The following is a 72,089-nucleotide window of genomic DNA, read 5'->3' as shown; positions in this document are numbered from 1 at the left end:
AACTTGTGACACTAAAGATGGCATTAGTCCAAAATGATTCATATAAGAAAGTAAAACTATGATAATGAATAAAGCTAAATTAAGTGTAATAAATTCTCCTTCTATCAGACATTCCAATCTCTCAAACATCCTTGTGCATTTTCGCCTTCATAACTTCACATTTCCTACGAGACAAACCAGATGCCTTTTCCGCTACTCTCCAGTTCTTCATATCTGGATAAATAAATCTTCCCATTATGTGAAAGGGAGAAGCTATAGCAACCATTGATGAATAATTCTCAAATAATTGTCCTTAATAAAATACACATTAAATAATACTAAGTGTAAACACGTCTCTCTGATGAATTCACAGAAACAAGAGACTCCCTGGCATGACATTAAAGACTCCCACAGGAGAGATACAAGATGGTGGAGTAGATAAACACTGTGCCTGCATTCTTCCATAAACCATTAAAATTACAACTAAATTGTAGAACAATAAAACTGGAGAACCATCTGAAGTCTAGCTGAACAGAAGTCCTATAACTAAAACTATAAAGAAGAAGCCATGTCGAGACTGGTAGGAGAGGCAGAGATGCAAAACGGGCCCCAAACATGCCAGTGGTGGTTGAGAATCAGGAGGGATGTCTTGGCTGCCTTGTTTCCCCCAGAGAAGTGATGGGCCCCCGCCCCCCCATACCAGGCTTCCCAGACCAGAGTACTGGTGCCAAAAAGAGTAGCCCCCACAATACCTGACTGTGAAAAATCGTGGTGATTCTGACCGTTCAGTTGGGCTGGAAGGTTACGGGAAGCCCAGGTGTCCTCTTAAATGGCCCTCCCAAAGACTCTCTCACTTGCAGGCACTCATCTTGGGCTCCAGTGGAGGGACAGTGACTCGGGAGGCTGTGGAGATGTACAGGAGAGCAAACTGAGGTGTGTGGCTTCGAAGGGAGGACTGGAGGAAAGTCGGCATTTTCCCAGTGATGGGTGCCACCTTTCCTGTGTTGAGCCCGCCCCCCTGTGGCCAAATCTGAATCTGATTAGCCTGGTGAGCTCCGCTGCTCTGCCTTGCTGACTCACTGGGACCCTTCCCCACCCAACTCATGCACTGCTGGAGGCACTTTCTACACCAGCACCCACATTGCACTCTTTCTTAGAAAACTATCAGAGTCCAGCAGGCCCTAGCTGGGCAGCGTCTGGTGTTAGTATGCTCTGAGACTTTTGCTGAGTCGCTCCAGGCTCAGCACTGGTACTACACAACAGTTTACATTAACCTGGTGACCACAATTCGTCCCACTCTAGTGATTCCCTGAGACCCTGCCTCACCCAACTCGTGTTACTGCATGAGGTATTATCAGTGGCTAAACCTTAAGGGAGCCGGCAGATGGCAGCAGGCCTCGGGGTGTTCTGGCTTTTTGTGGAGTTACCCCAGACCTGGTACTGGTGGCAGCCATCCTCAATTTGCAGCGTGTCCTCTGCCACACATCTCCAGGCCAAGCAAAGTCACCAAAAAACAGCAAATCACTTTGTAGCTCCTACCAGGTAGCTCCCGGCCAATTACAGGCAGTGGCTGACCTGGGCCTGTACTGGAGCCCCTCCCAAGAAGCCCCAGAATGAATATATTTGGAGGTTGGGTTCAAACCACAGCAGAGCACTGCCTAAGATTCCCAAGTGGCATACATAAAGGGCGGTCTCAACAGGCACCAGAGCCTGCTGGGGTGAATCCCACTCAGTGGCATAAGGCTCCAACATACCTGCCCATAAGCTGTGGACATGGCCAAACCCCACAGCCAGTCAGCCTGAGGGTCAATCCCACCCACTGACATGCCAAGAGCAATCAAAGCTCTTATAACAGGAGGATCCATACAACCCACACAAGGACACTCCTGGAACACCTGACTCAGGTGACCAGGGAGACTGTGACGCTGGGCCCCACAAAACACCTACTACAGAAAGCACCCGGCCAAGCCTGGGAGACATAGCATATCTACCTAATATATAGAAACAAACACAGAGAGGCAGCAAAAATGAGGACAAAAGAAATGTGTCCAAAATGAAAAAACAGGAGAAAACTCCAGAAAAAGAACTAAACAAAATGGAGGCATGCAATCTACCATATACAGAGTTCAAATCAATGGTTACAAGAATGCTCAAGGAACTTAGTGAGAACTTCAGCAAAGAGATAGAAAACATAAAAAAGAGACATAGAAACCATAAAAAAGAACCAGTCAGAAGTGAAGAATACAATAACTGAAATGAAGAATGCACTAGAAGGAATCACCAGACGACTAGATGGAGCAGAGGATCGAATCAGTGACTTGGAAGACAACATAGCAGAAAACACCCAATCAGAATAGCAAAAAGAAAAGATAGTCCAAAAAAACTGAGGATAGTTTAAGAGACCTCTGGGACAGCATCAAGCATAACAACATTTGCATCGTAGGGGTACCAGAAGGAGAAGAGAGAAACCAAGAGATTGAGAATTTATTTGAAGAAATAGTGAAATAGTGAAAACTTTCCTAACCTGGTGAAGGAAATAGACATACAAGCCAGGATGTGCACAGAGTCACAAGCAAGATGAACCCTAAGAGGCCCACACCACGACACATTATAATTAAAATGCCAAAGTTTAAAGCCAAAGAGAGAATCCTAAAAATAGCAATAGAAAAGCAGAGCTCCTACAAGAGAGCTCCCCTAAGACTGTCAGCTGATTTCTCAACAGAAACTTTGCAGGCCAGAAGGGATTGGCATGAAATATTCAAAGTGATGAAAAACAAGGACCTACGGTTACGGATACTCTACCCAGCAAGGCTATCATTTAAAATCGAAGGACAGATAAAGAGCTTCCCAGACAAGAAAAAACTAAAGGAGTTCATCACCACCAAACCAATATTACAAGATATGTTAGCGGGACTTCTTAAGGGTGGAAAAAAATTAAAAATATGAGTAAGATGGTGATAGCTACATACCTATAAACAATTACTTTCAATGTAAATGAATTAAATGCTCCAATCGAAAGAATAGGAGGGATGAATGAATAAGAAAACTAAACCCTTACATATGCTGCCTACAAGACACTCACTTCAGATTGAAAGATACACACAGACAGAAAGTAAAGGGATGGGAAAAGTTATTTCATGAAAATGGAAATGAAAAAAAAAAAAAGCTGGAGTAGCAATACTTATAACAGACAAAATAGACTTTAAAACAAAGGCTATAAAAAGTGACAGTGAAGGACCCAGTCATCCCACTTTTGGGTATTTATCTGAAGAAACCCAAAATACTACTTTGAGGGCACGTGTGCATTCATATGTTCATTGCAGCATTGTTTACATTGGCCAAAATGTGGAGGCAGCCTAGGTGTCTGTTGATGGATGAATAGATAAAGAGAGGGCGGTAAATATGTACAGTGGGATATTGCTAGGCCATGGAAGAGAATAGGTTCTTGCCGTCTGTGGTGGCATGGATGGACCTGGAGTGTGTTGTGCTGAGTGGACTATGTCAGACAGAGAAAGACAAATGCAATGTGATTTCACTTACATGTGGAATCTAAGAGCAAAATTAATAAACAAAACAGAAACAAACTCATAGATATAGAAAACATTTTAATGGTTACCAGATGGGAGATGGGTTGGGAGTGTGGGTGAAAAAATGGGAAAGGATTAAGAAGTACAAATTGGTTGTTACAAAGTAGTTATGGGATGTAGGGTATAGCATAAGGAATATAGTCAATAATGTTGTAATAACTATGTATGGTGTCAGATGGGTACTAGATTTGTTGGGGTGATAGATGGGAAGGGGTTGGGTCAAGGTGAAGAAGGTTAAGGGATTAAGAACTACAAATTGATGTTACAAAATAGTCATGGGGATGTAAAATAAGGCATAAGGAATGTAGTCAATTATACGGTAATAACTATGTATAGGGCTAGGTGGGTACTAGACTAGTCAGGGGGCTCACTTCTTAAATTATATAAATATCTGACTACTATGCTGTACACCTGAAATTAATATAAAATAATATTGAATGTCAACTGCAATTGACAAATTTTTAAAAGCAGGAAAATTGGAAGGGGAATAAGAGGTTCAAATTTTCAGGTACAAAGCAAATAATTCATGTGCATATAATGTACAGCATGGGAAATACAGTCAATAATACTATGATATCACAGTACAGTGTCAGTGTCAGATGGTTTGTAGACATAATGGTGATAACTTTCTTACACATATAAATGTTTAATAACTGTAGTGTACCCCTAAAACTAATACAGTATTGTATGTTAGCTATATTTTTAATAAAAATATTTTAAAAGGCTCTTTTAAAAGACAAAATGTCTCCAACTCATCATTGTAAATTTATCATCCAGCCCTGCCTCTCATGAATCTGTCATGCAGGTAATAAATGCTTACTTTTTAAAATATCTTTCATATCCCAGCCTCTCTAATGTTGTTTCATTAACAATGACCTCCCTGTCCTCGATCACAGATTTTAATCATCAAAATATTATTGATGTCATAGGATTTTGGAAAAGGAAGAGAATTATGTGCATTGGTTGTCACACAAAAAAGCTTCATAGAAAGAGAAAGAATATGAAATGAGATTTAAAGACAAAGAAAGAAATGAAGAAGTAGAGAGTAGGGGAAAAATCATCTGGTTTGGACATTAAGATAGGTAAAGTTGTGGAAGTAGAAAAACACAAAGACATTTGAAAGATGAGTAGACTAGTTTTGATAGTGGGGAAAAAAGAGGTCTAAATTAAATAAAGATATTAATTATTTAAATCTTGCTTTTTAAAACAGTAAGTATAATGGCATTTTATTTCCTTTTTAATTAAAGTATAGTTGATATACAATATTATATTATTTTCATATTTACAACATAGTGATTTGAAATTTATATACCTCATGATGTGTTCACCACACTAAGTCTTTCAGTAAACATCAGTCACCATGCAAAGTTATTCAACTATTATTGAATATTTTCCCTTTCATACTTTAACCCAACTCTTCCCTTCTGGTAACCATCACTTTGTTCTCTGTGTCTATGAGTATGATTTTGTTTTATTTGGTCATCTGTACTGATTTTTTTAAATTCCACCTATAACCGAAATTGTGTGATATTTGTCTTCCTGTGTCTGACTTATTTCACATAGCACAATACCCTTTAGGTCCAACCATGTTGTTGCAAATGGCAGGATTTTGTTCTTTTTTATTGCTGAGTAATATTCCATTGCATGTATAAGAAACATATCTTGTTTATTCATTCATCTATTGATGGACAACTTGGTTGCTTCCATATATTGGCTATTATAAATAATGCTGCAATGAACATGGTGTTCATATATCTTTCAGAATTAGTGTTTTCATTTTTTTCAGATAAATACCCAGAAGTGGAATTGTGTGTTCATATGGTAGTTCTATTTTAAGATTTTTGTGGAATTTCTATACTGTTTTCCATAGTGGATGCACCAATTTGTAATCCCATCAACAGTGCAAAAGGGTTCCTTTTTCTCCATATCCTTGCCAATACTTGTTATTTATTGACTTTTTCATAATAGCCTTTCTGACTGGTGTGAGATGGTATCTCATTGTTGTTTTGATTTGCATTTCCCTGATGACTAGTGATGTTGAGCATCTTTTCATATGTCCATTGGCCCTCTGTATGTCCTCTTTGGAGAAATGTCTATTCAGGTCCTCTGTTCATTTATTGATCAGATTGTTTATATTTTTGTCATTGAGTTGTATGAATTCCTTGTATATTTTGGACATCAACCCCTTATCAGATATATCTTTTGCAGATATATTCCCTAATTCAGTAAGTTGTCTTTTTGTTTTGTTGATGGTTTCCTTCACTGTGGAGATTATTAGTTTGATAAACTTTTTTGCACAAGCTATCTGAAACAAGGTTGATGTAGAGCATCGGGGATAAAGAAGATTATGATTCTGAACAATATTGAGAGGAAAAATCAACAAGACTTATTTTTCAAGAGTTTTAATCCCAGAAGTATGCAATGATCATATTTATTCATTAGAAAGATTGCTCTGGCAATGGTGTTGAGGATTCGATGGTGAGAAGCAAAGAGATCACTTAGCATAATAAAGGACATGTACAACAAACCATCAGTGAGTATACTTAATGATGAAAAACTGAAACTTTTTCCTATAAAATCAGGAATAAGATAGGGATGTCTCCTGTCACCACTGTTATTCAACATAATATTGGAAGTCTTAGCCAAAGCAATGAGGCAAGAGAAAGAAATAAAAGGCCTCTAAATTGGGAATGAAGAAGATAAATTGTTCCTTTTTCCAGATGACATGATTCTTTATATAGAAAACCATATAAAGACTTCACACAAAGAAAATATTAGAAACAATAAATGAATACAGTAAAGTAGATGTCTACAAAATCAATGCACAAAAACCTATGTAACTTTACCAACAATTGTCACCACAATAAACTTTAATTAAAAATAAAAATAGAAAACAAAAATTTATTGCATCACTATATACTAACAATGAAATTTCAGAAAAAGAAATGAAAAAAATTCCTTTTTGCAATTGCAACAAAAAGAATAAAATACCTAGGAATAAATTTAACAAGGGCTGTGAAGGACCTATACACTGAAAACTGGAAGACATTCTTAAAATAAATTGAAGAAGACACAAAGAAATGGAAAGATATTTCATGTTCATAGATTAGGAGAATCAACACAGCTAAAATGGCCATATGACCCAAATACATATACAGATTTAATACAATCCCCATCAAAATCCCTATGGCATTTTTTAAAGAACTAGGACCAAAAAAAATCATCAGATTTGTATGGAATCACAAAAGACCCTGAATAGCCAAAGCAATCCTAAAAAAAAAGAATAAGTCTGGAGGTATCAACTCCATGACTTCAGCTTGAACTACAGAGCAATAACAATCAAAACAGCATGATATTGGCAGAAAAACAGACACATAGACCAATGGAATAGAATTGAGAACCCAGAAATAAAACCACATAAATATGGACAGATAATGTTTGACAAAGAGCCAAAAACACACAGTGGAGGAAAGACAACCTCTTCAATAAATGATGCTGGGAGAATTGGAAAGCCACATGCAAAAGAATGAAACTAGACTGCTATCTGTTACCATGTACCAAAATTAACTCAAAATGGATCAAAGACCAAAACATAAGACCTGAAGCAATAAACTGCACAGAAGAAAGCACAGGTACTGGAAGTAAAAGCTAAAATAAATGAATGGGACTATATCAAATTAAAAAGCTCTGCACAGCAAAATAAACCATGAACAAGAAAAAGAGTCAACCAACTGAATGGGAGAAGATTATTTGCGAACAACATATCTGATAAGGGGCTCATATACAAAATATATAAAGAACTCATACAACTCAACAACAACAAATCAAACAATCCAAACAAAAAAATGGGCAGAGGACCTGAACAGATACTTCTCCCAAGAAGACACAGAACTGGCCAACAGATATATGAAAAAATGTTCCACTTCACTATCTATTAGGGTAATACAAATCAAAACCACAATGAGGGTTAAGATGGCACAGTAGGTAAACACTGTGCTTGCCTCCTCTCATGACCACATCAAAATTACAGCTAAATTACAGAAAAACCACCATTGGTAATTGCCTAAAATCTTGCTGAACCAAAGCCCTACAGTTAAGGACATGCAGAAGAAGCCACCTCGAGACTGGTAGGAAGGGCAGAGATGCCGAACAGGCTGGTCCCACAGCCACATGTGACCATTAAAAATTGGGAGGAATATCTTGGCTGTGTAGCTCCACAGAGGAGTAAGGGGTCCTAGACCCTCCCCAATTCAGGGTTCCAGTGCCGGGGAGAGAAGTCCCCATAATTTCGGGTTGTGAAAACCAGTGGACATTGTGACTGAATGAGAGTGAGGGGGCTGGAGCCCCAGGCGCTCCTCTTAAATGGACTGTACATGGGCTTAACCACCGATGGAATCACTGGCTCTAAGCTCCAGCGCTGGGGCAGCAGCTGGAAAAGCAGCAGGATATACAGGGGGGAACAAAGTTGTTTGGCTTCAGGACAGGGGCTGGAGGGGCAGCTTTCTCCTAGCAGGAGTTGCTGGCAGAGACCAATATCTCTTTTATGAGCCCTCTCCTTTCTGGGCATAAACAAGCAGGGGGCAGCCATATCTGAGTCTCCACTGTTCATTCGCCATTCCTTGGTGATTCGAGACCCTGCCTCACCCAACTTTCGGGTACACCCAAGCTTCTTATAGTGGCTTCTTCATACAAACCACCTGCTTTGGCTCGTGCTGCAGACTTTCCTAGGGCCTCTCAAAGGTTTGTGGAATCCAGACAAGTAGCATCTGGCTTGAGGATGTCCTATACTTAAGCCTGGCACTAGCAAGAGCCGGCCTTGGTTCATGGCTTGGCCTCTAAAAGGCACTTCTGAGCATGGCATGGGCAGTGGCCTTCTGCTGAGTACTTTGTGGCTCCTTCTGGGTGGCCCTGGGTGGCGCACAGGCCGTAGCTGAAATGACCTGCAGCAGGTCCCCTCCCTGGTGGCCCTGAGGTAGTGTCACAGTGGCCAGCTTCAAAATGAGGTGCAGTATCACCCAGCTGCCTCCAAGGATAATAAAACAAAGAGGCAGATTGGGCAGGCACTAGAGCCTTACTGAGGCAGATCCTGCTCTGTAGGGTCAGCCACTGCACCACAACTCCTCCGCTGTAGTCAAGGCCATTCCCCACAATCAGTGAGCCCAAGGGTCAATCCCTCCCGTTGATGCTCAAATAGCAACCAAAGCACTACTACAAGACGAGGGCACACACAACCCACATGAGGGACACACCTGGAGTACAGGTCTCAAATGACTAGGAAGATTGGGCCACTGCATCCCATAGCACACCTACTATATAAGGCCACTCTACTAAGACTGGGAGACATAGCAGCCCTACCTAATACATACAAACAAACACAGAGAAGCAGCCAAAATGGGGAGATAAAGAAACATGCCCCAAATAAAAGAACAGAACAAAGTTCCAGAAAAATAACTAAACACAATAGAGGCAAGTAATCTATGATGCAGAGTTCCAAACACTGGTTATAAGGATGCTCAATGATATCAGGGAGAACTTCAACAAAGAGATAGGAAACATAAAAATGGAGATAGAAAACATAATTAAGAACCAGTCAGAAACAGAGAAAACAATAATGGAAATGAAGAACACATTACAGGGAATAAACAGTAGATTAGATTAAGAAGAGTATCAAATCAGCAATTTAGAAGATAAGGTAACAGAAAACATCCAATCAGAACATCAAAAAGAACCCCAAATATAAATAATTTAAAGGGCCTCTGGGATAACCTCAACCATACCAACTTTCACATTATAGGGGTAGCAGAAGGAGAAGAGAGAGCAAAAAATTGAAAACTGAAGAAATAATGACAGAAAGCTTCCCTACCTGGTGAAGGAAATAGATATACAAGCCTAGGAAACACAGAGAGTCCCAAACAAGATGAACCCAAACACGCCAACACCAAGACACATCATAATTAAAGTGCCAAAGGTTAAAGACAAAGAGAGAATCTTAAAGCAGCAAGAGAAAAGCAGTTAACTACCCACAAGAGAGCTCCCATAAGACTATCAGCTGGTTTCTCAACAGAAACTGGATTGGCACAAAATATTCAATGTGATGAAAAGTAAGAATCTACAACGGAGACTACTCTATCCAGCAAGGCTATGGTCTGAAATCAAAGAACATATAAAGAGCTTCCCAGACAAGAAAAAGCTAAAGGCATTCCCCACCACCAAACCAGTATTACAAGGAATCTTAGAAGGACTTAAGATTAAAAAAAATATATACATGAATAATAAAATGGCAATAACTACATACCTATCAACAATTACTTTAAATGGAAATGGATTGAATGTTCCAATCAAAATATAGGGGAGCTGAATGGATAAGAAAACAAGACCCTTACATATGCTGCTTACAAGAGACTCACTTCCGATTGAAAGACACAGAGACTGAAAGTAAAGGGATGGAAAAAGATATTTTGTGAAAATTGAAACAAACAACAAAATAGCAGGGGTAGCAATACTTATACGAGAAAAAATGGAATTTAAAACAAAGACTATAACAAGAGACAAAGAAGGACCTCGTAATCCTACCTCTGAGTATTTATCTGAATAAACCAAAATGCTAATTTGAGGGGATGTGCTCATCCATATGTTCATTGCAACATTATTTACATAAGCCAAGATATGAAGGCAATCTGGGTGTCACTGAATGGATGAATGGATAAAGAAGAGGTGGTACATATATACAATGGAATATTACTCAGCTGTGAAAAAGAACAAAATATTGTCATGTATGACAACATGGATGGACCTAGAGGGTATTGAGCTGAGTGTAGTAATTCAGACAGCGAAAGAGAAATGTTATATGATTTCACTTACAAGTGATATCTAAAGAACAAATTAGACAAACAAATGAAACAGAAACAAACTCACAGATACATAGAATATTATTTTTATTAGTTTCAGGTGTACGAAACATGTAATAGTTAGACATTTACACCCCTCACAAAGTGATAACCCTCTCTCCCAATCTACTACCCCTCTGACATATATAGTTGTTACAATTCCATTGACTCTATTACCTATGCTGTACTCAATGTCTTGTGACTATATATATATAGGGAGAAGGTGAGGGGATTAGAAAGCACAAATTGGTAGCCACAATATTGCCATGGGAATATGAAAGGCAGTTTGGGGAATACAATCAATAATATTGTAAAGATTTTGTAAGGTGTCAGATGAGCACTTGTCTCATTAGGGAGACCACTTCGTGGACGGTGCAGATGCCTGACCACTGTGCTGTACACCTGAAGCTGAAGCCAAATAATATTGACTGTCAACTATAATTTAATATATAGATATATACATATATATGTATATATGTATATTTTTCATATTCCCATGGCAATATTGTGGCTACCAATTTGTGCTTTCTAATACCCTTACCTTCTCCCTCATCCCTAACCCCTTCCCATCTAGCAACCATCATTTTTTTCCTCTATATTTACAAAGAACATATTGATGGTTGCCAGATGGGAGAAGGGTTTGTGGGTAGGTGAAAAGGGGAAGGGAATAAGAAGTACAAATTTGTTGTTACACAGTAGTCATAGAGATGCAGGGTATAGCATAAGGAACATGGTCAATGATATTGTAATAACGATGTATGGTGTCAGATGGGTACTAGATCTACCAGCATGATAGATAGGAGGAGGCTTGGGGGCAGGATAAAAAGGTGAAGGGATTAAGAAATACTAATTGGTAGTTACAAAATAGTCATGGGGATGTAGATTATAGGGAATATAATCAGTAATATCGTAATAACTATGTATAGTGTCAGGTGGGTACTTGTCAGGTGGATCACTTCCTAAATTATATAAATGTCTAACCACTGTGTTTTACACCTGAAACTAATGTAAAATAATAATGAATGTCAACTCTAATTGAAAAATTAAAAAGGGCATGGAAAGATAAAGAAGAAGAAGAGGTTCAAAGTTCCAGATATAAAACAAATAAGTCTTGGGAATGTAATATACAGCATATAAATATAGCCAATAATATTGTGACAGCATAGTACAGTGTCAGATGGTTGCTGGGCTTATCATGGTGATCACTTCTTGAACATAGGGACTGTAATTAGTAATGTGTTAGTAACTCTGTATAACGCTAGGTGGGCACTGTTGAATAACTATGATGTACACCTGAAACTAATATAATATTGCATGTTAGCTATAGTTTAATTAAAATCTTTTAAAAAACTGCAATGAGATATCATCTCATACCTGTTAGAATGGCTATCATCAATAAGACAAATAATAAGTCTTAACGAGGTTGTGGAGAAAAAGGAAACTTTAAACAATGTTGGTGGGAATGTAAATTGGTACAGCCATTGTGGAAAACAATATGGAGATTCCTCAAAAAATTAAGAGAATTAACATGTGACCCAGCAATCCCTCTTCTGGGTATCTACCCCAAAAATATGAAACATCTATCTGTAAAGGTATATGTACCCCTATCACTGCAGCATTATTCACGGTGGCCAAGACATATGGAAACAACCAATGTCCTTCAACAGATGATGGGATAAACAAGATGTGGACCATATACACAATGGAATACTACTCAACCATAGAAAAGATGAAATACTGCCATTTGCGACAACATGGATGGATCTTGAGATTATTATGCTAAGTAAAATAAGTCAGATAGAAAAAGTCAAGAACCACATGACTTCACGCATATGTGGAATATAAAATTGAAAACAACAAAGGAACAATACAAATAAAGAAACAAAACTCATAGACAAAAACAAAAGTTTAGTGGTTACCAGAGGGTAAGGGGTGAGGGGACTTGGTAGAAGATGGTAAAGGGGGTCAAATATATCATGATGGAAGGAGAAGTGACTCTAGGTGGTAAACACAATGCATCATGTAGATAATGTATTATAGAAATATATACTTGAAACATATAATTTTACTAACCAATGTCACCCACAGTAAATGTAATAAAATAAATAATTAAACAATAATTTGCATTCTGAAAACATGTGAGTTTATTATAACATATTTGAAATGATTCACGATCTAATTTTTTAAAATTGCCATTTACTGTATTACAATAGTCTAAGAGAAAATAACATTAATTATGCTAGCATGTATTTCAAGGAACTGGTTGTAAATTATGTATCAGTAGACTATTAACCAGCTATTTCATAGCATGCATCGTTGTGTTTCTATGTTTCTTTTTGTGTGTGTATGTGAGTGGGCACAAATATGCTCACTTAAAATATGAATTCCTTTATAAATACCCAATTCGAATTTTGTCTCTTCAAAACAAACCTTTGCTGAGCACCCCAGTATGCATTCACGAAATTGCTAAACTGACATCTTTCCTTTTTATTTACATTTTACATTCACTGACTTGTCATATCTCTTCTGGTGTTTTCTCAAACTGTTCTTTAAAATGTTACTACTGAGCTTTCATCCATTGGTCCTGTCTACCCCTCTCTTCCATTAAATTGTAAGGCTCTAAGACAGGAGCTCATATTTTGTTAATTGTATCCATCAAAAGTTTAGCATAAGTTTTACAAGTGGTAGAAACAATAATTACTGATTTTTTAAAAATATCCTGATAATTTGCACATGTATTTTCATATAATTGGCCTATGCGTTGTAATCATTTTAAACAGTAAACTAATAGCAAACAGAAGCAATTTGTAGCCTTTGTGTTCTATTAAATTTTAACTTAATTTCAAATTTTAACCTTCTGTGTATTTGAAAGATAGTAGACTTTGAGAGCCTTACATCATTAGTGATCTTTTGGACAGTCTCCACTTTGTGCTTTCAGGCATTTTTGGCCTTCGTCTGTTACAGTGATTGCACTGTCAGCTTCTACATTTGCATCACTGATTCATTCAACATCTCTAGTTCTTCTCCATTGGGGACTAAACCATTTGCAATCTGCTCCACTCACTTATGAGTAATTTTCCCCATTTGGTTAGAAAGAAATGTAAACCAAATGGAGTGCCTGGTGCCATAAATACACCAGCCAAGGAAGTCTGCCCTTGGAAAAACTGCTACAAATCCAAATGCCTACTTTGTGCTTTTTTTCTCTGCTTGTGTTTACCTAGAGCATAATCGTAGCTCAACTGCAAGGATCGAAGTGAAGATTTTTTTTTAATTAAAATTCATTGGGGTGACAATGGTTGGTAAAATTACATAGGTTTCAAGTGTACAATTCTGTAATATAGCATCTATATATCACGTTGTGTGCTCACGACCCAGAGTCAGTTCTCCCTCCATCACCATATATTTGACCCCGTTTACCCTCTTCTACTACCCCCCTCTTAACAGCTGATGGAGGAAGGAGGTAAAAGACAAGTGAGGAAATTAACAATAAGTAAAGCAGAATTCAGGTAGCCAAATGAAATGCAAGATTACAAAGGAAAGAGGAGGGACATTTTTCTTTTTTGTGTTGACTACTTCTCGGGCATTTCTTCTATCTTTATATGATGTTCTCATTTTCAGGAAAGGAATCAAATGGAAGAAAATTTTATTCTTCCATTTACCTAAGGAGCAGAAGTTTTCTAATATAGCATATTCAAATATAGAATCCCTTGCCTTCAAAAATAATCAACCTATCTCTCCTGTAATTTTTTTCTACCTTTATTGAGGTATGATTGATGAATAAAATTTGTATATATTTAATTTATACAACGTGATGCTTTTTTAAAGTTGTACAATGTGATTATGTAATATACATAACTCGTATACATTGTGAAATGATTACCACAGTCAAGTTAACTAACGCATTGTTGAAGAAGGTCATCACGAGATGTGACCCAAGAGTTGAAACAGGCAAAATGGGAGGTTCCCCACTCCCTCCCATCATTAGAATTTATGTGCTGCTAGCCTTCCCTTCTCCCAGAATCTGCCCCTATGATACAGCCTTGAGATAAAAATGTCATGTTGAGACTATCTGAATGGTATATATGACTGAATCCAATTAAGGTCCCTTTTGTATGTGACTGAACCCAGTTAAGGCCTCTATATAAACTTTTAAGATTTGGCGGGTGGGTAAGGAAATCTACTCATCTTACAGGCACCTAAGACAAGCCTCGTTAACTAAATGCCCTTGCTTATAAAATCTGCCACCTAACAATCTTGAGTAGTCTGCCTATTTCTTCAGTCTTTCCCTGCCCTCCTCCTAGGGCGCCAATTTCAGATTACACTCAGGAAGCTCCTGAGGAGTTTGCAAACCAACAAACATCCCTCACCACACCGAGTTACCTTTATGTAATGTCACTAATCATCAGGGAAATGCAAATTGAAACCACAATGAGATATCACCTCACACCTCTTGGAATAGCTATTATTAAAAAGACAAGAGATAACAAATGTTTGTGACGCTATAGAGAAAAGGAAACCTTCTATCCACTCTTGGTGGAAATGTAAATCACTACAGCTATTATGGAAAACTGTATAGAGGTTTTTCTCCTGTAATTTAACTATTTACTGGTAGTCATAACATAGTACTAGTTCCCTAGTGCCAGTTCTCACAAGGAACAATGATGACTTCCATCAGGTGACTCCTTTTAACCCATCAGACCAGACTCCACTCTGGCATCGTAAGACAGAGGCTTGCCTATGAAATGGCTCCTTAAGACATTTTCTCCCTGGGTGATAAGTTTATAATATTCTGTGCTATTGTGTTCTCAGCTTCATGTGTGCTGATCTTATTTTCTCAAATAAACAGAAACCATGATCTACATTATGTGTAGTTATGTGGCCTTAGACAAATGATTTCCCCTCTCTGGGCCTCAGAACTCCCATCTATAAAATGAAATGTTTAGGCTAAACACTAAAGTGTCTTTAATATCTATCAATCCCTCAGTCAATGGTGTTTTTTGGTATCGGCTTTCTCCATCACACACACACACACACACACACACACACACACACACACACACACACAAGAATAGCCCAATCCCATTCTTTTGTAAAGACAGACACAATATGGTAGCAAGGAAAAAATACTGGATTTATCCTCAGAAGAGTTCAGTTTCCATCCTTGTTCTGCCATTAAGTAACCTTGGGAAGATGGCATCATATCATATATTAGTACTTAAATTTCCAATCTGTAAAATGGAGGAAAAAAGAAATTTCAACTAAGTAAATTTCTAAAGGCATCTTTTGGAATTTCTTAGCTTGCTTATTGGTAGAATTACTTTCTTTGTTACCCAAGCTCTCGTCTATTCCCTATATCCAATCATAACTAGGTTTTCCCAAATATCTTTTGCAAACATCTATTTCTCTCCATCCTCACATTTACTATCCCACTCAAGTTTATCCCTTGCACTGTTGCCAGAGTGATCTTTCTGAAGAATATTTTGGGACATGTCATTCTTTTTTTTTAAATTTTTTTTTTAATTTATTGGGGTGACAATTATTAGTAAAATTACATAGATTTCAGGTGTACAATTCTGTATTACATCATCTATAAATCCCATTGTGTGTTCACCACCCACAGTCAGTTCTCCTTCCATCACCATATATTTGCTCCCCTTTACCCTCATCTCCCATCCCCCACCCCCCTTACCCTCTGGTAACCACTAAACTATTGTCTGTGTCTATGAGTTTCTGTTTCTCATTTGTTTGTCTTGTTCTTTTGTTGTTTTTGGTTTATATACCACATATCAGTGAAATCACATGGTTCTCTGCTTTTTCTGTCTGACTTATTTCGCTCAGCATTACACTCTCAAGATCCATCCATGTTGTCACAAATGTTCCTTTATCATCTTTTCTTACCACCGAATAGTATTCCATTGTGTATATATACCACAACTTCTTTATCCATTCATCTATCGAAGGACATTTTGGTTGTTTCCATGTCTTGGCCACCGTAAACAAAGCTGCAATGAACATTGGAGCACAGGTGTCTTTATCTATAGATGTTTTCAGATTTTTTGGGTAGATACCCAGGAGAGGGATTGCTGGGTCATATGGCAATTATATTCATAATTTTTTGAGGAACCTCCACACTGCTTTCCATAACGGCTGCACCAGTCTGCATTCCCACCAACAGTCTATGAGGGTCCTTTTTCTCCACAGCCTCTCCAACACTTGTTACTATTTGTCTTGTTGATGATAGCCATTCTGACTGGGGTGAGGTGATGTCTCATTGTGGTTTTGATTTGCATTTCTCTGATGATTAGTGATGTTGAGCATTTTTTCATATATCTATTTGCCATTTGTAGGGACATGTCATTCTAATGCTCAAAATTTTTTAATGGCTCCTTATTGCCTCCAATAATATGTCCAAACTTTTTAATCTTGCCACTTAAAGACTTCCATGCTACCATCCCACTTATGTATTTATTCTTTTCAGATAGTGTCTTGCACTTTCTCACTTTCATACTTATATTCAACAATGTTCCCTCTGCCAAACAACAGCCTCCTTACAGCAACCCTTTCTGCTTGTTGGATTCTATACATCCTTTAAGGTTCAGCTCACATTCTTACTGCCTCCATAAAGTCTTCTCTGATTTCCTAAATAGATAAAGTCTCTCCCTATGCTGTAGTCCCACAGCACTGCTTCTGAATCTTTCTAATGCTACTCATTACATTCTGCTATGTATCAACTCATCCATGTCCATGATGTTGTCCCTCACTGGACTGTAATTTTATTGAGACTCCTGTTACTACTCTCACATTCAGTATAGCCTGATACAGGGTCCTGCTGCTCTACTCATAATAGGCACACAGATAAATTTAAAAGCCATGGAGCTGACTCCAAATAAAGAACAGAGACAATTTGAGTACAAGCCTACCTATTAAAGCTGTCACAGAGTGGATGAATTCTTTCTCCCAACACTCAGAGGAGAGAAAAATCAGACATGCCAAGGCTATACAAAAGCCAATGCCCTGTATTGTGGAGGTCCTAAAGAGTGAGTTAATGTATTGACAACTTATGGACAATGAGTTTTACAAACTCACAAGACAACGAATACTGAATAACAAAAGTGGGAAGTGAGTATCATTCCCATCAAAATAAAGCAAGATGTCTCCTGACAGTTACCTTCTGATTGGTAAAGTCTAGAAGTCATGACAAGCAGTCTGCCAGGTCTGAAGCAAAATTGAACCATAAGCAATCAGGAACATAGACAACAATTTAACTATTTACTGGTAGTCATAACCAGTAAAAGACAAATTGTACTAAACCAACTTAATCACTTTACATTGAAACAAATTAGAATTATTGTCAAAGAAAGGCCTTCATCAGACATCTATGAATTTAGTTTAATCAGTCAACAAGTGTTTTCTGGGTTGTTGGTGGGGATACAATTGGCCTCAGGGCTGATTGTCTCTGAGGGCTATATGCATGCATAGAGGAATGAGAAAAAATGAATGATCTATACTGGTTTCAGGCAGCATAGGGTCAAATAGGGGGCAGGGATCATGGTCTATTTATAAAGAAAAATATAAACCCTTAGGTGCACAAAAGGATTTTTCCAAATCCAAATTTGGCCATATTCGTAGAAGGTAACAGCAAATAAAGCCATTAAAAGACCACTGCTGACTGGAGCCAAAACTGTAGGTTTGGCTGAATTTGTATTCATTGACCATGAAATACTGTTTTCTACGTCTCTCTCTTTTTATGCTATCTATCCCTTCTTCACAGCTCCCTAAGTGACCTATGGCTTCAAAGGACTCCATAGTGACCCAATATCCCCTACCTTGACGCTCTGTGAGGGCCTTGAACTTCCCTCTTACCCCTCTGAAGTAAAAATTGTCCTTGTTTCCTGATCAGTACAATTCTCAACATTCAAGTAGCTCCATGGATCTGAAAGTACACAAGACGAACCTACGATAGCATGAGTTAATTACCTCTTCCAGGAAGATCAGTATATTAACACAAAATAATTAAATCCAAAAGTTCGAACCTCTAAAGGTGGTGGATTTTTCAGACATATCAGCTAGGTACAAAAGTGATTTTTTTCTCTTAAAGCAAAATAAGTTAAAATGAAGACATGAGCTCCAGGGCTGGGTCTGCTGCTCATTGACCATGTGGCTTTGTACAAGTCACTTGGCTTCCATGAGCATCGGTTTTCCTCTCTGAAAAATTGAATGCATTATCTAGATTATTTCAATTATTATCTAATAATCTGTACTCAGTAAATCTCAGCACATTTACTATTCTTATTCTACCTCTGCATAAGGCTGGCCTTAGTTGTTACAAATCATACTGATAAAGATTTTGTATTTTTCACATTCCATGCCACTGCTACCAAGCATATTTGCACTCAACTTTATAAAACTAATTCCACTATAATGGACATTAAGTAAAAGATATTGGCTAAAGTGGTATGAGAGTTCATCTGTACAACAGAGAGATATACCTACAAAAAGGTACATGTGGAATAAGGTGTCTCTGATCTATAATGGGAAGAATATTGAATTTCAAGTCAAGCAACTTGGGTTCAAATGTTAGGTCTACTACTTATTAGCTCTGTGATTGGCTCACCCATGGAGAACAGGTATAGGAATGAGAAAGGAACCTGAGAACAGTGCAACAAGGAATATTCTTAAGGGCCAGCAGAATAATAAAAGCCATAGAAACAAAATGACAGTTCCAAACAAATATCACTGATTGACATTAAGTACCTAATTTTGTTCCCCCTTGAAGCTCTATTACTACAACAGTATGGATTTTTTTTAGAGTTATAAACCCACAAATACAAAGAAAACAGGAGAATTTTGGAAACTGGAAAGCAGGTGGTTGAGTGATGACTAATTTAACACCAAGAAGCATTGAAAGCAATTAACTCTGGAAAATGTAGAAGAATGATGTGGGGGAACTACTAATTTTTGTAACTCTTGTGACAAGCCTAATAAACTCTAGGGGCCAACATCTGAATACATGTAGGTTGAGGAGTAAATTGAAGGTTGAGAAATGGAGACATTATATATTAACTATGCCTTCAAGAAGTGTGATTATAAAAGGAATGAGGCAGTTGTAGCTTGAGGAGTAAAAAGGAGAAACAGAAGATTTGGTGTCTGTGTAAAACAGTTGGGATTGGAACACATTTGCAAAATCTGAGGAAAGATAAGAAGAGTTAAAATGAGGTTCAATGATACAGAAGAGGAGAAGGAAAACGATGAATGACTACAGGGACACTGGATGAGGGAAAAGGAGAGAATTGCTCACCTGGTGGCATTTTCAGTGAAATAAAAATGTTGGTCATCTGCTCAAAGTGAGGAGGTCAGAGTGGGGCCTTGAGAAGAGAAATGAAGGTTTGGAACAGCTGCAGTGTGAAATGGAAGAAGGAGCCAACTACAGATAGGGAAAAAAGATTAATAATGAGAGTTGAAGGTCCAGCTGAAGTTGGAAAGCACACATCTGTATTGGAGCCAGTGAGCATGGATATGCAATTTCCCCACATGGGTCTTCAGTAATCTGGGAACAAGAACAGGCAGAGTAGACCACTGAACTGAGCCAAGACTGAGCAGGGATTGCCAAAGCTATGAGATGGAAGGTGAAGCAGTAAAGTTATGGAAAATGCTTGTGAGAGTATCATTGAAATGGGATCCAGAATAGGAAGGAAAGGAGAAGACAGGATGTGGTTGCTAGCTGAAGAGATTGAGTAAGAGACAAGGGAATGGAGGTCACAATAAAGAACAATTTGATTGAACCGACAAGGCCATTCCTCCATTTTTCTCATGTAAGTTCAGGTAACTATTTCCTCTGTGACCAAATTTCTGAACCCTTTTAGTTGGATGGTTGTCAATTTTCCAGCAAGTGTGGCATTAATGAGACTTAAATGACTGCTTTTTACCATGAGCTACTTCACTGTGGTGATCTTTATTCCAGTTTCCCCATTGTTTTTAAGGTGTTTCTTTCAATTAATCTTAGCCAATTCAGCCTGGGTGGGGGAGGGGGCTGAGGCACAATGAGGGGAAATATGTATTTAATAATGTCTTTTTGCATATAGCTCTAGGTTTGGCTCTGCCTCAAAGACCCTTTATTACAGGGAACACAAAGAACATTTGGAAGCTATCAATTTTCTGAAGGTCCAAAAGTGTGGCCTGCCATGAACAGAAATCCTGGCTAATCCCTTTTTCAGTCCTCCTCTAGAGGGCAGCTGCTTCCCTCATCAACTTGGAAGCACATCTTGTTCAGATAGCTGTTGACCATTTGTAGCCTCTGATTTTATAACATCAGGGAAGTGCGGTGTTGGGAGCGGTGTTTATTCACCATAGAATGCAGAGGATTTAAGGCCTATCAATTCCCAGCACATTAAGGCCTCCTCCAGCCTTCTGGATTATGTCACTAGGATTTCTGGAGAAATTTTTATTTCTACCCACAGAGCTGTGGTGGATTCAGACATATTGGCATTAGTAATAACTGCCCCTGGCTAGTGAAGAGTAGAAGTAACTTCTTCAGCCTTCCTCCAGTTATGGGAAAATACTTCATACTCCTGACTCTATTTCTTTATTATTAAATGGCTTACTTAAGATAAATATTTTTAAGGAAAAATGTTTTTAATTATTTTAAGATTACCAATTAAGGTGTATGGCAACACAACCTTTAATCAGTGTGCCTTACATTTTCAGGGACACAAGTTTATGCTCACAGAATCTGTAATTACAGTCCACTCTATTTGTTTCCTGATCCTTAATGTTGGAAAACAGAAACTTACTGGGGCTATTCAAATAGGTACTAGATTATCTGTGCTACTGCACATTATTTATCAAATGAAAATCTCCACAGAAATTAATTCTCTGTAATTTCCCTCAACATAGTTCTGCTCTGTTTTTATGATCAAAGACATAAAAAATAATTTTAAACTCTAAATTTCTGTCTGGCTATTCAGTTCCCATTGAAGCCTTCTTATCACTCTTAAATATTGCACTGTGACCATTATTTATCAAATTATGAAGTTAAATCCAATGAGGGAGACTTGAAAGGCAACTTCAGATGTTCATAGAACAAATGTTCAAGATCCTTTTAAAACAGTGGTTAAAGAAACAGGCAGGCTAACATAGTTTTGATTGTAAATTTTCTCCATCCTTGGAATATGAGCAGCCAATTTTGGTACTAATACATCAGTTTTGTTGACAGAAAAAGATTTCATGGAAAAATTTATGGGTATTTTCAAGAGTCTCTAATTAAAGGGGCAGAAATATGACTGTAAGTGTGAATGAAAGTGGCAATATTTGCAATTTTATAAGTTTAAACAAAACCAAAATAATCTAATTTTGTATAAAATGAAAAATGGCTCACCGTAGGGCTAAATTATCCTTGCTGAAAAAGCCATTCAAATACCTAATTGAATGTCCCTTCAGGCAAGAAATCAAAACATATACATATTATTCAAAATACATACAGAATTCATGCAACTAAATAGCAAAAGAAAATCAACAACAACAGTCTGATTTTAAAAAAATAGCAGAAGATCTGAATGGACATTGTTTTCTAAATGAGACATACAGATGTCCAACAGATACATGAAAATATGCTCAACATCACTAATCATCAGGGAAATACAAATTAAAAACACAATGAGGTATCAGCTCATACTTGTTAGAATGGCTATTATCAAAGACACAAAAAATAACAAATGTTGGGGAGGATATGGGGAAAAGGGAACACTTGTACATTTTTGGTGGGAATGTAAATTGGTGTAGCCACTGTGGAACACAGTGTGGAGCTTCCTCAAAAAATTAAAATAGAACTACCATATAATCCAGCAATTCCCAGCTCAATATTTATTCAAAGAAACTGAGAATGTTAATTCAAAAAGTTATATGTACCGCAATGTTCATTGCAACATTATTTACAACGGCCAAGACATGGAAATAAAGTAAGTGTGTCCATCAGCCACAAAAAATAATTAAATCTTGCCATTTGCAATAACATTCATGGAGCTTGAGGAGACTATGCCAAGTGAAATAAGACAGAGAAAGAGTAATATAATATGCTGCCGCTGATATGTAGAATCTACAAAACAAAATAAAATCAAGCTCATAAATACAGATAATAGATTGGTGGCTGCCAGAGGGGAGGGAGGTAGGAGATTGGCAAAATGGGTGAAGGGGGTCAAAAGGTACAAACATTCAGTTATAAAATAAATATATCATAGTACTGCATATTTGAAAGTTGCTCAGAGAGTAAATCATAAAATTCCTTATTACAAGAAAAAAAAGAAAAAAAAATGTAATTATGCATGGTAATGAATGGTAATTAGACTTATCTTGGTGATCATTTTGCAATATGTACAGATATTGAATCATGTTGTACACCTGAAAATAATATAATGTTATATGTCAAATATAGCTCAATTATAAAACACTATATTTGCAAATGACTTCAGCCTGCTAGCTAGATATTTGTTAATTTTAACTTGCATTCATTTTGTCACCTCACTCTCACTTTGTAAAACATAATTGCACAAACTATATTCAATGAACACTGAATGTATGACACTTGTTTTCTTTTAGGCTTGAAATGGAGGAAAACTGTGCTTTTGCAATCCCTCTATAATATTCTGGCTCTGACTTTAAATGAACTCAGCCCACTGAAACTATCCACAGCAACTTTCATTTCATTTTTGACTCTTATATGCTGTTGCTTCTTTCAGATAAATGTTTGTGACCTTGGGATCTCTTTTAATACCAGAACTTTTGATTTATTGACTTTTAATCCTCAAAGTACAACACACCAAGAAGGAGAAGGTCTTTCAAAAGTCTGACACAAACTGTTTGACCATAGAGAGAGGCCCATTCTAGGACACAGTCATTAAAAACAAAATCCTCACTTACCATTAACTAGAAAATGCTCTCAGTTGCGGGTGGGTGGGAGAATCTCCTCAGCTGCAATTTTTGAGTAAAGAAAGACAGCAGTCACTTTTGATTCATATGTGCATGTCACAGTTTTTGCCAGGCTGACTAGGCAGCTCAAAATAATTAAACAATTCTAATATGTTAGGGGGAATTACAAGACTACTATATTTCCATCTGTTTATAGGTTAGTATTGACAAAAAAAAGAAGAGCTCTGTTGAATGGATCAAGGACATTTATTGCAAAAGAAGCCAAGAAGTCTGTTTTTCAAGAATATTTGCAATAGGAAAAAGCACCCAAAAGACAGCCCTTTTTACATAAATGCTGGAAACATTTCTTGGGTGATTTAAACTGCTATCCAGTGAAACACGGCCAATTTATGATTAAAAGCAAAAATGAAAACTGAAATAAAACTGTCCTTTTGGGTCATGGAAGGAGAACTGACTCCGGGTGGTGAACACACAATGTGATTTATAGAGGATGTAATAGAGAATTGTATACCTGAAATTTATGTAACTCTACTAACAATTGTCACCCCAATAAACTTTAATCAAAAAATAAAATAAAATAAAAAGGGGAAAAAACAACAACAAAAACTGTCCTTTTGAATAATGTACTTTTGGTAGGGTTTTTTTTTTCTGACATTTAAAATAGGAATGATTTGTGTCTGATCTAGATCCAATATGCTAGGAAATCATTAAATTTCCTTTAAAGAGGACATTTACTATTATTATTATCATTATCATTGTTATTTAATTTATTGGGGTGACAATTGTTAGTAAAATTACATAGATTTAAGCTGTACAATTCTGTATTATATCATCTATAAATCCCACTGTGTGTTCAGCACCCAGAGTCAGTTCTCCTTCCATCACCATATATTTGATCCCCCCTACCCTCATCTCCGAACGACCTCCCCCCTTACCCTCTGGTAACCACTAAACTATTGTCTGTGTCTATGAGTTTCTGTTTCTCATTTGTTTGTCTTGTTGTTTTGTTGTTTTGCCTTATATACCACATATCAGTGAAATCACATAGTTCTCTGCTTTTTCTGTCTGACTTATTTCGCTCAGCATTACACTCTCAAGATCCATCCATGTTGTCACAAATGTTCCTTTATCATCTTTTCTTACCACCGAATAGTATTCCATTGTGTATATATACCACAACTTCTTTATCCATTCATCTATCGAAGGACATTTTGGTTGTTTCTATGTTTTGGCCACCGTAAACAAAGCTGCAATGAACATTGGAGCACAGGTGTCTTTATCTATAGATGTTTTCAGATTTTTTGGGTAGATACCCAGGAGAGGGATTGCTGGGTCATATGGCAATTCTATTCGTAATTTTTTGAGGAACCTCCACACTGCCTTCCATAACAGCTGCACCAGTCTGCATTCCCACCAACAGTGTATGACGGTTCCGTTTTCTCCACAGCCTCTCCAACACTTGTTACTATTTGTCTTGTTGATGATAGCCATTCTGACTGGGGTGAGGTGATATCTCATTGTGGTTTTGATTTGCATTTCTCTGATGATTAGTGATGTTGAGCATTTTTTCATATGTCTATTTGCCATTTGTATGTCCTCTTTGGAGAAATGTCTCTTCAGGTCCTCTGCCCATGTTTCAATTGGGGTGTTTGGTTTTTTTTGTTGAGTTGCATGAGTTCCTTGTATATTTTGGATATTAGCCCCATATCGGAGGCACTGTTTGCAAAAATCTTCTGCCATTCAGTTGGTTGCCTTTTTATTTTGTCGATGGTTTCTTTTACTGTGCAGAAGCTTTTAAGCTTCATATAGTCCCATTCATTTATTTTAGCTTTTACCTCCATTGCCTTTGGAGTCAAATTCATAAAATGCTCTTTGAACCCAAAGTCCATACGTTTAGTACCTATGTTTTCTTCTATGCAGTTTATTGTGTCAGGTCTCCTGCTTAAGTCTTTGATCCATTTTGAATTAATTTTGGTACATGGTGACAAATAGCAGTCCAGTTTCATTCTTTTGCATATGGCTATCCAATTCTCCCAGCACAATTTATTGAAGAGGCTGTCTTTCCTCCATTGTATGTTTTTAGCTTGTCAAAAATTATCTGTCCATATTTATGTGATTTTATTTTTGGGTTCTCAATTCTATTCCATTGGTCTATGTGTCTGTTTTCCTGCCAATACCATGCTGTTTTGATTATTGTAGCACTGTAGTACAAGCTAAAGTCAAAGAGTGTGATATCTCCAGTATTGTCCTTTTTTCTTAAGATTGCTTTGGCTATTCAGGGTCTTTTGTGGTTCCAAACAAATCTAATGATTTTTTCTTCTATTTCTTTAAAAAATGCCATTGGGATTTTGATGGGGATTGCATTAAATCTGTATATTGCTTTCGGTAATATGGCCATTTTAACTATGTTCGTTTTTCCAATCTATGAGCACGGAATATCTTTCCATTTCTTTGTGTTTTCTTCAATTTCTTTCAAAACTGCCTTATACTTTTCAGCATATAGTTCCTTCACATCCTTGGTTAAGTTTATTCCTAGGCATTTTATTATTTTTCCTACAATTGCAAAAGGAATTGTTTTTGTAATTCTTTTTCTGAGATTTCATTGTTAGTATATAGGAAAGCAATGGACTTTTGTATGTTGATTTTGTAGCAGCAACTTTACTGTATTCGTTGATTGTTTCTATTTTTAATTAAATTTATTGGGGTGACAATTGTTAGTAAAATTCATAGATCTCAGGTGTACAATTCTGTATTACATCATCTATAAATCCCATTGTGTGTTCATCACCCAGAGTCAGTTCTCCTTCCATCACCATATATTTGGTCCCCCTTAACTTAATGTCCCACCCGCCACCCCCTACCCCCCTTACCCTCTGGTATCCACTAAACTATTGTCTGTGTCTATGAGTTTCTGTTTCTCATTTGTTTGCCTTGTTCTTCTGTTGTTTTTGGTTTATATACCACATATCAGTGAAATCACATGGTTCTCTGCTTCTTCTATCTGACTTATTTCACTCAGAATTACACTCTCAAGATCCATCCATGTTGTCACAAATGTTCCTATATCATGTTTTCTTACCACCGAATAGTATTCCATTGTGTATGTATACCACAACTATATTATCCACTCATCTATCAAAGGACATTTTGGTTGTTTCCATGTCTTGGCCACCGTAAACAAAGCTGCAATGAACATTGGAGCACACGTGTCTTTATCTCTAAATGTTTTCAGATTTTTGGGTAGATACCCAGGAGAGGGATTGCTGGGTCATATGGCAATTCTATTCGTAATTTTTGAGGAACCTCCACACTGCCTTCCATAACGGCTGCACCAGTCTGCATTCCCACCAACAGTGTATGAGGGTTCCTTTTTCTCCACAGCCTCTCCAACATTTGTTACTATTTGTCTTGTTGATGATAGCCATTCTGACTGGGGTGAGGTGATATCTCATTGTGGTTTTGATTTGCATTTCTCTGATGATTAGTGATGTTGAGCATTTTTCATATGTCTATTTGCCATTTGTATGTCCTCTTTGGAGAAATGTCTCTTCAAGTCCTCTGCCCATTTTTCAATTGGGTTGTTTGTTTTTTTGTTGTTGAGTTGCATGAGTTCCTTGTATATTCTGGATACTAGCCCCTTATCGGAGGCACTGTTTGCAAAAATCTTCTCCCATTCAGTTGGTGGCCTCTTTATTTTGTCAATGGTTTCTTTTGCTGTGCAGAAGCTTTTAAGTTTCATATAGTCCCATTCGTTTATTTTAGCTTTTACTTCCATTGCCTTTGGAGTCAAATTCATAAAATGCTCTTTGAACCCAAGGTCCATAAGTTTAGTACCTATGTTTTCTTCTATGCAGTTTATTGTGTCAGGTCTTATGCTTAAGTCTTTGATCCATTTTGAATTAACTTTGGTACATGGTGACAAATAGCAGTCCAGTTTCATTCTTTTGCACGTGGCTATCCAATTCTCCCAGCACCATTTATTGAAGAGGCTGTCTTTGCTCCATTGTATGTTTTTAGCTTCTTTGTCAAAAATTATCTGTCCATATTTATGTGGTTTTATTTCTGGGTTCTCAATTCTATTCCATTGGTCTATGTGTCTGTTTTCTGCCAATACCATGCTGTTTTGATTATTGTAGCCCTGTAGTACAAGCCAAAGTCAGGAAGTGTGATACCTCCATTATTGTTCTATTTTCTTAAGATTGCTTTGGCTATTCGGGGTCTTTTGTGGTTCCAAACAAATCTGATGATTTTTTGTTCTATTTCTTTAAAATATGCCATTGGGATTTTGATGGGGATTGCATTGAATCTGTATATTGCTTTGGGTAATATGGCCATTTTAACTATGTTGATTCTTCCAATCAATGAGCACGGAATGTCTTTCCATTTCTTTGTGTCTTCTTCAATTTCTTTCAAAAATGTCTTATAGTTTTCAGCATATAGGTCTTTCACATCCTTGGTTAAGTTTATTCCTAGGTATTTTATTCTTTTTGCTGCAATTGCAAAAGGAATTGTTTGTTGTTTTTTTCTGAGATTTTATTGTTATTATATAGGAAAGCAATGGACTTTTGTACGTTGATTTTGTAGCCAGCAACTTTACTGTATTCGTTGAGTGTTTCTAATAACTTTTTGGTGGAGTCTTTAGGGTTTTCTAAACATATATACCATCATGTCATCTGCAAAGAGAGATAATTTAACTTCTTCGTTCCCTATTTGGATGCCTTTTATTTCTTTCTCTTGCCTGATTGCTCTGGCAAGGACTTTCAACACTATGTTGAAAAGCAGAGGTGATAGGGGACAGCCCTGTCGTGTTCCTGAACGTAGAGCAAAGGGCTTCAGTTTTTCACCATTAATTATGAGATTAGCAGAGGGCTTGTCATATATGGCCTTTAAGATGTTAAGGTATTTTCCTTCTATACCCATTTTAATAAGTGTTTTAATCATAAATGGATGTTACATCTTGTCAAATGCTTTTTCTGCATCAATTGATATAATGATATGATTTTTGTCCTTTATTTTGTTTATGTGATATATCACATTGATGGATTTGCGGATGTTGAACCATCCTTGTGCCCTGGGGATGAACCCCACTTGGTCGTGATGAATAATCTTTTTAATGCATTGTTGTATTCGATTTGCTAGAATTTTATTTAGGATTTTTGCATCGGTATTCATCAGAGATATTGGTCTGTAGTTTTCTTTTTTGTGCTGTCCTTACCAGGTTTTGGTATCAGGGTAATGTTGGCCTCATAAAATGAGTTAGGGAGTACTGTCTCTTCTTCAATTTTTGGAAGAGTTTGTGCAGGATTGGTATTAGATCCTCTTTGAAGGTTTGGTAGAATTCACTAGTGAAGCCATCTGGTCCCGGACTTTTGCTTTTGGGAAGGTTTTGGATGACTGATTCAATTTAGTTACTGGTGATCGGTCTGTTTAGATTTTCCAGTTCTTCATGGTTCAGCCTTGGAAGGCTATATGTTTCTAAGAACTTGTCCATTTCTTCTAGGTTGTTGAATTTGGTGGCATATAGTCCTTCATAGTATTCTTGGATGATCCTTTGTATTTCTGTGGTGTCCGTGATAACTTCCCCTTTTTCGTTTCTGATTTTGTTAATCAGTGTCTCTCTCTTTTATCTTAGTAAGTCTAGCCAAGGGTTTGTCAATTTTGTTAATCTTTTCAAAGAACCAGCTCTTTGTCACATTAATTTTTTCTATTGTCTTTTCGTTCTCTATTTCATTTATTTCTGCTCTAATTTTTGTCATTTTGTTTCTTGTGCTGACCTTGGGTTTTGCTTGTTCTTCTTTTTCTAGTTCTTTAAGGTGTAACATGAGACTATTTATTTGGGAGTTTTCTTGTTTCTTGAGATCGGCCTGTAATTATATAAATTTCCCTCTTAAAACTGCTTTAGCTGCATCCCAAAAATTTTCGTAGGATCTATTTTCATTGTTATTTGTTTCTGTGTATCTTTTGATCTCTCCTCTAACTTATTCTTTGACCCAGTCATTCTTTAAAAGTATGTTGTTTAATCTCCATGTATTTGTGTTTTTTCCTGCTTTCTTTTTGCAGTTGATATCCAATTTCAAAGCCTTGTGATCAGAGAATATGCATGGTATGATTTCAATCTTCTTAAATTTGTTGAGACTGATTTTATGTCCCAATATATGGTCTATCCTTGAGAATGTTCCATGTACACTAGAAAAGAATGTATAGTCTGATGTTTTAGGATGAAGTGCTCTATAAATGTCAATTATGTCCATTTCATCTAATGTGTCATTTAGGGCTACTATTTCGTTATTTATTTTCTGTTTGGATGATCTATCCATAGCTGTCAATGATGTATTTAAGTCCCCTAGTATAATTGTGTTTTGGTCAATTTCTCCCTTTAGTTCTGTTAGTAGTTGCTTGGTGTATTTCGGTGCTCCCTGATTGGGGGCATAAATATTGATGACTGTTATGTCTTCTTGTTGTACAGTCCCCTTCACCATTATGAAATGTCCATCTTTGTCTCTTGTTATCTTTTTCACCTTGAAGTCTGTTTCATCTGATATCATTATGGCTACACCTGATTTTCTCTGGGTACCATTTGCTTGGAGTGTCAATTTCCACCCTTTCACTTTGAGTCTATGCTTGTCCTTGTAGCTGAGATGTGTCTCTTGGAGACAGCATATGGTTGGGTTTTGTTTTTTGATCCAATCTGCTACTCTGTGCCTTTTTATTGGTGAGTTCAGTCCATTTACATTTAGGGTGATTATTGATATGTGAGGATTTCCTGTCATTCTATCTTTAGTTTTCTGGTAAGGCTGTGTCTCCATTGTTTCTTTGCCTTTTTGTTGTTGTCTATTATTTCTGTGTGGTGGTATTCTATGATATTTCCCTCTGTTTCTTCTTTTATTTCAGTATATATTTCAGTTCTGGTTTTTTTTGAGTGGTTACCCTTAAGTTTATGTAAAAGAAAGTTTGATATTTAGAGTATTCCATTTTCTTCAGCACGCTTACTTTCTCCATTCCCATATTCCGGTTCAGGCCTTTACTCTCCCCCTTTTTGAGTTTTTGTTGCCACAAATTGTCTCTGTTGATGGTGGTCAAATAGCCTCTTTTAGTATTTCTTGTAGTGCAGGTCGTGTATTAGAAAATTCCCTCAGCTTCTGTAAGTCTGGAAAGGTCTTTATTCCTCCTTCATATCTAAAGGATATCTTTGCTGGATATATTATTCTTGGCTCATGATTTCTCCCTTTCTTTGTTTTCCAGTACTTGTTGGTAGAATGTTTTATTTTTTCTCCAACTGCAGCCTTTTTTTCTCTCTCACACAGTAGTTCTATGTTTTCTATGCACTATTCCAGCTTCTCACACAATGGGGGGATTCCCTGGTTGATGGGCTTCTCCTGTGTTACTAGTTCGTGTAGGTCACAGGGCACAGTGTCCCGGTGGGTATGCGGAGAACTTTTGAAGTTCGAAAGCCCTTCCTGCACCAGATTCAGAGCCCATATGTTTCAGCAGTTATGTTTACTCCTGCAGGGATTCGCCCAGATAGGTGGGGTCAGGGGCGGGTGACTTGTGAAAGGTGGCCCAGAGCAATGGCAGCGACCACCACCACAGCCGGTCCTGCTTCCACAGCTCCCTCCCCTTTGCCGGAACTAGTTGGGCTGCGAATCTGTGTCTGCATTCCACAGTTCTCAGAAAAGCAAATATTGTATATTTTGATTTGACACTGCTACTGTTCCGCTTCTAGCACTGGGCAGGTGGGGGCAGGGCGAGCTCTGGGAGCATAGGGAGGGGGTGGCTAGTGTCAATGCCTAAGGCTTCCATTCTCTGCTCGGCAGTGAGGGCTTAAACCACCATTTTCAGCCTTCTTCCCTCAGTCTTTGCTCCGAGGTCTCTCCCATGAGCTTTGGTTTCAGCCATGTTATATGCTGCCCCTTCAGCCCTGTGGTCCATAAGCAGAGCCCTTGCAGTCAGAGTTCTTCCTTCTCCCGCAGCTGCGGTAGTTCTGGGATGCAGGAACTCGGAGCACTGAGCTAGGTCTGCATCTTGAGTTTGCTCGTCTGCGTCTTCGCACTTCTCCTTTCACGCCTTCCCTGCTCGCGAGATTCGCCCACCTGTAGGTGAATTCAGTAGTGGGCCTCTTCGTCTTGCCTGTCTGCTGTGAAGGGAGTCCTTTGTGGAGTTTTCGTTGTTCGATTTGTTGTAAATTCCAGGGGAGCTTTACAGAGGCTAAATTCACACCACCATTTTGATGACATCTCTGGATATTTATCATTAAGGACTCAATCCCTAACTAAGAGACCACAGTAAATTTGAATACAAAATAACTGCCAGTACAGTTGTTAACAGGCCATTTTAATATCTCGAAAGTGGAACAACCAGTATAGTTTAACAAAGGGCAGTTCATTGCTTAGGCCAAGTGCATACTCAAATACATGGTATGGTTTGGAGAACCCTAGAAAGACAATACAGACCCAAAATATCTCCCTAGAAGCCTGCTAGGTTGGTTTAAATTCTACTATGGCCGTCTCTCTTTTGGGTTAATGATGCTGGTACAGTAAGTCTACCCTTGATAAGTAACATACAAATTACTGTGAATACATTAATGTAACTTCATTATTTATTCCCTAGCAGACAGAAGAGCTCTCGCAATGATGGAGAAAGACTAAGGATGTCCATCTAAAATAAAACAATGGGTAAGAGAAAGGTATGAGCTTGTCACTGGGTTCCACTTGGAAGGAGAACCTGAGTGCTAAGGACATGAGGATTGGACAGATTTCAAATGGAAAGGTGGAACACCGAGGGACGTCATCAAAATGGCAGCGTGAAGTGAGCCTATGTAAAGCTCCCCTGGAATTTACAACTAATTGAACAACTACAACTCCAAAAAGGACTCCCTTGAACAGCAGACAGGCAAGACAAAGAGGCCCACCACTGAATTCACCTAAAGGTGGGCAAATCACATCAGCGGGGGAGGAGTGAAGGGAGAAGTGCGAAGACGCAGACAAGCGAACGCAAGACGCAGACCTAGCTCAGTGTTCTGAGCTCGCTGCATCACAGAACCATGGCAGCTGCAGGAAAGGGAAGAACTCCGACTGCTAGGGCTCTGTTTATGGCCCACAGGGCTGAGGGGACAGCATATAACACGGCTGAATCCAACGCTCACGGCAGAGACCTCGGAGCAAAGACTGAGGGAAGAAGGCTGAAAATGGTGGTTTAAGCCCTCACTGTCAAGCAGAGAATGGAAGCCGTAGGCACGGAGACTACCCGAGCCCTCCCTACCCTCCCAGAGCTAGCCCAACCCCCACATGACGGGTGCCAGAAGCGGACACTAGCAGTGTCACATCAAAAGAACAGAATATTTGCTGTTCTGAGAACTGTGGACCACAGACACAGATTCGCAGCCCAACTAGTTCCGGCAAAGTGGAGGGAGCTGGGGAAGCAGGACGGGCTGTGGTGGTGGTCGCCGCCATTGCTCTGGGCCACATCTCACAACTCACCCCACCCCTGGCCCGACCAAACTGGGTAGATCCCTGCAGGAGTAAAAAGAGCTGCTGAAACACACGGGCTCTGAATCTGGTGCATGAAGAGCTTTGGAACTTTAAAATCTCTCCACATACCAAGACAGTCACTGTGCAATACGACCCAGGCAAACTATTAACAGAGGAGAAGCCCATCTCCCAGGGAATCCCCCCATTGTGTGAGAAGCTGGAATAGTGCAGGGAAAACATAGCACTACCATGTGAGAGACAAAAAAAGTTGCAGTCAGAGAGAAAATAAAACATTCTACCAGCAAGTACTGGAAAACAAAAGAAAGACCTCTTCCTATCTTCCATAGCAGAAGCCATACCTGTAGATGTCTAGGAAGAGAAATAATAAATCAGTAATTGCCATGACAACCAAGGCAACAAGACAGCTCAGAAAGAAAGCGAAAGACTAAAGAAAAGTAACTTAAAGATATCCAAAGATGTGACTTAAATGATAGAGAATGCAAGATTGCACTTCTGAAAAAACTCAACGAGATGCAAGAAAAACAGAAAGGCAGTTTAATGAACTCAGAAACACAATTAAAGAAAAACATGAGCATTTTACAAAAGAGATTGAAATTTTAAAAACAAACCAAATAGAATTTCTGGACATTAAGAACTCAACAGAAGAAATTAAGACTCAAATAGCCAGCTTAGGTAGAAGAGTTGACCAGATGGATGAAAGAAGCAGTGACATTGAAAATAGAAACCTGGAAATGACATGGATGGAACATGAAAGAGACTTGAGACTTAAAAGAAATGAAAGAACTCTACAAGAATTTTCTGACTTCATCAGAAAGAGCAATATAAGAATAATAGGCATACTAGAAGGAGAAGAAAGAGAGAAGGGAACAGAGAATATATTCAAACAAATTGAAGATGAGAAGTTCCCAAACTTGAGGACAGAACTGGATCCTCAAATCCAAGAAGGAAATAGAACACCTAATTACCTCAAACCCAACAAGCCTTCTCCAAGGCACGTTGTATTGAGGCTGTCAAAAACAAACAACAAAGAACCTTTAAGGCAGCCAGGGAAAAGAAGACGGTAACCTACAAAGGAAAGCCCATTAGATTATCATCAGATTTTTCAGCAGAAACTCTACAAACCATGAGGGAGTGGAACCAAATATTCAAACTATTGACAGGGAGAAATTATGAGCCAAGGATAATATATCCAGCACAGATATCCTTTAGATATGAAGGAGGAATAAAGACCGACCTTTCCAGACATACAGAAGCTGAGGGAATTTTCGAATACACGACCTGCATTACAAGAGGGTAAGGGGGTTGGGGGGTGGGGGGTGGGAGACGAGGGTAAGGGAGATCGAATATATGGTGATGGAAGGAGAACTGACTCTGGGTGATGAACACACAATGGGATTTATAGATGATGTAATACAGAATTGTACACCTGAAATCTATGTAATTTTACTAACAATTGTTACCCCAATAAATTTAATAAAATAAAAAAATGAAAAAAAGAAATACTAAAGGAGGCTATTCGACCACCATCATCAGGGACAATTTGTGGCAATCAAAACATAAAAAGGGGGAGAGTAAAGGCCTGAACCGGAATATGGGAATGGAGAATGTAAGCGAACTGAAGAAAATGGAATACTCTAAATATCAAACTTTCTTTTACATAAACTTAAGGGTAACCACTCAAACAAAATGCAGAAATGAAATATATACTGTAATATAAGAAGAAACAAAGGGATACGTCAGAGAATACCACCACACAGAAATAGTAGACAACAACTAAAAGGCAAAGACACAATGGAGACACAGCCTTACCAGAAAACTAAAGATAGAATGACAGGAAATCCTCACATATCAATCATCAGCCTAAATGTAAAAGGACTGAACTCACCAATAAAAAGGCACAGAGTAGCAGCTTTATTTACAGTGGACAAGACATGGAAACAACCAAAATGTCCTTCGATAGATGAATGGATAAAGAAGTTGTGGTATATATACACAATGGAATACTATTCGGTAGTAAGAAAAGATGATATAGGAACATTTGTGACAACATGGATGGATCTTGAGAGAGTAATGCTGAGCGAAATAAGTCAGACAGAAAAAGCAGACACCCATGTGATTTCACCGATATGTGGTATATAAACCAAAAACAACAAAAGAACAGGAAAAACAAATGAGAAACAGAAACTCATAGATATAGTCAATAGTTATTGGTTACCAGAGGGTAAGGGGGGTGGGGGTGGGAGAAGAGGGTAAGGGGGATCAAATATATGGTGATGGAAGGAGAACTGACTCTGGGTGATGAACACACAATGGGATTTTTAGATTATGTAATACACAATTGTACACCTGAAATCTATGTAATTTTACTAACAATTGTCACCCCAATATATTTAAAAAATAAGTAAAAAAAAGATTATTCATCACGATCAACTATGGTCATCCCCAGGGCACAAGGATAGTTCAACATCCGCTAATCCATCAATGTGATACATCACATAAACAAAATAAAGGACAAAAAAAATACGATTATATCAATTGATGCAGAAAAAGAATTTGACAAGATAAAACATCCATTTATGATTAAAACACTTAATAAAATAGGTATAGAAGGAAAATACCTTAACATAATAAAGGCCATATATGACAAACCCTCAGCTAATCTCATAATTAATGGTGAAAAACTGAAGCCTTTTGCTCTATGTTCAGCAACACGACAGGGCTGTCCCCTATCACCTCTGCTTTTCAACATAGTGTTGGAAGTCCTTGCCAGAGCAATCAGGCAAGAGAAAGAAATAAAAGGCATCGAAGTTGGGAATGAAGAAGTTAAATTCTCACTCTTTGCAGATGACACGGTGCTATATATAGAAAACCCTAAAGACTCCACCAAAAAGCTATTAGAAACAATCAACGAATACATTAAAGTTGCTGGCTACAAAATCAACACACAAAAGTCCATTACATTTCTATATACTAACAATGAAATCTCAGAAAAATAAATACAAAAAAAAAAATTCCTTTTGCAATTGCAGCAAAAAGAATAAAATACCGAGGAATAAACTTAACCAAGGATGTGAAAGACTTATCTGCTGAAAACTATTAAGACATTTTTGAAAGAAATTGAAGAAGACACAAAGAAATGGAAAGGCATTCCGTGCTCATAGATTGGAAGAATCAACATAGTTAAAATGGCCATATTACCCAAAGCAATATACAGATTTAATGCAATCCCCATCAAAATCCCAGTGTCATTTTTTAAAGAAATAGAACCAAAAAAATCATCAGATTTGTTTGGAACCACAAAAGACCCCGAATAGCAAAAGCGATCTTAAGAAAAAAGGACAATACTGGAGGTATCACACTCCCTGACTTTAGCTTGTACTACAGGGCTACAATAATCAAAACAGCATGGTATTGGCAGAAAAACAGACACATAGACCAATGGAATAGAATTGAGAACCCAGAAATTAAACCACATAAATATGGACAGACGATTTTTGACAAAAAGCAAAAAACATACAATGGAGCAAAGACAGCCTCTTCAATGAATGGTGCTGGGAGAATTGGATAGCCAATTCCAGGAAAGAAACTGGACTGCTATCTGTCACCATGTACCAAAATTAATTCAAAATGGATCAAAGACTTAAGCATGAGTCCTGACCCAATAAATTGCATAGAGGAAACATAGGTACTAATCTTATGGACCTTAGGTTCAAAGAGCATTTTATGAATTTGACTCTAAACGCAAGGAAGTAAAAGCTAAAATAAACAAATGAGACTATATGAAACTTAAAATCTTCTGCACAGCAAAAGAAACCATCGACAAAATAAAGAGGCAACCAACTGAATGGCAGAAGATTTTTGCAAACAGTGCCTCCGATATGGGGCTAATATCCAAAATGTACAAGGAACTCATGCAACTCAACAACAAAAAAACAGACAACCCAATCGAAAAATGGGCAGGCGACCTGAAGAGACATTTCTCCAAAGAGGACATACAAATGGCAAATAGACATATGAAAAAATGCTCAACATCACTAATCATCAGAGAAATGCAAATCAAAACCACAATGAGATATCACCTCACCCCAGTCAGAATAGCTACCATGAACAAGACACATAATAACAAGCGTTGGAGAGGCTGTGGAGAAAAAGGAACCCTCATACACTGTTGGTGGGAATGCAGACTGGTGCAGCCGTTATGGAAGGCAGTGTGGAGGTTCCTCAAAAAATTACGAATAGAATTACTATATGACCCAGCAATCCCTCTCCTGTGTATATACCCAAAAAATCTGAAAATATTCATACATAAAGACATGTGTGCTCCAATGTTCATTGCAGCTTTGTTTATGGCGGCCAAGACATGGAAACAACCGAAATGCCCTTCGATAGATGAATGGATAAAGAAGTTCTGGTATATATGTACAATGTAATACAATTCGGCGGTAAGAAAAGATGATGTAGGAACATTTGTGACAACATGGATGGATCTTGAGAGAGTAATGCTGAGCGAAACAAGTCAGACAGAAAAAGCAGAGAACCATGTGATTTCACTGATATGTGGTATATAAACCAAAAACAACAAAAAAACAAAACAAACAAATGAGAAACAGAAACTCATAGACACAGACAATAGTTTAGTGGTTGCCAGAGGGTAACGGGGGCGGGGGGTGGGGGGTGGGAGATGAGGGTAAGGGGGATCGAATATATGGTGATGGAAGGAGAACTGACTCTGGGTGATGAACACACAATGGGATTTATAGATGATGTAATACAGAATTGTACACCTGAAATCTATGTAATTTTACTAACAATTGTCACCCCAATAAATTTAAAAAAGAAATCCAAAAATAAAAAATGAGTTTCTATCTTCATGGAAATCTAAATATGGTCTATGATTATAACGATTGTCCCAACACCTTCACATCCTGGTTATTTCATTGAAATCAATATCATGCATCCATCAGTGAATTGGACATGGAAGTCACACTGAATTAGAAGCAGCGTTGGTTTCACATACTGGACACAAATGTACATTCATGGGAACAATTCATTCTACGTGTTCAGAGAACTTTTACGACTCGGTGTTTCAAGGACATGATTATTTCATTTCTAAGGTTTCCACAAGTGAGTTTTCAGGGCTGTCAAAAAGCCATTGTTTTCCACAACTCTAAGTCATCTCTTCAAACTTGCATAGTGTACCATCCATGCTTACTTCTGATCATTTGGAAAGCTGATGTTTTGTAACTTTAACAGTATACTGTATGTAAAATATGTTTGCATTGCGCAGAAGTGCAGGGCCAAAAGTTTGCCAATTTATGTAAAGTTTCTTATAAAGGTTAAGTGGCATGATTCTATTTAGTACATTTTGTAATACCAAACCTTAAACTCCTCAAGGACAGAACCTATGCTTTATTGTTTTCTGCATCTCCAGTATATAACATACAGTACCTGCACAGAAACAAGTTACTACTAATGAATAATGCTGAAGAAAGGAGATAACCATTTGTAAAATTGTACCCATGAAACATGTTTGATCATCCTCTTTGGCTCAATTCCATCCTTAGTTCTTCACTGTACATGACTTTGTCCTTCAGTTAGGGACATTGTGTAAATTTTAAAAAGGTGTTTCTTTTACAAGTAAAAGTAAGTAAATAAATATGTTAGTATATTATTGTGCAACCTGAACAACTATACGTGTTAGCGCTATGTGGAAGAAGGAGCTTTGGCTGAGTGTACAGTTGTACTCATAACTCTTGCCAGCTCATATATACCCTAGATAGATACTAAGGCCCAGATTCAATAGGAAGTGTTCATATTTTAAGCCCCTCTCCATGATCCCAGATAAGGAAACTGTATCAGGTTTGGGATATTTCTGGAAAGGAAGAATCAGACTCTGAGAGTGGTGAACAGGAGAGAAAAGCAAACTCAGGAGACACATGTGGAGTACAGCAGGGAAAAAGTACAGCTTCACACATGTGTGTGTGCCAGTATGTGCATGAGTGTTCTCTCAAGTGTGTGAGTGGCTGTATGCGCCAGTGTGGCTTTACATACAATTGTGCTCTCCTCTTCTGCTCTTGGTGGAGAGGTGTAGAATCTCTAAGCCCCCTGGTCCCTTCTCATACAAGTTAGTATCTGTCCATAACGTGAAAAGTGTCCCCTTGGATGGAACATCCTTGGGCAGTGAATAACCTGAACACCCATACATAGCTTCTTTGCCCTCATCATCGAGTTTTTTTTTTTTTTTTTTAATTAAATTTATTGGGGTGACAATTGTTAGTAAAATTACATAGATTTCAGGTGTACAATTCTGTATTACATCATCTATAAATCCCATTGTGTGTTCATCACCCAGAGTCAGTTCTCCTTCCATCACCATATATTCGATCCCCCTTACCCTCATCTCCCACCCCCCACCCCCCGCCCCCGTTACCCTCTGGCAACCACTAAACTATTGTCTGTGTCTATGAGTTTCTGTTTCTCATTTGTTTGTCTTGTTCTTTTGTTGTTTTTGGTTTATATACCACATATCAGTGAAATCACATGGTTCTCTGCTTTTTCTGTCTGACTTGTTTCGCTCAGCATTACTCTCTCAAGAGTTTTATCTGACTTTTATGCTATCAACTATATTAAGGGAAATCTGGTTGTCTTTTTTTTCCTTTTTTTCCTCCTGTTATTGTATTTGGATAGTGGGGTGGGCCTGTTTATACCCCCATTCAACCTTCTTCACTATATCAACTACAGCTGATGTTTCCAACCCAGTGCTCTTTGGTGGTTGACACATTCCAGGCCAATTTCACTGGACATTACAAAATGTCTGTTCATCAGAGTAAGATAATATTCCTCTTTATTATTCACAGGTAGCTAAGATTCGCCTGAAACTTTGGCTTCAGGCTACCCCATTCTCCTAGACAGTTTTCTCTAATGATTTTATTCTTCCATCTAAGTACTATATATTCTTGGTAACTCAATCATAAACAGAGCCACTTATTTATTTTATAAATACAGTGCTATTCTGTTATCAGATGCAATTAATGTCTTTTCAAAAGCTAATGCATTAGATCCTGTTTTGCAACATGAGTGAATTAACCCATGAGGTTGGTAGCATTTGTTCAATAAATCCCATCTCCAAATAATTCCTTATACAGAATGAAGCTTTTCCTCTGGGGATTCACTTTGTCAACTCATTCAATCATACAGGTATTTTATACATTTACTGAGCACCTATATATATAAACTACTAATGCTAAGTACTACAAAGGATGAAAAAATGAATTAGACAGTTCTTAGCCTTAGAATAGTTTGATGGCTGAGATCATGTACTTTGAAATTATGCATACCTGGGTTCTGATAGCTCATCACCAGGTTTCAACTATTTAATCTTGAACAAATTACACAATCTCCCTAAGCATCAGATTCCACATATGCAAAAAAAGAAATAGTAATATCTATCTTACAGAGATTGTTAAAGTGATTAAATGAGGAGACCGTTAGACTAGGGTGGTTCTAATACCTTGGTAGCCTACATAAGTAAACCAAATCCTAATCCATAATCAATGCACTCAAATCTGATAAAATTAAACTTAAGAACAGCTGATTGCAAAGAGCCAACTAGACTTTCCCAAATAAGGAAACTGCTTAAGCTATAACCCATCAAATACATTTTTTTCTGTGCTTCTGCATCTTCTCTATAAAACCTCTTCCCTAGCTCCTGTTGGTGGAGTGGTTCTAACCACTTTTGCTTTGGTACTGCCTAATTTGTATTAACATATTTTCAAACAAACTCTTGAGAATTTTAATGTGTCTCAGTCATATTTTAGCAGTTCTGGTGACAGAAGTGGGATCCAAAGGGGTGTTCCCCAAAAACCAATCCCAACAAAACCCAGGAGCCATGAGCAACAAGGCACAGGTACTCACTGAGTCTTTTGTGCCTGCTGCTTTGTGGCTGTGTCTGAAGGTCATGAGTAAATCCCTATCAGATATGTGAGCTCCACAGCTTTAGTGTTATGGGCTCTCCAAATTGACTTGAGCATTTCTTCATCCAGTCTGAGTCTATAGTTGGAATGGGTCTACATTCATCTGGTCTGTGTCCAGTCTCAGACTGGGTCTAATTTAAACTGGACTGGATTCAATGTGATGTCTCAGGTAGGTAAAATTTTAAATTTTGTTTTAAGGCAAAAAAAGAAAGAGGGCTCTTCTCAGTCTAAAGAATGTGGAACTCCTCCACCTGAAACTCTAGCTAACTATATGGATAAAAATTATGGGCCCCAAAACTACGTTTTTTCTGAACAAGTGAGTTAACTTTACTAAAGATAATCTTGAATTACAGTGCCACAGTAGAAAAATTTTACCCTAGATAAGTTTATAAATTTATGAGGTGCCCTAGAGAAAAAGGGATCCCAAACTTCCCCAAAACAATAAGATACATCTTTGATTGGTGTGCCGAAGGTTCTAGGACAAAACGAATCAGTCTGCCTCTTTAAAAAAGTTTAGTATTGTGAGGACTATTTAGTGTTTGCCTGGATGAAACCTGATAAAATATTTTAAAAGATTTTTTTTTCTCAAAAGGAAATTTATGGTCAGAAGTTGGCCAAATTGGAAACAAAATTTCAAAGCCTAGTAGGTACCTTTTTTTCTTTTTTAACTTCTTGTTTTGAAATAATATTAGAGTACAAAAAGTTGCAAAAACAATACACAGAGATCTTGTATCCCCATCACTCAGCACTCCCAAAGGCTTACATCTTATGTATCTATAGTACAATTGGCTAGACCAGGACACTAATACTGATACAATACTAGTAAATAACCTATAGACTTTCTTCAAGTTTTCTCATAATTAGGCTGGAGTTCAGCACCTTCTAGCAAGAAGTGATGGTTTGCCATTTTCACTGCTTTGTATCAGGAGGTATGGATATCCACATGTCTAATTACTAGTGATACTACCTCAGATCACTTGGTTAAGGTGGCACTGGCCAGGTTATGCTCCACTCAAAAAGTACTATTTGAGAAAGAATATTTTCATTTAAAAATTGTTTTCACTCAAGAAATTTAACTGGATTCCATGAGCCCCAATGTTTTTGTCTTCTTATGACCAACATTCTACCATATGTCTGATTTACTGATGACCACAACACATTGACAATCTTTTGCTTGTCGATTTTTTTTTTAGATTTCTATTAAAATATAGCTAGCATACAATCTTTTATTAGTTTCAGGTGTTATTCAACATTTACATACTTAAACAAGTGACCACCATGATAAGTCCAGCAACCATCTGACACAGTACCATGCTGTCACAATATTATTGACTAGATTCAATATGCTGTACATTACATCTCCATGAATTATTTGTTTTTTACTTGGAAATTTGAAACTCTTATTCCCCTTCGTTTCCCACCCTTTTAAATTTTGCAATTATAGCTGCCATTCAATATTATTTTATATTAATTTTAGGTGTACAGCATAGTGGTTAGACATTTATATAATTTAAGAAACGCTCTCCCTGACTAGTCTAGTACTCAGCTGGCACTATACATAGTTGTTACCATATCATTGACTATATCCCCTATGTTTTACTTCACATCTCCATGACTTTTATAACTACCAATTTTTAATTCTTAATGCCTTCACCTTTTTCACTCTGCCCCTACCCCTCTCCCATCTATCACCTTAAAAAATCTAGTACCCATCTGACACCATACACAGTTATTACAATATTATTGACTATATTCTTTATGCTATACCATACATCCCCATGATTACTCTATAACTACCAATTTGTACTTCTTAATCCCTTACCTGCTTTTCACACACACTCCCAACCCCCCTTCCATCTGGAAACCATCAAAATGTTCTCTGTATCTATGAGTATGTTTCTGTTTGGTTTGTTTGTTTATTTTGTTCTTTACATTCCACATATAAGCAAAATCACATTGCATCTGTCTTTCTCTGACTGACACATTCCACAGCACAATACCCTCCAGTTCCATCCATGCTGCCACAGATATCAAGAAACCATTCCATTCCATAGCCAAGCAATATTCCATTGTATATATGTACCACCGACTCTTAATCCATTCATCCATCAACAGACACCCATGCTGCCTCCACATCTTATCCATTATAAACAATGCTACAATGAACATATGGATGTAACACATACCCTCAAAGTAGCCTTTTGGGTTTCTTTGGATAAATACCTAGAAGTGGGATTACTGGGTCCTTTCTTGTCTCTTGTTATAGCCTTTGTTTTAAAGTCTATTTCATCTGATATAAGCATTACTACTCAAGTTTTTTGTTTTCATTTGCATTTTCTTTTTTTTTAATTAAAGTTTATTGGGGTGACAATTGTTAGTAAAGTTCTATAGGTTTCAGGGGTACAACTATAATATATCATCTATATATCACATTGTGTAAGGATAACACACACAAAAAAGAAAATTACAGACCAATATCTCTGATGACTACAGATGCAAAACTTCTAAACAAAATTCTAGCAAATTAAATGCAGCAATGCATTAAAAAGATTATACATCATTTGCATTTTCATGAAATGTCTCTTTTCATCCCATTACTTTCAGTCTGTGTGTCTCTTTTGATCTGAAGTGAGGCTCTTATAGGCAACATATGTAAGGGTCTTGTTTTCTTATCCAACCAGCCACTCTTTTTTTTACTTTTTACTTTTTTATTACTAGTTTCAGATTTAACAAACAACATAGTGGTTAGACATTTACCCACCTCACAAAGTGATAACAATGAGTCTACTATACATCTGACACAATGGATAGCTATTACAATACCATTAACTATATTCCCTGTACTGTTCTTCATATTTTGTGACTATATATTTTTAAAATTTTTGTTGGCTGTCAATATTATTTTGTATTAGTTTCAGGTGTATAGCATAGTGGTTAGGCATTTATATAATTTATGAAGTGATCTCCCTGGTAAGTCTAGTATCGATCTGACATTATATATAGTTTCTACAGTATTATTGACCATTGGATCATTTGTTTTAACCACATTTAAAATCATTGTTTATAGATATGTAGTTATTGTCATTTTACTATTCACATATTTATCTTTTTATTCATCTTGAAGAAATCCCTCTAACATTTCTTGTAATACTGGTTAGGTGGTGATAAACTCCTTTAGCTTTTTCTTGTCTGGAAAGATCTTTATCTGTCCTTCAATTCTAAATGATAGCTTTTCTGGGTAGAGTAATCTTGGTTGTAGGTCCTTGCTTTTCATCACTTTGAATATTTGTTGCAAATGCCTTCTGGCCTGCAAAGTTTCTGTTAAGAATTCAACTGACAGTCATATGGAAGCTTCCCTGTGGGCAACTAACTGCTTTTTTCTGGCTGCTTTTAAGATTCCTTCTTTGTCTTCAACCTTTGGCATTTTAATTATGATGTGTCTTGGTGTGAGCCTCTTTGGGCACATCTTGTTTGGGTCTACCTGAATTTCCTAGGTTTGTATGTCTATTTCCCTCACAAGGTTAGGGATGTCAATATTTCTTCAAATAGGTTTTCAATTCCTTGCTCTCTTTTCCTTCTGGTACCCCTATGATGCTGCAGTTGGTATGCTTCGTGATGTCCCAGAGTCCCCTGAAACTATCCTAATTTTTTTGGATTCCTTTTTCTTTTTGCTTTTCTGATTAGGTATTTTCTGTTACCTTATCTCTCAAATTGCTGATTCTATCCTCTGCTTCATCTAATCTACGGTTGTATTCTTTATAGAATACTAATGTACTCTTCATTTCAGTTATTATATTCATTTCTGACTAGTTTTTTTAAATTTCTGTCTCTATTTTTATATTTCTATCTCTATTTCTATATTTCCTATCGAGTTGTTGAAGTTCTCACTAAGATCATTGAGCATTCACATAACCAGTGTTTTGAGCTGTGCATCTGGTAGATTGCTTGTCTCCATTTTGTTTAGTTTTTTTTTTATTTTTTCTGGAGCTTTGTTCTGAAATTTCATTTGAGATATATTTTCTTGTTTCCTCATTTTTATTGACTCTCTGTGTTTGTTTCTACGTATTAGGTAGAGCTGCCATTTCTTCCAGTGTAGTAGAGTGGTCTTCTGTAGTAAGTGTCCTCTGGGGCCCAGTGGCACAGTCTCCCTGGTCACTAGAGTCAGGTGTTCCAGGTGTGTCCCTTGTATGGGTTGTATGTGCCCTCCTATTGTAGTTGAGCTTCGGTTGCTGTGTACATGTCAATGGAAGGGACTGGTCCTCAGATTGATTGGTTGTGAGGACCAGCTCTGACTACAGTGGAGGAGCTGTTATGCAGGGGCTCACCCTATGGAGCAGGATTCACTTTTGCATGGCTCTGGTGCATGTCCAGTGTGCTCTTTTGGTTTGTCATCATTGGATGTGGCTAGGTGATGCTCTGGCTCGATCCGAAGTTGGCCACTGGGTATGCCAGCCCCGAGAGGGGCCCCAGTGCAGGCCACATCAAGTACAGCCTTTGCCCTGCCCATAGCCACCTGGCATGAGCCACTAATCAATCCACAGATGGTTACCTCCCACACTAGGCTTGCAGGTACCTCAAGAGTCCAAGCCACGAACCGAGTCTGGCTGTCACTAGTGCCAGGCTTCAGGCTGCTCAGCAATGGGTATGGGACACACAGAAGCCACATGCTGCTTGTTTGGGTTTTGTGGCCCTTTGAGGGATTTTATGAAAGTCGACAGCATGAGCCAAGGCAGGCATTTGTATGGAAAAACCACTGGAAGTGGCCCGGGTGCGCCCCAAACTTGGGTGGGGCAGGGTCTCAGGGAATGACCAAAGCAGGTCTAACAAATGGTGTTAGCCAGGTTGATGGAGACTCAGATATGGTGGCATCTGTGTCTGCACACCAGCAGCAGGAAGGGCTCAACAAAGAAACAATGGATTCTGGCACTTCTGTCTGGAAGAAAGATGCCCCTTCAACCCACTCCCTGGAGCCAGACAATCCAGTTTCTCCCCTTATGTCCCCGCTGCCTTTTGAGCTGTTGTCCCAATGCTGGAGCTCAGAGAGAGTGAGCCTGTCAGCGAGTAAGTCCTTGTATGGCCCTTTAAGAGGATCACCTGGCACTCTAGCTACCTTCCATCTCACTCAAGCCCAAGCTCTACTAGTTTTCACAGCCAGAAGTTGTGGGCACTTCTCTTTTCAGCCTTGCAACCCTGGGATGGGCAGCCTGGCGTGGGGTTGGAACCCCTCCTTTCACTCGGGAGGACCTCTGCAGTCAATATATACCTCCCAATTTTTAAAGGTCACACACAGGTGTGGAACCAATCTGTTTTACATCTCTGTCCCTCCTACCAGTGTCAAGGTGGTTTCTACTGTGTGTCCTTAGAATTAGGACTTCATTTCAGCTAGACGTCAGGTGATTCTCAATGATGGTTGTTCTGTAAGTTAGTTGTAATTTTGATGTTATCATGAGAAGAGGCAAACACAGGAAATTCTTGTAGAAACTTTTTAAAGACCTTTCTTCATAAGCTAGACTGGAACTATGTACCCAGATATAAAGAAAACATTCTGAAGCATTTGTGGAACAATTTATTCAAACATTCCAAAGACATACGCATTCTGACAATTGAGTTCACAAACTTGTTGCAATGATGTTGCTAACCTTTTTTGGTATCAGAGGGATTATTCATTATGAATTTCTACCAACTGGACAAACAGTTAACTAAGTATACTAATTGAAAAGTTGCATGGAAGAGTTAGGCAACGTGAAATTTTCGCCCAAAATTCATGGCTCTTGCATCACGACAATGCACCAGCTCACATGGCACTGTCCATGAAGGAGTTTTCAGCCAGTAAACAAATGACAGTATTGGAACACCCTCCCTATTCACCTGATCTGGCCCCCAATTACTACTGTCTTTTACCAAAGGAAGATAAAGGAAACATTGAAAGGAAGACATTTTGATGACATTCAGGACATCAAGGGTAATACGATGACAGCTCTGATGGCCATTCAAGAAAAAGACTCCAAAATCCTTTAAAGGGTGGACTAGGCACTGGCATTGGTGCATGGCTGTCCAAGGGTAGTACTTCAAAGGTGACCTTAGTGATATTCAGCAATGAAGTATGTAGCACTTTTTCTAGGATAAGTTCACAAACTTAATTGTTTGACTTCATATGTCTCTAAATCTAGAACATAGAAATCTTTTGATTTCCATCTTAGGTAGAAATCTTCTCCCTGATATAAAGAAGCAAGTTGAAGATAATGAAGTTGGATGGGTGAATCAGTCCCTTAATATCATTTAGGCTGCTACACAATTATTTAAGAAATTAAAAACAACTGTCCTTTTCTTACAAATCTAGTCTTTACAAGAACAAAAATGTGCCTCTACAAGCAATTTAAAGCCCACCTATCCTTTTTTTCTTTCCAGTCTCAAGGCAGTGAAAAGTCATGTAATGGTTACTACTCCCTGGAGAGGACTCAAAACACTTCTGCATACTGCATATTGGTATTCAAGTCGCACACACACAAAAGAAAAAAACAAAACAACAAGTCAAACACTGGATGGTACAATGCTTTACTTACTTAAGAAAGATACATAATAAGATCATCTTCCATAGTATCAGTACTCCATGGCCAGTTGGTCTCTTCTAGCAGCCAACACAGGCCAGTTGGCCTATGTGTATTTCCCTCATGTTGCAGTGGAAAAACCCTGTCCCCTCCCAACAGAGGATAGGTATAACAGTGGGTTGGCCAGGTGCTATACAATGCACACACTTTAAATAGAAACAAAGGAGCACTCAGAAAGTTAAACAAGGAGGGATATTCCCATACGAGGTGATAAATTCGGCACACTTTGAGTGGCTCTTTGTCTCTTGATGGGCATCAAAGGACCGCACACGTGAGATGTGCTTTCCAACAATTTCCAAACAAGATAAAATACGAAAATATTAATAACTGAACATAGGTTTATTTACTTTTGACTTCTTATCAGAGAGGAACTAAAAATGTGTGGGTCTGTTAATAAACATGTCTTGTGTCACATTAAGAAAACAGTATGAGGAAGAATAGGCTTCTGAAAATTATAAAATGTATTCATAAATTTCCAATTGACAAAATGCTGGTGTAACAGAAAGTACACAATTGCTTACTTCTTAGTTTTCACTAGAAATCTAGGTTTCTAAGGGTTAAGAATTCTAATCAGTATGTGTAATTAAATCTACTAGAAACAATAGGTGAAACAACTCTGTACAGAGAAAGCAGAATGCATTTTTGGTAAGAAAAGGTATAAGGTATTGCAATCCATTTTTCGTAAGGGAATAGTGTTGTCCTAAATTAGAATAACTGATTGTTTCAGAATGAGAACGAAGGGAATAATGACAAAAAATTAAATGGATATAAAAATCAGGAAGAGAGAAAGGAAGGGAATAACATATGTGGTCAAGCTTGCTAAAACTGAATAGATGTTTTATAAGGATTTTTACAATCAGCTTGAATATCAACAGTATGCCGATACAAAATAAAAACATAATTCTCTTTTATTTGTTAAAAGGACAAAGCTTTCTTAGTTTATTGCTCTGATTTTGATAAGAAATTATGAAAGGTTTTTCTTTACCTTTTTGGCGATCTACCTGGAAAGCAAAGAATGTGCGCCTTACCAAAATGAATTACTGTACATCACGTTATCTTTATCAGGTTTTTGATAACTTGGGAGAACTGAGTCTTCTCTATTAAGAGCTGAGGATTTAATAAGAACAACTTTGTAAAACAACTATGCAACTTTATGTGTTTGCCTTAGAAATCTTTGTCACTTTGGTTGAATAGAAAACCAAGATTATATTTAATCAAGTGTTCAAACACTTAACTTTTTTTTTTTTTTTTTACAAATTTACCATAATTATATTCTAAGCAAAGTCTTTTTTACCTAAAATAACTTTGAGATTTTCAAGAGGATCCCTGAAACATCTCAAAAAATTTTACCTCTCTGTATAAAAGAGATGTTAAACTAATCAGGCTTATTTGATATGTTAAATTACATGAGAAACACTGTTAAATAAAAAGAGATACTAAAGCATCTATAGGTTATATTTGCATAACATTATGTGATTGATATAACTGTTTAAGAAATTATATGAAATTCCTAGATCTGAAATGTCCCAGTATAATGTTATCAATCATAATTCTAGCTATTAGCTTAAATTGTTTTTTTACTCTTTTTTTCAATTAGAGCTCGCATTAAATATTGTTTTATTAGTTTCAGGTGTACAGCATAGTGGTTACACATTTATATAATTTACAAAATAATTCCCACCAGCTTAGGTAACAGAGTTGACCACAAAAAGGAAAGAACCAGTGACATGGAAGATAGAAATGTGGAAATGACACAGATGGAAGAAGAGAGAGACTTGAGAGTTAAAAGAAATGAAAGAACTCTACAAGAACTTTCTGACTCCGTCAGGAAGAGCAATATAAGAATAATGGGCATACTAGAAGGAAAAGAAAGGGAGATGGGAACAGAGGGTATATTCAAACAAATAGTCGATGAGAACTTCCCAATCTTGTGCAAAGAACTGGATCCTCAAATCCAAAAAGCAAACAGAACACCTAAGTACCTAAATCCCAACACACCTTCTCCAAGGCAGATCGTATTGAAGCTGTCAAAAATTAACAAGAAAGGAAGAATCCTCAAGGCAGCAGGGCAAAGAAGACGGTAACCTACAAAGGAAAGCCCATTAGGTTATCATCAGATTTTTCAGCAGAAACTACAAGCCAGGAGGGAGTGGATTCAAATATTCAAAATATTGAAAGAGAGAAATTATGAGCCAAGAATAATATATCTAGCAAAGATATCCTTTAGATATGAATGCGGAATAAAGACCTTCCAGACATACATAAGCTGAGGGAATTTTCTAACACACTACCTGCACTACAAGAAATACTGAAAGAGGCTATTCGACCTGAAACTAAAAATCAAAAGAATACAAAACCATGAGTAGTATTACAAACAGATAGAAGCAGGAAATGGCAACCCTTACACAAAATATAACACTATGCACTTAAACATAATATACAGTGTAAAGAAGAAAAAAATAAAAACACTTAAAAAAAGAGGAAAAAGACAACTTGCAACTGCAGCATAGAAATCAACTCACAGCATAAATAGGGATAATTTGTGACAATAAAAACATAAAAGCAGAGATAGTAAAGGTCTGAACCAGCAAAAGGGAATGGAGAAAGTAAGCATACTGAAGAAAATGGAACGCTCTAAATATGGAACTGTCTTTTCCATAAAATTAATGGTAAACACTCAAAAAAAAATCCAGAACTGAAATATATAACATTAAACAAATAAGAAATAGAGGGGAAAATCAGAGAATACCACCACACTGAAATAATAGACAGCAACAAAATGGCAAAACAAAAGAAAACAAAAATAATGGAAACACCATCCAACAAGAAAACCAGAGATGGAATGACAGGAAATGCTCACATATCAATGATCAACCTAGAAAAGAGCACTATAGGAATGGCGGCAGCGAGGCAGACTTCTTGAGTTCTCCTCCAGAGCTTACCACAAACTGAACATCTATGACCCATCAAAGGACTCTCTGCTCATCACACAGAACTGCTAAGAGACTCTTATGAGGATTACTTGAAGGTGGGCAAATTGACAGAGCAGGGGAAGACGGAAGTGAGCAGAGTGGAGATGCGGCCCACATTGGCAACTGTGGAGATGCAGCCCACATCTGTGGCTGCAGAGACGCAGGGGATACCAGGATCGAACAGATACCACAAAAGCCAGGAGGTTGGCTCTTTCCCTACGTCCCACAGCTGATCTCTCCCACCGAGAGGACAGCTTATCCAGCATTTGAGGCAGTAACCTCAGGTAAGACCTCCAGCTGGGTCCTAGGTCAGACAAAGGATGTAAACTACATATCGGGGCCCCTCCCCCCACTCTCCCAATCCTACCCCCGCCCTTCCATAGAAGTTCTCCTGAACTAGAATTATAGTAGTGAGATGTAGTGTCAGATTACAGAGGAGCCATAGTGCTCAGGATCTGGGAAGACCCCGGCGTGCAGGCTGACCCAGGGAAGAGGCTGGGAAGAGTGTGACACTGCTGGGCTGGGAGAGAGAAGACTCCCCCATCTGCAGCCCCACCCTTTCTGGCCTACCTAGGGCAGGGCAATTACAACTGGGGAGACACTCCCAGGGATCAGCAGTAGGCAGCAAATGCAGCTCTAGGCTTTCAGCAGCTCAGAAATCTCCCGCCCACCCGCCACACACACACACACACACACACACACACACACACACACACGGAAGAAGTGCCTTAAGACTCAGGAGAACTGGCCACAGGGCTGGTGGTGTTAATCTCAGTGCACATATATGCAGGCAAGAGCAGAAACTGCACTGACTTTGTAGAAACTACCATCTAGAACCCTTGGCCCCACTCATCTAAATCTGCAGTCCCAAGGTCACTTTGGGCATCAGGTGACCAGCTCTGACTGCACAACACGCAGAGGACTCTTTGGTACAGCAGAGGACAACCTGGAGATTACTTGGTGGGCTTAAGCCAAGACTAGCACTGCTTTTTTGTTTCGTTTTGTTTTATATCTTTGATATTTTTGCCTGTGTTGAGTGTGGGTTATCGGTTGTTTTCACACGTGAATGTATTTGTTTTTTTCTTTGTTGTTGTTGTTGTGCTTGGTGATTTGCTTTGTTCTGAAATTGTGTTATACCAGGGCCCAGCACAAGAGGCACAAGATTCAACAAACCCAGAGGCCAACTCCAGAAAAACCAGCGTACTACCAGGTTTGACCTACAAGTGACACAGCCAGAGGGAATTCTCTACAGCACAAGAGCCCATAGAGGCTAAGCCTCATTTAAGTGGTCAACCCTCATGCAGTAGAAATTCCTGCTGTGGGCAGAGCCAAGTCTCACAACTAGTCAGCCTAGGAGTCAATCCCACTTACTCACAAGCTAAAAGCAATTAAAGATCAACTTTAACAGGACAATATACACAACACAAGAGTCACCTTTGGAGCACACGCAGAGGAGAAGAAGGAAGTGGTGCAAGTCAAATATAAGGGACACACACTACATAAGATAACCCAGCAAGAACTAAGAACTCGAGGGGATCTGCCTAACACATCAAAACAAACACAGAGAGTCAGCCAGAATGCGGAAACAAAGAAACATGTCCCAAATAAAGAACAGAAGAAACCTCCAGAATTGGAACCAAATGAAATAGAGGAAACCAACCTATCAGACACAGAATTCAGAACACTGATGATAAGAATGTTTAAGGAGCTTAGAGATGACATAAAGAAGGATAGAGAAATCATAATAAACAACCAGTTATAAATAAAGAATACAATAACTGAAATAAAGAGCACACTTGAAGGAATTAACAGCAGGTTAGATGAAGCAGAGGATCGAATCAACGACTTAGAAGACAAGTTAGCAGAGATCACCCAAACAGAATAACAGAAAGAAAAACGAATAAAAAACAATGAAGATGGTTTAAGAGACCTCTGGGGTAACATCAAACGCAACAACATGTGCATCATAGGAATACCAGAAGGTGAAGAGAGGAAGCAAGGGATTGAGAACATATTTGAAGTAATAATGTCCGAAAACTTCCCTAATCTGGTGAAGGAAACCAACATACAAGCCTAGGAAATGCAGAGAATTCCAACCAGGATAAACCCAAACAGGCCCACACCAAGGCACATTACAATTAAAATGGCAAAGGTTAAAGAGAAAAAGAATCCTAAAAGCAGCAAGAGAAAGACAGAGGGTTACATACAATGGAACTCCTATAAGACAATCAAATGACTTTTCTACAGAAACATTGAAGGCCAGGAGGGAGTGGCAGGAGATACTCAAAGTGATGAAAAACGAAGGCCTATAACCTAAATTGCTTCATCAAGCAAGGCTATCATTTAAAATTGAAGGAGATAAAGAGCTTCCCAGAAAAGAATAAGCTAAAGGAATTTATTACCACCAAGCCAGCATTGCAGGAAATATTAAAAGGACTTCTGTAAACAGAAGAAAGATGAAAACAATCTAACTACAAATTTAAAAAATGGCAATAACTATGTACCTATCAATAATCACTTTAAATGTAAATGGATTAAATGCTCCAATCAAAAGACATAGGGTGGCTGAGTGGATAAGAAAGCAAGACCCTTGTATATGCTGTATACAAGAGACTCACCTCAGATCAAAAGACACACACAGGCTGAAAGTGAAGGGTTGGAGTAAGATATTTCATGCAAATGGAAATGAGAAAAAAGCTGGAGTTGCAATACTTATATCTGACAAAATAGACTTTAAAATGAAGAACATATTAAAAGACAAAGATGGGCACTATATAATAATAAAGGGATCGATCCGACAAGAGGACATAACCCTAGTAAACATCTATGCACCCAACATAGGAGCACCTAAATATATAAAACAGATATTGACTGACATAAAGACAGAGATCAACAGTAACACTATCATAGTAGGGGATTTCAACACACCTCTGACAACAAGGGACAGGTCTTCCAGACAGAAAACCAATATGGAAACAACAGCCTTAAATGACACATTGGACCACTTGGATTTAATCGATATTTTCAGAGCATTTCACCCCAAAGCTGCAGAATACATGTTCTTCTCAAGCACACATGGAACATTTTCCAAGATAGACCACATGTTAGGCCACAAAACAAGTCTTGATAAATTTAAGAAAATTGAAATCATACCAATTGTCTTCTCTGACCACAGTGCTATGAAATTAGAAATGAACTACAGGAAAAAAACTGGAAGACACACCAATTCATGGAGGCTGAATAACATGTTACTAAATAATGAATGGGTCAACCAGGAGATCAAGGAAGAAATCAAAAGATATCTCAAGACAAACAAAAATGAAAACACGAAGCCCCAAAATCTATGGGATGCAGTGAAAGCAGTCCTAAGAGGGAAATTCATAGCATTGCAGGCCTACCTAAAGAAACAAGAAAATCACTAATCAACAGTTTATCTTCACACTTAAGGGATCTGGACAAAGAACAGCAAAATAAGCCCAAAGGAATTAAAAGGAAGGTGATAATAAAGATCAGAGTGGGGAAAAAAATGAAATAGAAACCAGAAAAACAATACAAAAGATCAATGAATCCAAGAGTTGGTTTTTAGAGAAGATAAACAAAATCTACAAACCTTTAGCCAGACTCATGAAGAAAAAGAGAGGACACAAATTAATAAAATCAGAAATGAAAGAGGAGAAGTGACAACAGACACCACAGAAATACAAAAAAATTTAAGAAATTACTATGAGCAACTATATGCCAACAAATTTGACAATCTGGAAGAAATGGACAGTTTTCTAGAAGCATACAACCTTCCAAGGCTAACTCAAGAAGAAACGGAAAACCTGAATAGACTGATTACCACCAGGGAAATTGAATCAGTAATCAACAATCTCCCAACAAACAAAAGCCGTGGACCAGATGGCTTTACAGGTGAATTTTACAAAACATCCAAAAAAGAATTATCACCTATTCTCCTCAAGCTCTTCCAAAAAATCCAGAAGGAGGGAAGGCTCCCAAACACTTTTATGAGGCCACTATCACCCTGATCCCAAAATCAGACAAAGACACTACAAAAAAAAGGAAAACTACAGGCCGATATCTCTAATGAACATAGATGCAAAAATCCTCAACAAAATATTAGCAAACAGAATTCAGCAATACATTAAAAGATCATACACCATGATCAAGTGGGATTCATCCCTGGTATGCAAGGGTGGTTCAACATCCAAATCAATTAATGTGATACACCACATTAACAAAATGAAAAATAAAAATCACATGATCATATCAATAGATGCAGAAAAAGCATTTGACAAAATCCAGCAGCCATTTATGATAAAACCCTTAAGAAAGTGGGAATAGAGGATCATATCTCAACATAATAAAGGCCATATATGATAAACCCACAGCTAACATCATACTCAATGGGGAAAAGCTAAAACCATTCCCTTAAGATCAGGAACAAGGCAAGGTTGCCCACTTTCTCCACTTCTATTCAACATAGTGCTGGAAGTTCTAGCCACAGCAATCAGACAAGAAAAAGAAATAAAAGGCATCCAAATTGGTAAGGAGGAAGTAAAATTGTCATTATATGCAGATGACATGATACAATATATAGAGAACCCCAAAGACTCCACCAAGAAACTATTAGAGCTGATAAATGAATTTAGTAAAGTAGCTGGATACAAAATTAATATTCAGAAATCAGTTGCATTTGTATTTACCAATAATAAAATATCAGATGGAGAAATTAGGAAAACAATCCCACTTATAATTGCTTCAAAGTCTATAAAATACCTGGGAATAAATTTAACCAAAGAAGTAAAAGATCTGTACTCAGAAAATTATAAGACACTGAAGAAAGAAATGAAAGAAGATACAAATAGATGGAAACACATACCATGTTCATGGACAGGAAGAATTGATATAGTTAAAATGTCCATACTGCCTAAGGCAATATACATATTCAACGCAATTCCCATCAAATTACCAAGGCCATTTTTCACAGAAATAGAATATATAATCCTAAAATTTATATGGAACCATAAAAGACCCTGGATAGCTTCTGCAATCTTGAGAAATAAGAACAAAGTGGAAGGTATAATGATACCTGACATCAAATTATACTACAAGGCTACAGCAATCAAAACAGCATGGCATAAAACCAGACAGATCAATGGAACAGAATAGAGAGCCTAGAAATAAAGCCATGCCTATATGGTCATTTAATCTATGACAATAGAAGCAAGAATTTACTGTGGGGTAAAGACAGTCTATTCAATAAATGGCGCTGGGAAACCTGGAGAGACACATGCAAAAAAATGAAGCTGGACCACATCCTCACACCATATACAAAAATAAATTCAAAATGGCTTAAAGACTTAAATGTAAGATCTGAAATCATAAAATTCCTAGAAGAAAATGTAGGAAGAAACTTTACAAACATTACCTGGAGTAAGATTTTTACTGATATATCCCCTCAGGCAAGGGAAATAAGAGAAAAAATAAACATGTGGGATTACATCAAACTAAAAAGTTTTTTCACAGCAAAGGAAACCATCAATAAAACAAAAAGAGATCCTACTGAATGGGAAAAGATATTTGTCAATAATACATCTGACAAGGGGTTAATACTGCAAATTTATAAAAAAAATCTCACTCAACTCCAAAAAAACAAGCAATCAAATTTAAAAATGGGCAGAGGACATGAAGAGATATTTTTCTAAAAAGGATATACAAATGGTGAACAAACATATGAAAAAATGTTCAACCTCACTAACCATCAGAGAAATGCAAATAAAAACCACAATGAGATACCACCTCACCCCAGTCAAAATGGCTGTCATCAATAAATCAACAAATAACATGTGCTGGTGAGGATGTGGAGAAAAGGGAACTCTTGTGCACTGTTGGTAGGATTGCATATTGGTGTCGCCACTTGGAAAACAGTATGGAAGTATCTCAAAAATATGAAAATGGATCTGCCTTATGATCCAGCAATTCCACTCCTAGGTATCTATATGGAGAAATCCCAAACTGTAATTCAAAAAAAATTATGCACCCTTATGTTTATTGCAGCACTATACACAATAGCCAAGACATGGAAACAAGCAAAATGTCCAACGGTAGATGACTGGATTAAGAAACTGTGGTACATTTATACAATGGAGTATTATGCAGCCATAAAGAAGAAAGAAATCTTACCATTTGCAACAACATGGATGGACCTAGAGAACATTATGTTAAGTGAAATACGTCAGACAGAGAAAGACAAATACCATATGATCTCACTTATATGTGGAATCTAAAGAAAAGAATAAATTAATGAACTAATCAGAAATAGTTTCAGAGACATAGAGGAAACACTGAGGGTTGCTAGATGGGAGGGTGGGTGGGGACAAGGGGGAAGGTGAGGGGAATAGAAAGCACAGTCAGTAACCACAAGATTGCCATGGGGTTACGAGAGTTAATTTGGGAAATGTAATCAATAATGTTGTAAAGATTTTGTAGGGTATCTGATGGAGACTTGTCTCTTTGGGGAGACCACCTCAGGAAAGATGCAGATGCCTGATCACTGCACTGTACACCTGAAGCTGACGCTGAATAATAATGAATGTCAACTACAAGTTTTTATATATATATATACATACATACACACACACACACACACACACACACACACACACACACAAGAAGCGGAGTACAGCATTAGGAATAGAGACAGTGGAAATGTAATGGCTCTGTGCAATGTCAGAGGGATAGTGGATGTGGCGAGGGGGTTGACACAGTGTGAGGGATATAAATGATAAATGTCTAACTATTACTTTGTTTTGTGCACCTGAAACTGATTAAAAAAAATAAAAAATAAAAGAAATACAAAATATCATCGAAGAATACTATGAAGGATTAAATGCCACCAAATGCAAAAACCTAGAAGAAATTAACAAGTCTTAGAAACATATAGCCCTACTAGGTTGCATCATGAAGAATCAACATTAAGGAAATTGAACCAGTCATCTGAAACATTCACAAAAGCAAAAGTTCAGGACCAGATGTCTTCACTAGTGAATTCTACCAAGTATTCAAAGAGGATCTAATACCTTTCTTACTCAAACTCTTCCAAAAATTGAAGAAAATATAATACTCCCTAACTCATTTTTTGAGGCCAACATTACACTGATACCAAAACATTGTTAGAACAACACAAAAAAAGATAATTGCAGACCAGTATCTCTGATGAATACGGATGCAAAAATCCTAACAAAATTCTAACAAATCGAATGGAACAATACATTAAAAAGATTATACACCTGACACCAAGTGGGGTACGTCCCAGGGGCACAAGTATGGTTCAATATGTACAAATCAAGAAAGAAATAAAAAGCATACAATTTGGGAATGAAATAGTTAAATTGCCACTTTTTGCACATGACATGATGTTATATGTAGAAAACCCTAAAGACTCCACCGAAAAGCTATAAGAAGCAATGAACGAATACAGCAAAGTGCTGGCTACAAATTCAGCATACAAAAGTCCATTGCATTCCCGTATACTAACAAAGAAATCTCAGAAAAAGAAATATATATATATATTTTTAAATTCCATTTGCAATTGCAACAAACAAATAAAATACCTAGGAATAAACTTAACAAAGGATGTGAAACACTTATACACTGAAAACTGTAAGACATTTTTAAAAGAAATCGAAGAAGACACAAAGAAATGGAAAGATATTCTGTGTTCATGGATTGGAAGAGTCAATATAGTTAAAATGGCCATATGACCCAAAGTAATATACAGATTTAACGCAATTCCCATCAAAATCCCAATGGCATTTTTTAAAGAAATAGAACAATAAATCATCAGATATGTGTGGAACTACAAAAAACCCCAGATATCCAAAGTAATCCTAAGAAGAGTGCTGGAGGGATCATATTCCCAGACTTAAGCTTGTGCTACAGGGCAACAATAATCAAATCAGTATGGCATTGGCAGAAAGAATAGACACACCAACCAATGGAATAGACCTGAGAACCCAGAAATAAACCCACATAAATAAGGACAGATAATTTTCTACAACGATGCCAAAAACATATAATGGAGAAAAGAGAGCCTTTTCAATAAATGGTGCTGGGAGAATTGGAAAGCTACATGAAAAAGAATGAAACTAGGCTGCTATCTATCACCATGTACCAAAATTAACTCAAAACGGATCAAAGACCTAAACATAAGACCTGAAACAATAAACTGCATAGACGAAAACATATGTACTAAACTTATGGACCTTGGGTTCAAAGAGGATTTCATGAATTTTACTTCAATGATAAGAAAAATAAAAGCTAAAATAAATGAAAGGGAGTATATCAAAGTAAAAAGCTTCTGCACAGCAAAATAAACCAATTACAAAATAAAGAGGCAACCAACCGAATGGGAGAAGATTTTTGCAAACAACGCCTCTGATAAGGGGCCAACATCCAAAATATAAAAGGAACTCATGCAACTCAACAACAAAAAAACAAACAATTCAATGTAAAATGGGCAGAGGACCTGAATAGACATTTCTTCAAAGAAGACATATAAGAGAAGTGACCCTGGGTGGTGAATATACAATGTGATATATAGATGTTGTATTACAGAATTGTACTCCTGAAATCTATGTAACTTAACTAACAACTGTCACCCCAATAAACTTTAATTTAAAATAATTAAAAATAGAATTGCCATATGACCCAGTAATCCCTTTCCTGAGTATCTACCCAAAAAATCTGAAAACATTTATCCATAAAGACATATTTGCTCCAATGATCATTGCATCTTTTTTTTACGATGGCCAAGACATAGGAACAACCAAAGTGTCCTTCGATAGATGAATAGATAAAGAAGTTGTGGTATATATACACAATAGAATACTTTTCTGCCATAAGAAAAGATGAAATAGTACAATTTGCGACAGTATGTGTGGATCTTGAGTTACAATGCTAAGCGAAATAAGTCAGAAAAAGTAGAAAACCATATGATTTCACTGATATGTGGTATATAAAACTGAAAACAACAAAAGAACAAGACAAACAAATCAAGAAACAAAATCTCATAGAAATATACAATAGTTTAGTGGTTACCAGAGTGTAAGGGGGGTGTGGAGTTCTAGAAGAGGGTATACGGAGTCAAATATATGGTGATGGAAGGAGAACTGACTCTGGGTAGTGAACACATAATGTGAGATATAGATGATGTATTACAGAATTGTACACCTGAAATCTATGTAACTTTACAAACAATTATCACCCCAATAAACTTTAATTTTTAAAAAAAGATTCTTTAGAAACTTTCACAAGGAAAGGAGCTCTAACACAGTAGCAAGTCTTGTGATCAACCTCAAGACCACTCTATTGGGTAAAATATTCCACTGACCATATACAGTACTGCCTTTCTAAAAAATCCTTCACCAGAATTAGCCAACTAATATCCAAGAATGGCATGTTTTCTGATACAACAGTAATATAATACATAAATATAATTCAATTGCCTAAGCAAATTAATAACCCATGACAGAAATAGGACAACTACTTTCATGTTTTTTCTCGTTTTTTATCTTTATTAAATTATTGAAGTGACATTGGTTAGTAAAATTATATAGGTTTCAAGTGTATATTTCTATAATACATCATCTATATATTTCATTGTGTGTTTACCACCCAGAGTTAGTTCTCCTTCCATCACCACACATTTGACCCTTTTTACCTCCTTCACCACCCTGACTCCCCCCTTAACCTCTAGTAACAACTAAACTGTTCTGACTATGATTTTTTGTTTCTTTGTTTGTATTGTTTGTTTGTTGCTTTCAGTTTATGTGATACATATGAGTGAACTCTTATGGTTCTTGACTTTCTCGGCCTGACTTATTTCGCTTAGGATGATAATCTCAAGACCCATTCATGTGGTCGCAAATGGCAGGATTTCATCTTCTCTTACGGCCAACTAATATTTCACTGTATATGTGTACCACATCTTCTTTATCCAATCATCTATTGAAGTACCTTTGGTCATTTCCATCTCTTGGCCATGGTGAATAATGCTGCAATAAACATAGGGGTACATAGGAGTTTGGATAATTCTCATCCTAGAAAAAGTGCTACATACCTCATTGCTGAATATCACTATGGTCACCTTCAAAGTACTCCCTCCCCTTGGGAAGCTATGCACCGGCACCAATGCCTAGTCCACCCTTCAAAACAATTTTGGAACTCTTTTTCTGGAATTGCCACCAGAGCTGTCATTGTATTATGCTTGAAGTCCTGAATGTCATCAAAAAGTCTTCCTTTCACTATTTCCTTTATCTAGGGTAAAGAAAGAAGTCACTGGGAGCCAGATCAGGTGAGTAGAAAGGGTGCTCCAATACAGTGATTTCTTTACTGGCTAAAAACTCCCTCCCAGACAGTACCCTGTGAGCTGGTGCACTGCCGTGATGCAAGAGCCGTGAATTGTTATCGAAAAGTTCAGGTTGTCTAATTTTTTCATGCAGTCTTTTCAACACTTCCAAATAGTAAGCTTGGTTAACTGTTTGTCCAGTTGGTACAAATTCATAATGAATAATCCCTCTGATATCAAAAAAGATTAGCAACATTGTTACAAATTCACCACCTTAATTGTCAGATCTCTTATATCTTTACTGATAAATGTTTTCAGATTTTTGGGGTAGATACCCAGCAGAGGGATTGCTGGGTCATATGTTAATCCTAATCTTAATTTTTTGAAGAACCTACATACTGTTTTCCATATTGCCTGTACCAATTTAATTCCCACCAGCAGTGTATAAGGGTTCTGTTTCCTCCACAACTTTTCCAACACTTGTTATTAATTGTCTTGTTGATAATAGCCATTTTAACAGGTGTGAGGTGGTATCTCATTGTGCTTTTGATTTGCACTTCCCTAATAGCTTGAGAAGTTGAGCATTTTTTTCATATATTTGTTGGCCATTTGTGTGTCTTGTTGGGAGAATATTTGTTCAGGTTTTCTGCCCATTTTTTAAATTAGATTGTATTTTTGTTGTTGTTCAGTTGTATGACTTCTTTATATATATTGGATATTAGCATCTTATCAGAGGTGTTGTCTGGAAATATATTCTCACATTTGGTTGATTGCCTCTGTTTTGTTGGTGAATTCTTTTGCTTTGCAAAAGCTTTTTGGTTTTATATTGTCCCATTCATTTATTTTTTCTTTTATTTCCCTTGCCTTTGAGGTCGAGTTCATAAAATCCTCTCTGAACCTAAGGTCCATAAGTTTAGTACCTATGCTTTCTTCTATACAATTTATTGTTTCAGATCTTATCTTTAGGCCTTTGATCCATTTTGAGTTAATTTTAGTATGTGGTGACAGATAGAAGTATAATTTCATTCTCTTGCAGGTTGCTTTCCAATTTTCCCAACACCATTTTTTGAAGAGGCTTTCTTTTCTCTATTATGTTTTTGGTCCCCTTGTCAAAGATTATCTGGATATACATATATATATATATATATATATATATATATATATATATATATATACATATATATATATATATATATATATATATATATATATATATAATGTGTGTATGTATACACACACACACACACACACACACACACACATATATATATATATGGTCAAAGATTATCTGCAGATATGTCTATATATATTTCTGGTTTCTCAATTCTATTCCATTGGCCTGTGTGTCTGTTTTTCTGACAGTACCATGCTGTTTTGATTATTGTCACTTTGTGGTATAAATTGAAGTCATGGAGTATGATATCCCCAGCCTTGTTCTTTTTTCCCAGGATTGCTTTGGCTATTCAGGGTCCTCTGTGATTTCGCACAAATCTGATTTTTTTTTTTTTGGTTCTATTTCCTCAAATAATGCCAACAGGATTTTCATGAGGATTGCATTAAATCTGTATATTGCTTTAGGTAATAAGGCCATTTTAACTATGTTGATTCTTCCAATCCATGAACACAGAATATCATTCCATTTCTTTGTGTCTTCTTCAATTTCTTTTAGTAATGTTTTATAGTTTTCAGTGTTTATTTTTTGTTTACTCCTAGGTATTTCATTCTTTTTGTTGTAATTGAAAAAGGAATTGTTTTCTCATTTCTTTTTCTGAAATTTTAGTTTTAGTATACTGGAATGCCATGGATTTTGTGCGTTGATTTTGTATCTGGCAACTGTATTTTTTTTATTGCTTCTAATAATTTCTGGTGGAGTCTTTAGGGTTTTCTATATAAAGAATCATGTCATCTGCAAAAAGTGATAATTTAACTTCTTCATTCTCAATTTGGATGCCATTTATTTCATTCTCTTGCCTGATTGCTTTGACTAGGACTTATAATATTATGTTGAATAATTGTGACGATGGGGGTGTCCCTGTTTTTTTTCTGATTTTAGAGAAAAAGCTTTCATTTTTTCACCATTAAGTATGATATTAGCTAAGGGTTTGTCATATATGGCCTTTATTATGTTGAGGTACATTCCTTCTATACCTATTTTATTAAGTGTTTTAATCATAAATGGATGTTGTATCTTGTCAAACGCTTTTTCTGCATTTATTGATATAATCATATGATTTTTATCCTTTATTTTGTTTATGTGGTGTATCACATTGATCGATTTACATATGTTATACCATACTTTTGACCCTGGAATGAACCCTACTTGATCGTGATGTATAATCTTTTTAATGTATTGTTGTATTCGATTTGCTAGTATTTTGTTTAGCATTTTTGCATCTGTATTCATCAAAGATATTGGTCTGTAGTTTTTTGTATTTGTTTTGGTTTTTTCTGTTTTAACCTTACCAGGTTTTGGTATCAGGGTAATGTTGGCCTCATAAAATGAGTTAGGAAGTATTGTCTTTTCTTCAATCTTTTGGGAGAGTTTGTGGAAAACAGATATTCAATCATCATTGAATACTTGGTAGATTTTACTAGTGAAGCCATCTGGTTCTGGACTTTTGTTTTGGAGAAGGGTTTGGATGATTGCTCCAATTTTCTTACTATTGATCAGGCTATTTAGATTTTCCATTTCTTCATGATTAAGTCTAGGAAGGTTATGTATTTCTAAGATTTGTCTGTTTCTTCTAGGTTATTGGGTTTGGTGATATTTAGTCCTTCATAGTATTCTTGTATGATCCTTTGTAATTCTGTGGTATCTGTTGTAACTCCTCTTCTTTCATTTGTGATTTTGTTTATTCGTGTTTTTTCTTTTTTTTTTTTTCCTTAGTGAGTCTAGCCAGTGGTTTCTCAATTTTGTTAATCTTTTCAAAGAACCAGCTCTTTTTGGCTTTATATTTTTTCTACTGTCTTTTTGTTCTCTATTTCATTTGATTTTATTCTAACTTTTATCATTTCTTTCTTTCTGCTGACTTTGGGTTTCATTTCTTCTTATTATTCTAGTTTTTTTCAGATATAACGTTAGGTTGTTTATTTGGGATTTTTCTTGTTTCTTGAGATAGGCCAGTAATAGAAACTTCCCTCTTAATACTGCTTTCTCGGTATCTCAATAATTTTGATAGGATGTATTTTCATTCTCATTTGTTTCTATGCATCTTTTCATCTCTCCATTTTTTTCTTCTTTGACCCAGTTTTAGCATGTTGTTTAATCCACATATCTGTGCTGTTTTCCGTTTTCTTTTTGCAGTTGATCCCCAATTTCAAACCATTGTGGTCAGAGAATATGCTTGATATCATTTCAAACTTTTAAAATTTGCTCATGCTAGTTTTGTGTCCCAACATATGGTCTGTCCTTGAGAATGTTCTATGTGTACTAGAAAAGAATATATAGTCTGGTTTTTGAGGAGGAAAGATCTCTAAATGTCAATTATGTCCATTTCATCTAGTGTGTCATTTAAGGCTAATATTTCCTTACTGATTTTTTGTTTGGATGATCTATCCATAGCTGTCCATGGTGTATTTAAGTCCTCTATTATAATTGTGTGTTTTTCAGATTCTCCCTTTAGTTCTGTTAGCAGTTGCTTTATATATTTTTGTGCTCTCTGATTGGAAGCATATATATTAATAAATGCTATGTCTTCTTGTTGTCTTGTCCTCTTTGTCACCATGAAATGTCCATCTTTGTCTCTTGTTACCTATTTTTATCCTGAAGTCTGTTCTGTCAGATATAAGTATGTATACACCTGATTTCTCTGGATCCCATTTGCTTGGTATCCAGCAAATGGATTCCACCCTTTCACTTTGATTCTATATTTGTCCTTGCAGCTAAGATGTGTCTCTTAAAGGCAGCATATGGTTGGGTTCAATCTAGTAACCCTGTGCCTTTTTATTGGTGAGTTCAGTCCATTTACATTTAGGGTGATTACTGATATATGAGGATTTCCTATAGCCATTTTATCTTTTGTTTTCTGTTAGCTTGCTGTCTCCATTGTTTCTTTGGCTTTGTGTTTCTGTCTGTTATTTTAATTTAGTGATTTCCTATTATTTTTTCCTCTGTTTCTTCTTTTTTTATGTTATGTGTCTCAGTTCTGGATTTTTTTTTTTTTTGAGTGGTTACAATTAATTGTATATAAAAGAAAGATTCTTATATACAGTAGTCCTTTTCTTCAGTATGCATGTTATCCCCATTCCCCTTTGCAAATTCAGACCTTTACTCTCTCCCATTTTGTTTTTGTCATCACAAAATATCCATACTTATGCTGTAAGTTCATTTCTGAGTTGCAGTAGCAAATTGTTTTCTTCTGTTTTTCTTTTTTTATGTTTTCTTTTTAGCCCTTTATGTTATGTTTAAGTGTATAGTGCCCTATTCTGTGTAGGGGTTGCCATTTCCTGCTTCTGTCTGTCTGTTAATAATCTTTCTCATGTTGTTGTATGCTTGTGTTTATTTGTTTCAGGCAGAATAGCCTCCTTCAGTATTTCTTGTAATGCAGACATTGTGGTGCAAAATTTCCTCAGCTTCTGTATGTCTGGAAAGTTCTTTATTCCTCTTTCATATCTAAAAGATAACTTTGCTGAATATGTTATTCTTGACTAGTAATTTCTCTCTTTCAATAGTTTGAATATTTGATTCTTGCTTGTAGAGTTTCTGCTGAAACATCTGACAATAATGTAATGGGCTTTCATTTGTAGGTTACCATTGTCTTTTCCTTGGCAGGATTGAGAATTCTTTCTTTGTCATTCATTTTTAACAGCTTTAACAGAATGTGTCTCTTAGAAAAGGCCTGTTAGGATTGAGGTAATTAGGTGTTCTGTTTGCTTCCTGGATTTAAGGATCCAGTTATTTCTATAGGTTTGGGAAGTTCTCATTGACCATTTGTTTGCATAGGCACTCTGTGCCCTTCTTCCTCTCTTTTCCCATTATATTTATATTGTTCATTCTGGTGGAGACAGATAGTTCTTGTATAGTTCTTTCATTTCTTTTCACTCTCAAGTTTCTCTCTTCCTTCATCTGCATCATTTAAAGATGTCTATCTTCAATATCACTACTTCTTTCCTCTATCTGGTCAGCTCTATTTCCTAAGCTGGCTATTTTATTGTTCATCTCTTGTTTTGAGTTATTAACTTTTTTCTTAATTTCAATCAACTTTGATAAAGTTCATTTTGTTTGTTGATTTCATTTCTGCATTCATTAAACTGCCTATCTGAGTTTTCTTGTATCTCCTTGAGTTTTTTCAGATCTGCAATCTTCACTTCTCTCTCATTTAAGTCACATGTTTCTATGTCTTTAAGCTTATTTTCTATATCATTTTCATTTTCTTTCTGAGCTGCCTTGTTACCTTGGTTATTCATGGTAATTGATCAGTTATTTCTCTTCCTGGGAATTTAAGGCAATGAATTTTGCAGCTGATTGCTATGAGGAAGTCTTTCTTTTATTTTCCAGAAGGTAGCTCTGAAGTGTTTATTTTCTCTTGCCCTGTTTCAGCTTTTCACAGTGGAAGATTTCCTGGGGAAGTGGCTGTCTTCTCTGTGACCAGGTCACCTTGGTCTCTGGGCACCACCCCTGTGGGAGGATGTGGTGGGCGATGGGGTTCTGAGTCCCTGAAATCTCAGTGCTGCCCCTGCAGCCAGATGCAGAGCTGTGTGCTTCAGCAGTCCTGGGTGCCCTCACTGAGATCAGCTGTGAAAGGTGGAGGCAGGATGGGCTAGGAGAGGTGCTTGGTCTGTTTGTGGCTTTGTTCTCCTCTGTGTAATAGTGACTGCCATAACACAGCTGGCTCACCCCAATATGTCCTACCTTGTCATTGGAGTTAGCCACAGTGTACATCTGCCACCTCAGAACTGTCTCTCCAGTTCTCAGGTTTGTAGATATTCTGCTCTAAATCTGACACTGCTACAGTTATTTTCTTCTGGGGACCTCTGGTAACACTGAGATGGTGTGGTGGAGACAACCTCTGGGAGGATGGGGAGACATGGCTAGGCTCTGTTTTCTGCCTGGCAATGGTGGCTATTAGACCATAGTTGTAGCACTTCTGTATTCAGTTGCCCTGAGGTCTCTTCCTTGATTTCTGGGTTCAGCTGTAGTATATGCTGATTATTCAGGCAGGAATTCTTGGGGCCATGAGAATGCACCTGCAGCCTGAATCCTCCCATCTCCCAGGACAAGGAGTGAGCTCCGAGCTGCAACTGTAACACCCATCTCTGCTCTTCTCCCTTCCTTTCCCCCCTGTTCTCCCTGATTCGCTCCCTTCGGATGTTTTAATGTGCGGATCTCTCAGAAGTGTTTGTATGTTGTATAGGGAATCCTTTGATGAATTATAGCTGTTCGACTTGTAACTGCAAGGGGAAAGATCAAGGGGGACTCCTCATGCTGCCCTGTTTCTGACATTACTCCAATCTCATGTTTTAAGCACAAATACTGTAAGTGGCTGACCAAGGACTCCCACTTCATAATAACTGATAAGTCAGAAAGGTCCCAATGGTGCCCTAACATCCTGTAGATTAGTAAAAAATAACAATTCTAAATAAGTCAAATGAGCCAAAGAGCATACAAAGAGGGAAAACTTGGTTGCTGAAGTTGTTGGAATTCAGGACAAAGAAAGACATGAAATTAGGTGAGGGGCTTGAAATTTATGAAAAGAAAAAGGAGAGATGAAATACAAATGTGACTGGTATTGGGTTGTGGGAGAAGAGAGAAGGATATAGGAGTATTTACAATTTCTTCTGTAGGCCTTCTGAACTACAGTCTTGCTTTCATTCATTCTTTACTTTTCTCTACTGCCTACATAAACAAGTGAAAATGGAAGGTTGGAACATAATAAACAACCCTATGAGGTAAGGATTATTATTATCTCTATTTTACAAATGAGGAATCTCAGATACAAAGAAGCTAAGTAATTTGTCCAATCTCACACAGTAAGTTAATTATGGAATCAAGATTTCAATCCAAGCATTCCTGTAGAGTTTCTTCTCCATGCTCATCTCTCCTACACTTTCTGAAAGGGACACATTAAGAAAGGCCAAACAAAGCCTAACAAATTGGGACTAAAAATCAGAAAGAAGGTTGAACACAAATGTGAAGAGTAGAGAATCCACCAGTTAGAAATAGTCTTTTGTGTATATAGATTAAGCAAACTGCTAATGTTCACGGGGTGGGGGGACTTCTCAAATAGAAATTGTATCATTAGCAAGTCATTATTTTGTCTTAAAACTTAACCATTTGAGAAAATGTAAATCCATCCTGCAAGACATAACCCAGCAAGATTTTCCCCATAGTTACATCTCAGTGTACGTCCACTTATTAGATTCTTTACAAAAAGTCTATCTTGAGAGTAGAACAAGAGAATGTTCAGAGTATGACATCACTGTAGACCTGAAAGTGAAGGCTGAACTGAGCTCCAACTGTGCTGCTTTTAAAAGTTGGCCAAGGGCCCACCCTAGGAAAAGAAAAGAGATAGAATCTGGAACATTACAGTTCAGCATGAACATCAATCTTTGTTAAAGCAGAAAGTTTTGGCAAAGGACAAAATGACATAAAGCTAATGAGGGATGCTGACAGAGATTCAGACATACGCTAGGACAATTGTCTTTATAGCAGGAGGTACAAAGTCTCACCTACAGCTATCCTAAAACCCAAGAGGAAGGGAAATAAATCCATAGCTATAAAAAGAGTGGGAAGTGATGGCAAGATGTGTAACGAGATTGCAAGTATTATAGGGGAATGTTTTTTACATTATTCTGTCCTTTATGTTTTCTTAGCAGAAGAAAAAATATATATCGACAATGTGGAAAAATGGAAAAATCCAGATTAACTACCCAGTCATTTTCTTGTTCCCCAACATCCAGGCATACAGTTTTTCTGGAAGGATACCTTAGACTCATGTGTATCAGCATCCTTACTATACCACATGATAGTTAGTTGCTACAGCTGGAAGACATTAGCATTGTCCAAGTCAATAATTTTCCATAAGCCAGAGAGAAAATAATTTTCAATATTTGTTATGACATATGACCATTGGAGATTTAAATCTTCATTAAAATATGTGGAATATAAAACTGAAAACAACAAAGGAACAAGACAAACAAACAAACAAATTCTCATAGACACAAGCAACAGTTTAGTGGTTACGAGAGGGTAAGGGGGGAGGAGGATGGTAGATGAAGGTAAAGGGGATAAAATATATGGTGATAGAAGGAGAACTGACTCTGGGTGGTGATCACACAATGGGATTTATAGATGATGTAATACAGAATTGTACACCTGAAATCTATGTAACTTTACTAACAATTGTCACCCCAATAAACTTTCATTTAAAATGCATATATATATATATATATATATATATATATATATATATATATAGAGAGAGAGAGAGAGAGAGAGAGAGAGAGAGAGTTTGGTTTGGAGAATATATATGTCATTTGATCTTTCAGTTCATTGCTGCCTGTTCTTCTGTCCATATGCTCACATACATCACCAGTGCAATTACTCTATCCAGGACTATGCAAGATTATGGACTGAGACTTATTCCTGTGAAGCACTACACATTAAATATGTGGGGTTTTTTTTTCATTCAACAATCATCAGTGTATTCAAGGAGAAAGAGCCAGTGCAATGTTCTGGGGAGAATAGAATAATCCAGACCTGAATTCTACTCTTAGGGAGCTTATTGTCATTGATAATTTCGTTTCCTTACATCTGTCTCTAAAATCTGGTATGATTTCAATGTTTCATTTGAATCACTGTAGAAAAAGGAAACCAAAGAAGTCAAACTTAGACGTTTGGTTCTTGGCACATCTCATTACAAAAAGGCAAAAAGATAAAATTAAACATTTTCATTTTATGCCTTTTCAGGCTTTGTTCAAATGTTTGTAAAGTTACAATTACCAAAAAAATGTGGAATGATGATTAACTATATTCTGCAGACTAGAAGCAACGCTTCATAGAAGCATAGATCTGATCAGCGCAGGTTGGGGAAATTTAAACATCTTCCCACTTCAATAGGAAAAAGTGAAATAAAACTTAAATTTTATTTGTTCATAAAATCATTCAGCGGGAATTTATTGAGCGTATACTGTGTTCCAGGTGTGAAGTTAAAATGAGTCAAACAAAGACATGAAGCAAGTTCCACATGCAAGTCTTTTGCCAAGGCCTCACTAAACCCTTACTGGGAACAGCAAAACAATTCTCCTTTCTCAGCACTCATCTATGTACCTCTCGATTACATTTTCCTTATTCTTTCTTAAAGTACAGTGATTCAAGAATATTTCACTTACAGGGGGCTGAAATATTAGACATGTCAGCTATATCAGCATCAAAGACCTAATAATAATAACAGAAAGAGTTCACATTTATCGAGCATTTGATACCGTGTTTCCCCGAAAATAAGACCTAGCCAGACAATCAGCTCTAATGCATCTTTTGGAGCAAAAATTAATATAAGGCCCAGTATTATATCATATTATATTATATTATATTATATTATATTATATTATATTATATTATATTATATCGACCTGGTCTTATAGTAAAATGAGACTGAGTCTCATATTAATTTTTGCTCCAAAAGACGCATTAGAGCTGATTGTCTGGCTAGGTCTTATTTTCAGGAAAACACGGTATGTGCCAGGCACAGTGATAAGTGCTTTACATACATTTGTCTCACTTAATCCTACAAAAACCCAATGAGCATGTCTGTTGTTATCCCATTTGTCAGATGAAGACATTAAGTCATAGAAGAGATGATAGCTGAACCAGGATTTGAACATTGACAATCTGACTCCAGAGCCCTCATTTGTGCCTCATGATACTGTGCTTCAAAATAGAAAAATTAGACCAAATTAAAAAGAATAGGGTAAAAAGCATCCACTATTTTTCCTCTCTTATCTCCACATAAGGAAGATTCAATTGAAATGCTACCTCTTGTACTCACTAAATCCCAGTAAGAAGTCATCATTTACTTTTCTGATTTCTTATTGTACTTTGTACTGACTTCTCTTAAGTCACTTTTTACTTTCAATCAGGAATGTAAGCTCCATGTAAACAGGGGCTAAAATTATATACATTATACATATATATGTGTGTATATGTATATATATATATGTATATATATATATATATATACACACACAGACACATATACACATATATACATATATAATATGTAATACGCATTACATATAAATGTATATTATATAACACACACACATATACACATATATACATATATAATATGTAATACGCATTACATATAAATGTATATTATATAACACACACACACAAACACACAAGGTCTGACAATTAAGCTTGTAAACTTGTTGCAAAGATGTTGCTAACCTTTTCTCATATCAGAGGAATTATTCGTTATGAATTTCTACCAACTGGACAAACAATTAACCAAGTTTACTATTTGGAGATGCTGACAAGGCTGCATGAAAAAGTTAGATGACCTGAAATTTTCACCAACAATTCATGGCTCTTGCATCACAGCAATGCACCATCTCACAGGGCACTGTCTGTGAGGGAGTTTTTAGCCAGTAAACAAATCACTGTATTAGAACGCCCTACCTACTCACCTGATCTGGCCCTCAGTGACTTCTTTCTTTACCCAAAGATAAAGGAAATATTGAAAGGAGGACATTTTGATGACATTCAGGACATGAAGGGTAATACCACAACAGCTCTGATGGACATTCGAGAAAAAAGAGTTCTAAAATTGCTTGGAGTAGGCTTCCGGAAAAACAGCAGCGTGAGGTGAGCCTCTGTAAAGCTCCCCTGGAATTTACAACAAATCGAACAATGAAAACTCCACAAAGGACTCCCTGCACAGCAGACAGGCAAGACAAAGAGGCCCACTACCGAAATCACCTACAGGTGGGAGATTTGCGCGAGCAGGGACAGGAGGAAAGGGAGAAGTGCGGAGACGGAGCCGCGCGGGCGCAGGTCGCAGATGTAGCTCAGTGCTCCGAGATCGCTGCTTCCCGGAACTACCGCAGCTGCGGGAGAGGGAAGAACTCGGACTGCTAGGGCTCCGCTTATGGCCCACAGGGCTGAGGGGGCAGCATATAACATGGCTGAACCCAACACTCACAGCAGAGACCTCGGAGAAAACACTGAAGGAAGAAGGCTGAAAACGGTGGTTTAAGCCCTCATTGCTGAGCAGAGAAAGGAAGCCTTAGGCACTGAGACTAGCCGCCCCCTCCCTATCCTCCCAGAGCTCGCCCCGCCCCCACCTGCCCTGTGCCAGAAACGGAACAGTAGCAGTGTCAG

The sequence above is a fragment of the Rhinolophus sinicus genome, chromosome X (genome assembly GCF_036562045.2).
Source record: "Rhinolophus sinicus isolate RSC01 chromosome X, ASM3656204v1, whole genome shotgun sequence".
In the NCBI taxonomy this organism is placed as follows: domain Eukaryota; kingdom Metazoa; phylum Chordata; class Mammalia; order Chiroptera; family Rhinolophidae; genus Rhinolophus; species Rhinolophus sinicus.
Note: the sequence above shows the minus strand (reverse complement) of the source record.